Source organism: Anarrhichthys ocellatus, unplaced genomic scaffold, assembly GCF_004355925.1.
Source record: "Anarrhichthys ocellatus isolate YVR2014 unplaced genomic scaffold, GSC_Weel_1.0 scaffold6, whole genome shotgun sequence".
Lineage (NCBI taxonomy): Eukaryota > Metazoa > Chordata > Actinopteri > Perciformes > Anarhichadidae > Anarrhichthys > Anarrhichthys ocellatus.
Genome location: NW_022280036.1, coordinates 11,509,451 through 11,581,539, shown reverse-complemented (window position 1 = coordinate 11,581,539; position 72,089 = coordinate 11,509,451). Strand labels below are relative to the sequence as shown.

Below are 72,089 nucleotides of genomic sequence, written 5' to 3'. Positions count from 1 at the left end.
GCCTCAACTGGAGCTTCTGTGTTACCAAAGAGATGACAAGTCACAAGTTAGAGGTACAATGAAAAATATTGGATCCGTACATTGCACATCTATCAACAAGCAGTCAGCTACAAAAAGGCCAATGACCGATCTGTCAAACTTCATTTGTAATCATAGAAAATGTGTGTAACCAGCAAAATATTCAGTGAAACTTTGAGAAGCACTTAACATGAGACTATTTTGTGTACCAAGGCCAATAATCAGTTAAATGTATACAGTTGAATCTATTTGATACTTAAACTCTTTTATGACGTGTGAAAAAAATGTCTCTGCTGAACAAATATTTCGAATGTCTTATCATCTTTGAATGGCTGAACGATTTTCCATGTGTTATCAGCTGCCTCTCATGCCTATCCTGAGCACCAGTCAAGTGGTGGTTACTCATGAGGAAATAATGTGCCGGTGTGAGGGTCAAGGTCTCCGTGCAGACAGAGTAAGGGTGGCTATGATGTGGGCCACGGACAGCTGTGGGACGTCTCTTGTAGCACACTGGGCCATTAGTCTGCTGCCTTTCTTCAAGATTCGTTTCCACCTTATCAAATCCAAACAAACGACCTCAGCCGGTCACAATGACAGACTAATGGCACAAACATTGATGTTTGACACACTTAGCACACAGTCATTGCAGCATGCAGAACAGTGCTCAGTAGATGTGATAAGGTGCTGGACAAAATGATTGTGATTGAGCCAGTGAATGGAAATATCCAGATCCTTAGAAGAATAGTTTGACATTTTAAGTGCATGTTGTATCTCGCTTGTTTAGTATATAACGTCAAGCCCCAAGAAGCTTTCTTGTTTTACACTTTGCGATATAACATGTTAATTAGTGATCTTTAGAAGTGCTGGTATGTGGATTTTGTTACCTTCGGACAGAGCCAGGCTAGCTGTTTTCTTTTGCTTTCTGTCTTTATGCTAAGCTAGCTTGCTGTCAAAGCTATGGACTGCTGCGGACGGGGACAGCTGCAAAACATATTTTAACCACTTAAAAGAAAGGCCAACCTAAAGAAATAATTTCAAGTGTTCAGTTTGTACTCCTGTCTGCTTCTCCAAACTCAGGGCGTGCCGATTGTCATCTTCTGTAGGTAAAACACTCACTATGGGTAAGTTGAATCTATTTGATACATCTAACTCTCTGCAACAAAGTTAATTAGAGTATTTCCTAAAATGTCGAACTATTCCTATGAGAGCAAATACTTCTTAAAGATAGACCTTACAAAGATGTTTCAGAGGCTTGTCGCTGAGCAGCTGTCAGAGTGTGCAGAATGTGAGTTCATGTGCAGAAACATCAAGTGCATGCAGTGCATCAAGTATTTACTGCCTCAGCGGTTTTCTGCATTGAATGCTATATTTTGCTTTGTGCTCTGTGACGACACAGCCTGTAGGTGAGCAAGCAGAGACCTCAAACGCACAGCTGCAGCATCAAAGTCTCCCACCTGGCTTTGATAAAACCTTCAGGTCAAACTTGACCTTTGACCCCCCAGCGATCACTCCGTAGACATTGGCATCTTCCTTGGTAATAGCTTTTAAAGCGAGGGAGTGCTTGTTTCCGTCTGCTGTGATCAAATATTTGTCGCCACTGGCGATGTCCTTTGAGTTGCACTGCCATTTCACTTTAGCATCAGGCTTCCCGGTCTCTGCTTCAAAGACCACAGAGGACCCCTCCTCTGCCTCCTGAGACTTTGGTTTCTTGGCAAACGCTGAAACTGAGGAGGGAATGTGGGTTCAAAATGAATAAGCCCTGTTAAGTGTAACTTTGTTTTAACATATCTGCTTTAAGGGTGTAATCAAATAGTTTAAGGAGAAAACATGGATATGATAATTGTTGAGTGGACATTGAAAATGATTTTGTGACATTGTGAGAAAAAAACAAAACAAGTAACAGGTAACTGTGGTTACTCTTTGCACCTTGAATACATTGACAATTCAATTAAAGACCCCAAATACTGTTTATGATGTTCTTGGTATTTGAAGCTATAATCTTGGAAGTTTCCATCGACAAACAAACATCACGCCTGAAAAAAGATCAACACACATACTATAACTAATTGCAGCAAGAGTGAACAAGTAAGAGAGAGAAGTGTGTGTGTGTGTGTGTGTGTGTTGGGGGGCAGAGCTGAGCGGAGCTGCTCATGAGCTGAAAACGTACAGTGTTGTACAGTCTGCACTTCACTGGGTGGGGCTAGCTGAAAACTAATACATTTGCCCTTTCCCAGTCATAGTGTCTTAAAGCAGCAACATCTGGCTCCATAATAAGTCTTATTTGTGCAATCTTGGTATTCACTTTCATAGTTTCTGTACTAACAAGAGAATAGTGAATGTGGGGAGTCATGAAAGAGTAAATGTAAATATTGAGCGTGGGGAAATTAGATAGATCTAAAGAACCTAAAGTTTATTCAACATGAACATCTGGAACGTCTATAACAAACTGAACATCAGCACACAATTAAAAAACTATCTATACTTATTAGTAACAGTAACAGGCATGGGATCCTAAATGTGTAAAAAAAATCAATACATGGTGCCAAGGGTCCGTCTATTAATAGTAGGTGTTACACCCATTGTGTAAAACACCAGCTGTTGCCTTTCATGCTGTGCAGGGAGGTCTTTTTATCTTTTGAGAAGTTTTAAAACATGCATAGAAACGTCACCCTCCACTTGTCATCTTTAAAAAGGACCTAAAAATAGTGAGTGACATGAGAGTAGACATGTGTCCAACAGTAACGCCAGGTGCTTAGAATCATGAAATGTATGGAGGCCTAATTCAGATACATATCCAGAGTCCTTTGACAGTTCAATGTACTGAGCAAAAAAAAAACATGTGTTGCAAGATGACCTTATGTGTTTATATATAGGATACATATGTACTGGACTAATACATGAGGCTGGCAGACTTCAGCTGCAACAGGGGCGCAGGTATCACAGTCGAGGGATTAACTGGACTCTATTTTTGTGACTCTGGGGCCACAGAATGATTGGTGTGCCCTCAGTCTGTCTGCAGCCATCAACCGCTTGTCACGCTGTCAATCACTCATGCTGCCAGCTTTACCTTTCACATACTCTTATCACATTTAAAGTAAAAGGACTCTCCTTTTATTTCAGTTAATATAAAATACTAAATTAAGGTTCAAAAATATTTAGTGGGTATACTTTCAAAAACTTTGTTTAGAAGAAAGAATATTTAATTACATAAGAGTTAGAGTAAAGTTTATCATAGCCGTTAAGTGACCATAATATCTGAAATCTGTTGATTGAAGTCTCTTTGTTTGTCTAAATACAAGATCCTGTTTTACAGAGCTCTGACTAAGCTCTTTACTCATTTATAATCAAGAGTTACTGTTCTTTATGCACCTTGCAAGGTTAACAATAATACGATCAATTCAGGGATGACTTTTGGGTTGGTTGGCACTTATACCTTCAAAAGTAAATCAAAGTCTGACCTTTTAATGATTTACTGTTGTTTTCAAGGCATTCTTTTATGAAATCATATTTTTATGTTAATTCACTTTCACCGCATACATACTATGTATTCATGTATTATTTTGTACATGTTTTATCTGAACATAATCATTTATCAGTGGATTGCTTCAGTTAGTTGCTTGTTTTATAGTACCTTGTGGTATTTTTACCACTAGTGTTGCCATGGGTCACTGTTTACAAGTTTTGTTTGGATAATGCAGGAATTCACCTTTAATTAAAATGTGTCTCAAACCTGCAATAACTGATTTTTTTGGCCGCTTGGGGGCAGCAAAAGTTGTGAACACAACATTGACATATCGTCGCTTTTTAAGTTGATATGGTGAACTTTAAGTTTTTCACAGCCAGCAATAAAAGAGCTAATTTATCAGTAACTTAGAGTTACTAACTGATGAATTAAGTCCAACACGAACTCTCTTTTAGGTCCTTCTTTGGTCCCCTGACGAAAATACCTGGCTGTGTTCACCGTCGTTTGGTGCTGAGCAGGTAGTGTACAGTGGGTTTTAAGATCTTTTTCACTGAAAACGATGCTATGAGAGCGCTGAAAGTGAACCAAAACTGTAAAGTTGCGTGTCGGACAGCTAAACAATGAGGTTGAATTTACGGCACCGAGGCGATCTGCAGATTCAGGTGATGATTATCTCTAGGTTCATCATTACAAGTAACCCCTTTCACATTGTCACATTGTCGTTTAAGACACTGTTATTTGAAAAATATTAATTATAGATGCTATAATATACATATTTTTTACCTTAAAGTAGACAAAGCAAACCATGTTTATTAAATACAATTTCAAAACTCTGAGTTCAAAACCCTGAAAAGCATCCTGTTTATTGCAGTGTTGATCCTGATTGATAAAAATGTCACATGCAGGCGCAAGACGATCCTAACTGTTATTTTCCTGAACAAATCCAAGGCACTAAAAGTCTTAGCACACACAAGCTGGCCATTTGGGCTGCAATGTGTCAACTGATATGTGATATGTCGTCACTCCACAAACAACAAACCCTTCCCACCTAAGAGAGGAGGGGGGGGGACAAACTGTGGAAAGTCATTTGTCAACTTGGAATTTTTTGGAACATTTACATTTTTTGGATCAGTGATGCATTTTATGAATGCAGTGATGTGACAGAAATGTGACAGTGTCGAATTCATGTTACACAATGTTTCCACCTGAATCACACGATGTGTAACTGAGTTCCTGACACGTCCAAAAAGGGCTCAGAGTAACTATCATGCCACTGGCAAACACATTGAACTAAGCATGGATAATTGCACGTAGTATGTTGTGATTTTAGCCACTGGCTACATTAGCATTTGTACTAAGCTACTTTATTAAGCCGTGGTATTATGTGTTGGAAGTGTAGACAGTTACTTGACCTGATCTACAGTATTGTTATCACATTCACTAGTATCTGCATGACATTTTACCAATCACCCTATTTCATTTTTGTCTCAATACACGTCATAGTTATAGAAGTCTTCATAGCACAATGCCTCGTTTGAATAGAGAAGAGTTTCACAGTTTTAAAGGTACATAACAAATCTATTATCTGCTACTGTTACTTCAGTGTCCCTGTGTGGAGTCAAAAAAGTTAATTTTATTCTGTCTTGTTATAAAAATGTATTAAACAAATTAAATTTCTCTATTTTACAGATTGTATAGTCTGTTGATAAACCTGTAAATTCAAATGATATACTACTTTTACACAAATGTAGAATATATACATGTAAATGGCAAAAATGTGCTTTTAATTGTGACAAAATGGCACAATTGTGACTTAAAGGACACTGTGGTAATACAATTAAACAGCATAATATAAACTTTTTTTTTTTTTTTAAGTAATAATGTTATTATTCCGTGAACAGTCTAACAGTGCAGTTCTCAAGTGATCTTGAGTTTGTTTGTGGTTTACAGTTGAGGGGCGTGGCCCAACACAGCAGAATATTTTCTCACACATATTGTAATATCACATAGTTGGTTTCTCAGAAGAAGTTTGTGTTTCAGGAGAATATTGCACAGAGGAAGTAAAACATACATCTAGACATTCAGTTGCAACATGTTGATAAATTCACAGTTTTCTATAACAGGTCATATCTATTGTAGACTTTCTTACACATTTGGTCTGACAACAGGATTAAGCTAATATTAAACAATGTAATGTTAGTTTTTTCCATGTTCCTTTGTTAAGGAAACAGTGTGACAAAACTTTCAAAAGTAGCTGAATAAGCACGTTTACCTGCTTTTTTGACTGGCTCTGGCATCCTGAATGATCTTCTCTCCTCCACAGTGTGACTCGCTGTTCCTAAACAATCTGCCGTCTATCTCGACCCTGTGCCTTTAATAGTGGTGCTGCTGCCAAAAAACCCCCCCATTTTCCTTTCATGAACCATCCCACCTCTGTTGCCATGTTTTTTTTCTCCAAGGCCCAACACAATGTCCAAACGAACATCAACTCCCCCGCCCCGTGCTTCCCATCCCATCCCAGCAGCAACCCGGCCCCCAGCCAATCCCCCGCTCACGTCTGACCTCGGGCTATATTTCAACCATCCTTTCCTCCAACACCTCGGCTGAATGATAGGGCTTGAGAGGGAGGGGAAGAGACGCATGTCGGTGGTTAAATTTAGAAACATCTATGCTGCATTAAGTCACCCTGTAAATCTAACAACGAATATGAGAGGATGGTTGAGAGTATGAGATGTATAGGTTTGTTTTATTACCATACTATACTACTACTGTATACATACAGTATATAAATCTACTATAACCACTTATATTACCATAAATGAGACATGGGGAAGAAGAGAACCTCTCACAAGCTTTTTAGTGTTGCAGCCTCAATTTAAAATGGCAACTGGACCAGTCATCAAATTGTGAGATGTGGTTTAATAAGTTGACGACAGAAATGATCAGTGCTGTATTCAGAGAGCCACATCTGTTGCTTAAGTTGGTTCATCATGGAGTCCTTGTTGTGACCCTTACTTCTGTTAATGTGTTTTTCTTTTCTCACTTAGTTTCCTAACACACTCAGAACTCATCTGATCCTGCCGTAATAACATTATCCAGCACTGGTTAAGCTATATAGCATTGCATTTTATTGTTTTCTATTATATTATATCTCTTTTCGTCTTCTCACGTATTACTTCTGGGCATTAATTACAACTTGACCATTGAGGGGAGCTGTTGGCCCTTGGGACACCAGCTGCTGTAGTATTTTTACATTTACACACTGCACATTACATTTTAGCAAATTACTGCCTTGTATTGCAGTGTTTTTGTATCGTGTTATACTGTATATTATTTAATTTTCTTTGATGTCTTTAAAACAGTTTTATTATTATTTATTTAACTAAATTTAATCTGCAAAAGTGGTTTTGAAATGTGGTGAATAAATATTGTTAAGTTCCTATTTTTCTGTTCAAAGCGAGGTATGAGGGAGTGACATCGATAAGCATTGCATAAGCATCGCTGCAGTGTTTCGGCAGTTTCCTAAAAACTATTTTGTTTAGAAAAATGATGAATAAAACTACGATAACTAAACAAAAACAGAGACAAGATATCATTGCATGGCATTCAAGAAAAACTACACCAGTCAATGCAGGGGAAAACAACTGGATGCACAGCTGCTTTGCATACTTGGATGCAATGTATTAACCACATAGTCACCAGTGATCTCTACAACTGTAGTGAAATGTGACAGCTCATCTTCTTCTTCTTTGTGTTTTATCTCTGCTGTGAAATGTTATCTCTTAAAAACACCATACACATATGTTTGTGATGAATTTATTTTTTTTACAAGCAGTTCCTCATTAGAACATACAGAGTTTCATGTACAAAACTTTTGTCATGTAAGTATACCATAGTAATGATCTTATAATTGTCCTAATGGGATAGATTCATTTTAAGGTTAGTCTATCCCATTTATTACTTATTTGTGTCTTCTTGTTTTAAATATGAATTTGCAATTCTATATACATGGAGTAGTACACATAGTATTACCCACAAGAAAACTTAAGCCTGTTCAACACACAAAGAGTCAAAGACATTAGAAAGAAGGCTCAGGGCCTACGGGATATTTCAACTCTCACTAGTTGTCAAACAAAATATTTGTCCCTTAACATTGAAAATCTATAAACAGAAGTTTCCAAAAAGAAAATGCACTGATATGTGTGTGCACCCACATTTAAAAATGCATACTGAGCATCAAAGTGACCCAGGGTCTAGGATCCATAAAGTGAAACTGCAACGCCCTCCTCTCTCTTTCCACTTTTTTCCTTTATGACTGTACACTACCAATCTATTGGTCCCACTGTACAGCAGTAATGGTGCTATTCACAAAATGCAATTTCCAGAACAGCAAGTTTGATTAAGCATCGAAGCATCTAACACTTTTCATGTGTAAATCTTGACATTTCAGGATCCCTCCTGCCTACATGTATTTTCTCTCCAGATGACTCTTCCCCAGCACCTCATCACTGAACTGGTACGTCAGCTTCTTCTTTATTTTTTTCACCTCTCCAGTTTTGCCATAGTTGCGTAAGGCACGAGCCATCTTCTGATAGGTCATTTTTTTGCGGTTTCCCTTCTGGATTCCCCAGCGGTGTGCGAGAGCCTCCTTGTGTTTGGAGGAAAACTGGAATGTCCCTTTGTCTCTGTCCACCCACCAGATACTGTCTTTCATATCGCCGTTCCTCAAAAGGTCCAACAGGAACTGGTACAATCGGATCTTCTTTTTATTGCCTGTTGGAAACATCAGTGTTGCACTGTTACTAACTGATGTTTACTGTAGAAGAAATAATATATAAAATAAAATGTAAAAAAACCTTGTGATTCTAAAAAACAGCATAAAGCCCTATTTTTTTTAGCTGTGGCACAGTGACACCATAGATGGGGTGAGTCAATTGTTTGTTCTGAGTTTCAACCTGTCAACCACATCTGTTATATGAATTGTATAAGATAATTCAGACATTAGGCTAATTAGCAATAACATAAGAGCAGAGACACAACATATATTTTTCTAGGTCCTGTTTCTTAATCTTAATCTTAATCAAAGTTGCAAGACAACAATGACTACAAACAATTTAGAGAAATACTGCGAGATGTAATCCTCCTTGAGTCACTGTTTTAGTGTTATCCACATTGTCATGGTGCTGCGTGGAAAACCTAGTTGATGACATATTAACTGTTTTTTGAAATATAATAAGATAAGACATTTGGGATGATGTGTATATTTTTCACATCGTTTAACAAATGTCTGTACCAGTACAATCAATCATCAAAGTCAATGTTTGAGTGCTGAACTTCAAAGAGATACCTAAGAGAAAAATTAAGGACACTGTATGTTTCCCATAACAGAAAATCGTATCATTATCTTTTTAATATTGGTGCTTACAAAATTCTAGCATTTAATAAATTACCATCAAACTGTCCTCAAATACAATCCTGTAACCACTTTGTAAACAGGCTAAAGACAAAGTCTGATTCTAGTTATCAGAAAGGTTACTTTACAGTCAAACTGGCATTGACAGTAACCACAGTTCTCTGAGTATGGAAACTTTCCACGCTACTTGTTCAATATATTTGTGGTGTGCAGTCAAGGTGGATACTCTGGGGTTTCCATTAGTAAGTTGCAATACATGGTAATTATTAGACCATACATGTTGTCCTTGTTTGAAACAGGGACTCTGTGAGGGACTCTGTGAGGCCATGACTAGGTTAAAAATAGCATTACATTAACAAAAATACAAAGGGCTGCCTTGATGTGGGCAAGGTACAATAAGTATCACTAAAGCTGATGGCGTACTATCACTGTCGCCGAAGTGCTCACAAAGCTACTTGGATAAAAACAAACCTCATTTTCCCAAAAGCATTCAGCTACAGGCAGTGCAGGTACTGCCAGACACAACTAGCACTCAGCTGGTCCTACACTGGCCAAAAGAGGAAGTGGAGAGCAAGCATGTAATTTGAGTGGGACACGTCCCCCGACAAATGGAAACTGTTCCCCCCCAATATTTGTCATGAGCAGTTATCAAGTGCCTCCAAAAAATGAAAAGAAAGCTCATTTTCTCCACTTAATATCCAGTGTTAAAGCAACTGGACTGCACACTGGATGCTCACTGAACTCCTCCTGCCTCATGTTCGTGTTCATGTTACCGAGAAATACTGAACACCAACTGTGCTCACGGACATGCACAGTTGATTACTCTCAGGTCTACTCCACAAGTAAAACATGTTAAATATAAACCAGTGTTTTACTGCTCTTGTTGTATACAAACATGAGCTAGTACAGACACAGCCTCATTCCCCAGACCAGCAACCTATGAGCCATTAGTGCTTTGGGTTAATGTGCTGATGACTGTTCACATTTCTGCAGAAGGGCTTAGACCAAAACATCACTCAATAAAATCTTTGACAAGGGGTTGCCTCATCAGAAAGCCAAAATGGGAATTATTGGGGATAGCCAGACATTCTTTTAGTACACCTGCTGGATTATTTGCACAATACATTATAAAAATCCAGCCTTGGAGACCAAGAGCATTGAAGTTTATAACAGACAAACAACCAGTCTGTCTTTTTGTGAGCCCACTTCCGTTAAAGATGCATAACCAGCAGTGTAAAAGCAGTTGTGCAACTAGTAGCTCATCCTAAAAGTGCATCTTAAATTGTCAGCAGAATACAAAGCTGACATGACTCAATGTCAGACCTCCACCATGTCAATGCGAGGAACCCAACACTGGCCTGCTGCCACATTGATTTAGATTCTTGAGACTGAAGAATCTGAAGCAGGAGTCTCAAAGTCATTTTAGTTCATGGGCCAAACCATTGCATATATACATCTATACATAACAAGACCTCCATTGTTTACCCTCTCTTTTAGTGCAAAGAAGTACAAGCACATTCTGCAATTATTCACAGTTCAAAAACAATCCATTTACAAAACAGATGATGTTTCACTGATCTCGTGGTTACCACTGAAAACAGACTAGTGTTTCCTCAAACCTGACTACAATTCGTTTATCTTCTCTGCTCTCAGTTGTCCTGAAAGAAATAGCAACTGGGCCAAACTCTGTCACTTCACTTTTCTCCTTTTTGACATTTTCCACCGGTGGCTCCTACATGAACAGTAGTCTACGCTTGACAGTGTTGTGGCACGTAGCCTTACGTAAGCCCGCGGGATCTATAATATTATATCCGCAATTTTCACACTTTGCAAAGTCATTCAGAGAGCTGGATTGGACCCTTTGGCGTGCCCGTTCTGGCCCTCGGGCCGTATGTCTGACACCCCTTATCTAAAGCAAGTCAAGTGACTTAGCACTTCTAGATATATCATGACCTGGATGATTGAGAATCCTCACATGGCAAGCACAGCTGGTTTTGTGTCCGTGTTAACTGCTCAGTAGAGAAATGGAGTGTTCCACAACTGCACACATGAAATGGCCTGCACATCTTTATCCTTACCCAGCTCTCCTGGTGTGACATAAGAGACTCGATCTCTCAGACACTCCTCATCAGACACCTCCAGTGGGGGACTTCGTGCTCCGTGCTCCTCATCATCAGAGCTGCGCTGGGACACATTTGGTGGATACAATGCCCGAGGGAAGAACGCCACCTAAAACCCAGGAGTCAAAGTTAATTAGACTGAAATCAACACATCTGTAATGGCTAACTTATTGATCATATACAAATTTGCTTCATGTTGCCTTCAGGTTTTAGAAGAAATACAGCTTTTCAAACTGTATGAGAATGTTACATATGTCATCCGTATTTCTTTGGTTACACAATTACGCACAAAAAAAAGCATAATTTTATGGACTACAGCGTGACATATTTGGAAATGTTGGGATCCTTCACTTGGGTACTTGAGTATTTCCGTAGTCGCTCACTTTCAAAGTGATAGCTCGGTCCGTATACTCGGCACACAGTTGCACACGTTTCCAGTGGGTGTTACACACAGTTTGTCCATAGTCAGAGTGTCCGGATTGGGGACCTCAGAATTGTGTCTCTGCCCTTTGCAGATGATGCACTGTGGCGGTTTGCAAACAACTGTGAAACGGTCAGAATGAGAGTCAAAGTCTGAGGTCATGTTTTTCTACCGGAAAACGATGGATTGTGCCCTCGGGGTTGGGAGTGAGTCACTGCCTCAAGCTAGGGAGTTCAAGTATCTCGGGATCTTGTTCACAAGTGAGGGTAAAAAACAGCGGCAGATGGACAGGCGGTTTGGTGCGGCGTTAGCCAACCCAATCTCACTCCCAACTCGTCAAATACCGATGCTTAGTCAGTCAAGTTAACGTCAACACACACCTTTCCTAAACCTAACTAGATGGTTTTGTTACCTAAACCTCCTGTGAAGACAGACGTTTTTTTGAAAAGACACTATGCCGGTAACGACTGGAAACTGACATGGCCACATCCCAAACTAACGTTACAGGGGTACCTAGAGCATCATAGTTTGAAGCATAGGGCCACAGACTAAGTGATGATAATTGATGAGTTGAGAGGGAGAATGTCTTCTTTTGAATGCAGAAATTTCACTTATAATAAAATATTTTTCGTGTGATTTTGATACTTTTACTTCAGTAAATTAACTGAATACTAAATCCACCTATTTACACCTCATCCCCGACATTTTCAAAGAAATACATTTTATTTAGATTCTCCCAAAACCCCTTTCAAACAACCATGTCCGACACTTTAAGTGTGTTGGGATGTGATTTATGGCATATTATTATTTCAAACTACAGTTTGGCCATTCATAGAGATTACATTGCTACAGATATATTATTATGAACCTAACATCAGACATATTCTGACATGTAGGTTTGCAGTAACATCTTCTCACTGTGAGTGAAAGAGGTGACATCTCTCTGCATGAGCTGCAATCTGTGGACGCCGCTTTAGCGAACCATCATCATGTGACCTAAAAGCACACATGCTTTGTGGCTTCTTTGTAATGGATACAAACAGCAAAAATACAAATTGCGTAGCTGAAATAAACATGTCTTGTGTTTTAGTAGATAGGTCCTTGTGTATGTATGTTATATATCTGTGCCTAGACGTGATGACGAGCTACTTACTCACTGTGCTTGAGTTTGCATACACCAAATGAAATGCGGAGAATAATAACTCAGCATGAAGCCCTTTCCTGTTTGTTGCCACAGCCGTTAACTTGAGATTTGCACTCTTTTTCATGTTTTGTCTTTTTCTCAGAATGGATTTAATAATCAAACAAGATAGTTAAAGCTTTCAGGTTCAAGTGTAACTATGAACACAGAGGAGAGCCAAACATTAAGTGAACCAGTATTTAGCATGTGAACTATTGCAACTACTACAACTATACTACGGTATACTCTTAAAAGTAATGAATCAAGCCATATAATAAAGCCATGCTAGATGCACGGAATAAAATAAAATTACATGAAATTAAATGCAGTTTTGGTTGAAAATATTATTTCAAAATGAATAACCAGTTGTTATTATCATCATATATTCCTGGAAAAAACAATAGGTGTGTGAACACAAAGATGCCCCAGTATTTCTAAAGATTCAAGTATATCTGAAAATCTGCTGTTTTTTTTGTCATATGGAATATACTTTGTGTTGGATTTTTCATTACTTTACATGTACTGTATCTGCTTCTTCCAGCACGTTACTGAGCTACATCACACAGTGGGAAATATTTAAATCTCTGCCACCTTTGGCCTCACAGTGACCTCAGGTGGAAAAATTGTAGATGCGTTCAGCCAGATGTATTTGGCATGTAAGCATGTGATTTTGACAATATTTTTATTTAACAAATAAAATAATCCTGTGAATTTGGTACGTACCTAACTTTACATTTTCTTTTAGATTCACTCTTTTAAAGTCTATATTTATTTTATTTTCTTTTAGATACATACAAAGCACCTTAGAATTGCCTTAAGTGTTTGAATTGTGCCATATCAATATTTTATTCTTGTCTGCACAACAAGAGCTTGTAATGATGGACCCAACAAATGGTATGTGTAAGTGAAGAGGTGTACAATTTAAAAATGTTGACTTGGTAAGCAATACTGCAACTTAATGCTGCTATCTCTGTTCTGGTTCACTGGTTCACAACTGTAGGCGTGGAGTGTGTAGTTGTGACACTGAGTGAGCTTAACTAAGCGTTCAGACTCTATTAGAAGAAATTATTCTTTTTATACTGAAATTTAAAAAAAGCAAAAAACCCCAAAATGTAAGTTTTTTTTGTAACTCAAAGATTCACTTCCTGATTTTTGTCACAGTACCCTAAAAGGCCTCCAGCTCCCTGAATGTTCTCTCTAATTTGAAACTAAACTGTGAATTATGTAGAGTTTGAAGATGGCTGCAGTGAGCTGGAAGGATAGTTGGAGATTTAGAGGTGTGCGTGAAGGTCATAAAGCCTCTGACATTTCCGAACAATCAACAGTTGTCTGATCCTTGGAATTATATTTTAGTGGCATTAGCGTTGCGGAAAGTCTTTGTCACTGAACACAACAAAACAGCCATTTTTTGTTTTCTTCATTTTAATAAGATTTAAATTTATATCTATTGTATGCAACATGCGCCCATGTGTGCTGATGTACTTTTCATTCCTTTAATGCGTGGTTTTGTTGGATGACAGATGGACTTACTGGTTGCTGTAACACGTGAGGATGTGCTCCAAGATTTGGATCCAGCAGGTTTTCTGCATCGTACCGTATGCCATCGTGTCGTAACAGACTGGGCCCGTGCAGAGGCTGCACACTCTGAAGCTCTGTGAAGTTAGCCCCTTGGAGGTTCTCAAACTCTACAGGGTGTATGTGAGGGTGAGTGTGGTACTCCCAGTGCTCTGAAGAGAGAGAGAGAAACAGCATAATGACCACTGCGTTTTGTTGACTGTACAACTCCAAAACAAGACAGAAATGAACCTCAGTGGTTAACTGGAACACACGGCTTTATATAAAAGTCATAAACATGCCTTTAAAGTGAAGCGGAAATCCATGTTTAAACAGTTTGAGATGACTCATGAAAGAAGCCAGACTGTATGTCTATGGAAATCATTCTTTGTCATTAGATATCTAAAACCACTAAGTCAAAAGCAACTAGACTTGATGACAAGCTACTTACTCACTGTGCTTGAGTTTGCATACACCAAATGAAATGCGGAGAATAATAGAGAATTCAGCATGAAGCCCTTTCCTGTTTGTTGCCACAGCCGTTAACTTGAGATTTGCACTCTTTTTCATGGTTTGTCTTTTTCTCAGAATGGATTGAATAATCAAACAAGATAGTTAAAGCTTTCAGGTTCAAGTGTAACTATGAACACAGAGGAGAGCCAAACATTAAGTGAACCAGTATTTAGCATGCAAACTATTGCAACTACTACAACTATACTACTGTATACTCTTAAAAGTAATGAATCAAGCCATATAATAAAGCCATATCACACATCCACTGTAACACTGTCAGATTACACTTTATGGTGTTCTTATTTGTATTTTCTAAGTATTTTGGAGATAAATATGAGATATTTGTATCACAATGACAACTGGCACATTCTCATTGGGGGCATTTTTTGCTATAAGGTCAGGAATAGATTTTCCCACCCCAATTTATATTGTTTTGGTGCAATATGCAAAACTGTTGATTACAAGAGAAAGTAAAGCCCCTGTCTTGTATCCACAAAACCCCATGGGGCGAAAGTTTGTTCTATGTCTGTAAATTGTAGCGGCCGAAAGAAATGGCATCTGTTTCCTGTGTTCCATACACCCTGATGTGGTGCGCTCCAGCTGCACACTGCAGGCGTTTTACGTATAATGCACCAGAAAAAGACAGGGTTACCACATAAAGTTAATTTGAAGATTAGCAGAATAAAATTACTATTTTAAGTATTTTCTTTTAATTGAAAATTGAAACAAGATTCATGTCATTTGATCTTCCCCCCCACCACCACCACCACCACCACCACCATCATCTATTTGCATTTTAAAATGTTTTTAATTTAAACATCACTCACAGTAACTTAATAGAACAAGTGACAGTTTCAATTGAAACTGTGTTCGTATGAGACAAAACACATGTTGGAGTAAAACTCACCTGCCTGGATATCTGCATCTAGGACATATGGATTATAATATTCTGCAATTTGATGTCTGTAGATCTCAGAATCGTACATTTCTTCTGAGTGCTGAGAGAGCAAATAAAAACATTTTCAGTCACAAGAATTCATGAAAGTAAAATCTTTAACTGGATGCAAATAACACACATTAAATAATAAAACACACCATTTGTAATTGGTAAGTCAGATAAAGCATTAGTAATAGCTGTGTTATCATTATGACTTTTTTCTTTCCACTACTCTTCTGAAACTCTGAAGAAGTTTTGAGTTTCATTTTCATGTCGCCCGTAGTATGAAAGACTTACAGCTTGTGTGCTGTATTCAAATTGAAGTAGACTCACATTAAGTCATTTAATTTGAAATAACACTTGTTGTCCATCCTCTTAACTAACAAATGTGTTTCTGTTTACTGCTGCATTCAAAAAAGAAAACTACTCAAGGAACTCCTCTAAGCTTTAGAGCTTCCTCAGAGTTTAGATAATGATATAAAATAAATAAATGATACTTACAGGCGGGATGAGGTAGCTCTCCATTCTGTATGGATGCAACATGGAGACCTCTTCTCCAACGGACCGAGTCTCAGATGCTTTGCAGGATAAAAAGCTCTCACAACCTTTCAAAACCTTTGCGGCACCATTGCACAATGTTTCAAAATTTCCTCTCACTCAACGAAAACCAAAAGATGTCTCTCCCTCTCTCTTATTGTATAGCATAGAGTTATAACCTGAGCTACACTCGGAGGCCTTCAGCTGGAGTCAAATAAAGTGAAATAAACAAGGCCCGCTGTTTGACTCTAAATTGAAAAAGGAACTTTTGACTTCTGCAAAATGTGTGTGGGTGGGAGCAATAGTGTGTGTCTGTTGAAGGTTCCTGGCCATTGATGATTGTCAGGGGAGACCATGAAGCTTCACATTTATCAGGGTCTACATACTGTCCCCTCCCTTAGCAGCCAATCGTCATCAAGTGTTGTCCTCACTGTCAGTTTCTCCTGACAGTGAGTCTCTTAACGTTTTAAGTTTGCTTGACTTTGTTTGTTTTAATTCTAATTATGGCATGCTTTGGTCTCAACAGCAGTAGAGTCATACTGTAAAAAATAGTGGTTGTTGCCCTTCAGGTCATTTATAAGCAGCACATAAGCTTTTAATAAACGGTTTATTGCACACTATAATATAGTTCTAAGCAGATATAAGGACATCTTTAAGTGCTTATTGATATTTTTGCTGATGTAATATAAATATGTCTTCATTGGAGGAAGTTATCATATATTTTGACATATACTGTACATTAATAAATACAAAAATGTCCTTATATTTGTGAACAACTATTACTGGCTCATAAATGCTAAATTGGGGGGGTTCAAGTAAAGTGTTACCAAATTCAAGACTATACAAACTTATTATGTTTACTAATATATAATTTACTATAACTATATGATGTACTGTACCTTAAAGTAGAATCAATATAAGCTTTATTGAACATGTATGTTCAAGCATACAATGAGATTGTATCTGATTTGCAGTAGCTTTCAGCTTACTTACAAACAGTTCCAATAAAAACCACCATCAGCTTAAGATGATTCTAAATCATATAAAACAAACAAACGTTTGTTTAAAAGATATAATGGAATTTACAGCTTAACAACGACAGGCTTCACTGGATATTATGGATATTATTTTTAGTTTTGAGTGTCACACTAACAGTCACGCGTCCGGGTTCTGACTGCAGACCTGAAACTGACGGACTGAAAGCTCACACTGTAGAGAAATGACTGAAACATGCTGTTTGATGATGTAAACAGGAGTTTGTTGAGGAAGAAAATCGACACGCGCACACACACACACACGCACACACGCACACACACGCACACACACACGCAGCTGGAAGATAAGATGAAGGTTCAGTATCTGTGTTGTAACCACAATGGAGCCAAATGGAGATTATCATTATCACAGATGAGATACTGTAACAACTCCTCAGTGGGAATTGAGTCCCTCTGCAACTAAGAAACTGCATAAGTCTGTTTGTTGGGTTCAGTAATGCATTGTTATGCATTATATCAGGTTTAAGGTGAGTAACCCCAGGTGAATTGGTTTTCTGAAACTGTAGGTTTAAATATGCACATGAGGCATTATCTAATGGTTGCTTTTGGTGAATTTAAGAGAAATCTATAGATGCAAGTGTCGTTTATTAAACACCTAATTGAATATTTTGAATGTTTTCTTTCCACTAGTCTGTAAAAAGAAAAGCTCTAAATTGACCAGTGATTGAAAAACAATGTTTTTGCCTGCGGTGTCTGGCCTCATTTGGTCTAAATGTTCATGAGGCCTTAACGCAAAATAAAAATTAAATATGTTGGTTTTGACAACTGTAAAAACTAAAGATACTGCATATTTCCTAGATGCAGAGATAACAGTTAAAGAGAACAGTTACAGTGCAGCACAAATCTGTGTGTATATTGTTAGCGCTGCCTGTTTAAGAGGAAGACTGCAGCATTGTGATAAGGCAATGCGCTGAAAATATTATTTTCTGTGAGATTAAAATACTGAGGTTAAGTTTATCTTCTCACCGAGGTCAGTGTGTTTATTCCCACGAGCACGAAGAGCTCAACTACACATTACAAACATGGTCAAATCGTGTTTCAAAAACTGCTTTTGTACTTTATGCAACATAGTCAGGTACAGTAATCACACAGGAATCAGAAGCTTATCAGAAGCTGCAAAATACAGTGATTATCGTTGGACATAATATTCACAATAGTTGTACTGCGTGCAGATCTATCGACAACATTAATCTTCTGATGCACATTCAATGTTACATGCTGCTTGACATAACTGTAAAATAGTTGCTTTCGATATATAATGCTGTCTTCTTGTCGGTTGTATTTTCCTTGTTGACTGATGGAAGACCATAATGGCCAGAGTCTCTGTTTGAGGAGCTGTTAAAACCACAGACTGTGGGCAACCTCAACAGGCCCCATTTTAATCACAGCTGGCTGAGCAAAACTGATGACATATAGCCTACAGTAGCATTTTCCGAGAGTATTAATACACAGAGTGAGCTGCAGCACGCCACGCACTATTTCCATCACAACTATTTTCAGTAAAGCCAAAGGATAATTCTTTTTCTGGTGACTTTTTGTTCATGTCGTGAAAGAAAATGACTGAAAAGTGTCTCGTTTAAAACACATTCTATGTTCAACCTAAATTTTGTTAAAGTTTTACTGAGTAAAATCCACATTAATTACATTAAATACTAAGTCAAGTTTATAATAATAGGGTATGTGTTAACATTGACTCAAATCTAAAACTGAAGTTTAGTAGTACGGTATCGTGGAGCTAAAAATGGTGGAGAAATATAAAGTTGCACAGAACCAAAACACTCAAGTTAAGTACAGGTACATCAAAACTGTGCTGAAGTACAGCTCTACTGATCATTTTATATAAAACACGTTATTTAAAAGAGCAAAGCAAAGCCATCCGGTGAGTCAATGAGTTATGTCAACTGTTTTTTGTTCAGATGTATCCACGTTACTTTAAGTGCGGATTGATCTGGAAAAGGACAAAGAAAAACGTATACACTGTCGATCAACTGTACTCATTTTAGTGAAGATGTTATGAACATTTATCAGGTAACATTTATACAGGTAAACAGCACCGACACCAGTGTGTGCTGGATTTTTGGGTTCCTTCACAGTCAGGCTTTTTGATCCAACGCACCTGTCTTCAAGGCAAGAACTTTGTGAAAACTGAACAAAATTAGAAATAAATGAAGTTATTATTTAACAAGACTGGATCTAATTTTCACTTTTCACTAATTGTGTTGTCCGGGTTTGATTGTTAGGCAGTAGGACTGAGGAGCTGCTTTTTTATAACATGCTTGTGTGCAGTACTTTAATTGAGAAATGCAATAAATATTTCAAAACAGCTTAAAAGAATGATTCAGTTGAGAAAATGCCTTCCTTTACCCAGCGTGGGTCAGTAGAGGTATTGATTAAAGTCAAAATAAAATATTGATTCAATCACTGCTGCATCTGCTAGCGTGTAATTAAACTGTATTTAATTCAAGTGATGTTCAGTTCAGATGTAATTTAGTATTCGATTTACAGAGCTAGACATTGACTAAACATTAACATTTAAATCTGAAATAACTATTTTTTAAATGGTATTTCTGGTTTTGTCCTCTTCTTTGATTCCGTGAAGTCTGTTTTTATACACAGATATGAACTAGTTGCAGTCTGTTTGTCTTCCTTGTGGCCTGAGAGATGAGGTACATGCAGAATACAGGACATGCAGTGACATATTATTAAATGAGGAACTGGGAACTTGTCTTTCAGATTCAGTTCCTTGAAGGTCGCCTTTAAATGAATCCATTTACGTGATATATGGTCAGGATTATCCAGACCTCCATATGGTCGGTTGCCTTGTTGCCATCCTCTGTAGGAAACAGCCTTTAAATGTTGCACTGGATGGTTACAAGAAGAAGATAAAGAGACATAGTTAAAGAATGTTAGTGTCAGTATAAAACAAAGCTGTGTATACTGACATAATTAACTGAATTTGTGTGACATATTTGACGTTATTATGTAAAACATTGGAAACTACAGGAAACAGAAGAAGGCAGATAATACTTTTGGCTTTATTACATCCAAATAATTTCCACAAAACTTCCAAAAATCAATTAGAAAGTACTGTCATAAACTGACTTGTATAGTTAAAAGTAATTGATTCATGTTAAGGCCAGAGTGTGTTTAGTCAACCCTTTTACTGGTCTCTTTCACATTCTGCAAGTAGATTACAACATCATAAAAAGACCATAAAACCTGACAGATCACGTGCAGTGCATTGTTTTCCAAAGTGTTTCCATTGGTCATGTGCATAGGATTTTACAGTGACTGTATAATTGTAGTGACATCAACTGTATTGCCAACATACACTCAGTGAGCGCTTTATTAAGTACTCCAATAACATCTAATGCATTCCAATACAACAAGTCAGCCATAGATTCTACCTTTACAAAGATGCTACTGTTCAGTTTTGATTGCTACTGTCAGAGAGGTATTCATTTAACTATATGTTTATCACAGAGGTTGTAGTGTATCTAATGTTTTGCCCTTACCATTTACAAACATACAAGACCAAGACCACTAAATATAACTACACAGTAATACACTTAGTTGAATTTACACCTTTCTGGCAGAAAAAATAGAACATTATAATCTTTACATATGCAGATCCATTAGATTGTATATAATATTATACGTGTACAGGTGTTCAGACTCCTTAAACCATGGTAACAGGGATCCAGCTTCCCATGTGTACTCATAATACAGTGGTGGACACAGTAACATGAGTACGCTTGCTAAATATTGTGAAATCCAAAACAATGGGCCTGAAAACATGTGACTCTTAAAATGCTGTTTTAGCTTTTCAACTCTGTTATGTTGACAGAAAAGCCTCATGATGTAAGCACTAAGCAGTGGTGGAATGTAACTTAATACATTTACTCAAGTACTGCAAGGTTTAGGTACTTGTACTTTATTTGGGTATTTCCATGTGATGCCTCTGTATACTTCTATTCCCAAACAATTCAGGTGAAATATTTGTACTTTTAAATCGAGATTTAGTCTTCGCTTATAGTAACAGGTTTCTAAACAGACTAAGACTTGACATAAAACATACAAAGCTCATGATGAGCTTATAAAATACAAAACATGGTGATTAAATAGATCAAACTCAGAAATATATGAAATACTTCAAATTAGTTCTACCTCGACTACTACTACAATACTAGAATGCTACTTACACATGCATCAGTCAGGGCCACTTTTCTGCATTGAGTACTACTTTTATGATCATTTTACTACAGTTTGCCAATAATGTTTACATACTTTTACTAAAAGCAAACTTTTGCTGATCAGTGGCAACTATTGCAACGAGTTTCAGGTATTGCATAATGTAGCACAATAATCATAAAGTCAGCAATCTAGCTAAGTAATGTGGGTCTTTCCCAGAGCTAGATGAGGAGATCGATACCACTTTCATTTCTCTACAATAAATATGAAGCTAGGTTAGCTTAGCACAAAGAATAGAAACAGCTAGCCTGGCTCTGTTTAAAGTTAACAGAATCTGTCAACCAGCAGCTATAAAGCTAACTTACTAACATGTCATATCTAAATCGTTCATCATTTGTAAAATAATCAAACTGTAAAAACAGCATGTTGTGGTATAAGAGGGATTTATGTGTGAGATGATTTCTTGGCCTGGCGCACATAATGTAAAACGTGTTAGTGAGCTTTAAAGGTGTTGGTAGACACATTTTGAACAGAGCCAGGCTAGCTGTTTCCCCTATTTCCAATCTTAAGCTAAGCTAAGCTAACCGATGCAAAATAACAAGCCAGTATAAAAAACACTGACTATGGCCAGAAAAACTATAAAGTGCTAAGGCAATGGATTGCCTTACGCTGAGCAGGTGTCCATGTTATTGTGTCCACCAGCAGTTACTGAATGGACCACTCTCATAAACAACACATCTGACGAGATAAACAGTTTCAAATAAAGTTGGCAGCGTTATTATATTTGTTTTGAAGTGTGACACACTGTGAAGTTCCATACATGTGTCCTGCAGCAGCGCTGACCGAGTGCTGCTTTCTGGTTTGGTACCACCACAGGGTGTAACTAAGCACTTCACAGTTTTCCATCAGAAAGCAGTCACAAGATACATATCTTTGATGGCTGAAGCCCTCACAGGCACGCAAACCGTTACATTGGCACCTCTTACTACACAGTCACATACTGTGGTCCCTCGAGTCTGTGGGCCTGCTGTGTGGAGGTGTCAATGTTCTCATCAGTATCTTTGTATGCACTTATTTTGAGAAGCTACACACATTCAGAAGGAAGCACTGCTCATACTGCTACTTAACACTTCAAAAACAGGGATTATAGAATGAAAAACGTTGGTTATTTACTGTGGTCTTCCTTATTAACTGTCAGCAAGACAGACCAAAGCCAGAGTCATTTCTCAACAGTCCTGGATACATTTATTGTGCTGTTATACATATTTTTCTGCTGACATTCAGGGTTTTTCTCAGACATGTGGAGTCTCCCTCGATTCAGTATCATAAGATTCACAGTGCAGGGTCATGAGATTGTGCCAGCACAGCCTCACAGAGGGGAATGACGCGCATGACCACTGACTGTGGAAAACAGGATACAGGCTACGTCGCAACAGGATGTGTTGCACTCCTCCTCTGCAGAACATCAGTTTGACCAGAATGACTGCAGGTTGATGTCCACACTCTGTAACTCCTGTGGCAGTATGGAAATTTCGTAATCGTCTTCGCTCAACATTTGTTCTGAGCTAGTTGAGTAATTCAGTTAAAAAAGAAAGGTTTTTTTTTTTTTATCTGAAAAGCAACATGTAGACTGTACTATTCTTCACATTAGATGCATAGATACAGATAATAACTTACTTTGTTAATTGTGTATAGCAACCAGTAACCAACCAAAAGATAACTGAAACATTTCTTGTTGTCTGTGCATTTTAAGTAAACACAATATGTTTCAGCCTTGCACAGGGAAAAAAATGTAAAGATTTAAATTGCTTTACGTCAGGTCAAACCTTAAAGATATAACATTTGAGGACCAAATTTATAGCAGCAGAATCTCTATTTATCTATCTGTTTATATCTATGGTTGAGTTAAGCAGACTATTAGTAATAAACTAATCTAATTTAAGACTTGCATGAATTCTTACAAAAGTTAACACAAAAGCAAACAAACAAATGCATTACTAGAAATAAATAGAAGTAAATACTGTAAGTAAACTGTAACACTGATTTATCAGCACAAAAACTCAACACTGTATACCTACAATACACAAAGTAACACTAAAACACCATCTCGTGTCAGTGTGCTTGTATAAGGAAAGTCAGGAAACGCCCACAATCTCACTCAACAACCGTCTTACCGTCGCCGTCTGTACAACATCCAGTGATGAGGAGTAATGGTGTCCACAGGGGAGTTGTTGAACTACTGGAAGCAAATTGCCAAAGGTGGTTGAAAAATGCAGGCTTTCTATATATCTCTGAATTAGCAGGGGAACTAAAAACTTCCTTAATTCTACCAATTTAGGTTGGTACCATGAGCTTCTTCTTCTCCTTCTTCTTCTTCCTTATTAAAACAAGAAGGTGACAAACATTTCCTACAAACCAAGTTTTTAAGGCAGTGAATCTAGTGTGAACTCCTGACGCTGATGAGTTCAGTGCATTCGGTCACATCTTTACATCTTCAGTCCAAAGACGGTGGCCGCCATAAGGCTTAAGTGCTGAACGTATATCACTATTTTTAATTTGCCGTATATTAATTACCAAACTCTCAATGACACAATGAAATTGTGTCAACAATGCATGTCCACTAACACTTTCTATGACGCCCATATCTATAACGCATTATAAACATATTTATAATGTGTTCCAATCCACTAATTGCACACTACAATACATTGTAATATTTTTATAATGTATTATAACCACTGGTATACTGCATTATAAATGTGGGGCTTTAAGTGAAGTAATGCAATTTGTGAGGATTAGGCAGATAAAATATATTACAAGCTTGTTATACAGTAAATCACTATACTATAGTGATTATTTGTTTAAGTAAAGTGGAAACAATATCATTAAATCAGTAAGTGACCTTATAAGTCATTATACAATGTTTTATAATGTTATGAAGAACTATGAATATTTGAGTCCTTATAGCTATGATACAGTGAAATAAGCATAATACAATGCATTATAAGTATGTGTGTAATGTATTTTAGACATGGGCATCATAGAAAGTGTTACAAAATCTTTATATTTTCATTAGAGTATAATGTATCATGATGTTTTTCAACAGAAGGTACTTGTTATAATTTATGAACTATATTTAAAAAAGCAGAGTGATAGAACATGCTATATTTCATTATGTATTTACAGAATTGTGAAACGAGGCATGCATTTGGGTGTGACTAACATATCCTATTTTGATAATATTGTGACGAGTGTCACAGTAGATGTAGCACCCCTATGATATACAAAGCTACAAATAAATAACAAGCATTCAGATCCGCTCATTCATTTCCACTCGATCTCACTGAACGAATGAGACAAGCTCATTGTAACAACGGAACATGTCGCTACAGTACCATGGTACCATTTTGTGTCCAGACCAACTTACACAAAATAAAACCACCTTTCATCTGCAGGAGCTGCAGGGAGACAACATGTTTTTAAAGATACTGAAATGTTTGCTCAAACATAATACATTGCAAAGAGTTTTTAGAAGTATGCACTATAACCCATGATCATGTAAACAAATAAGCAAACTTTTGAAGTTAACAATATGTGTATGCTGTATGTTGTAAAATTACTGAAAAAGAAACTGTTATTAAGAACTAAAGTGAGCTTGGTAAACATTATCTCATGGGATTGTGTGAGAAGGTTTGCTTATGCATATGAAATTGGCCAGCTAACAATGAAAACAGTTGAATTCCAGTGCAGCGATGAATGCAAATTGTATCTAATTCAAAAAACAGAAAGACATGTGTCAGATGATTTATTGCATATTGGCACCTCTGCAGGCCTCATAACAGTGTGAGCCTTAAATTACCACAATAAATTGTCACTTTGACAAGCAATGCAATTTTGCGGTGCACGATCTGAGCTGTCAACGGGCACAACATCATCAGTGAGCCTGACAAGCAATCCAGCAGCATCTACATGGTTCTATTAGGCTAAAGTTGGATCCACGAGTGGGCTTTTAACTAAATGCATTCTGGTTAACGGTGGATGGACTGTCCACAGAATGGGCCCATGCTTCCTGGCTGATAGTCACCAGAGGTTTCAGTGGCCATACTGTGTTTCACAATGACATGGAACGGTGGCTTGACATGCCTGCGAGGGGACATCCAGCCCTCTCACTTCTTATTCCTGATTCCTCATTTTCTCTGGGCTCCACAAGATTCAACTATCAGACAAGGCTGTGGGTATTATTAGACAAGGGTGAATCACAAGGCACATGGACACACACACACGCACACACACGGTTCACATGCGAAAGATACTTTTTTCAATTTTTTTACACAATGCAGCACAACAGTAGGCCTAATCTGTTGTCTCAATCTATTCTAATAACATTTGAGTTTTATAACATCTTTACTCACAAACAACACGCACTTAAAAACGCACATTTACCCATATACACCCATATAAGGCTTTGGGTCCCTATCCCACCAAACAACCAAGTTCCTCTTTCTTTTGTATTGCTCAAGTCAGACGAGGATGACTCAGTGCAGATATTAATCATGTTTTTTTTCCCGTTATCTTCACATCTGACTCTGCTAAGTTTGCTTGTCAGAAACGCAGTCAACAAGTCTATTTTTAAAAATCTGAGAACTTAAAGATTGGGTAGACTTCTTAAATGTTAAAAACAACATGCCTCGAGAACACCGTTTTCCTCCGACAATGTTGCTGAACGGAGTTAAGAGTGTTAATTATCATACATTTGTACATTTAAAACAATTCATCTTATCTTTATGTCAGTGTTTTACAGTTGATCTAGAATGTGTCAAGTAGTCTTACTTTAACTCAGGAGAGACTGCTGACCTATGTGTGTTTAGCTACAAGTGCAAAACTAATTTAAAAAGCAGATGGATTGTAATTGCTGTGGTAATATAATGATTCGTTTTCTTGACTTTTGTCAGGGCAATATGTCACACGATAATTTATGCAGTGAACTCCTGTCAAATGCACCACCTGCTGGTCAAGCCGTTAATTAAGGAAATGTATTGTACTGTTGGACCTTGGGTGCTCTACTACAGGTGAGGTGGGGATATGGTCCTGAACACATCGGGACCATAACATGGGAGCAAAGTGCTTGTTATGGACCTTGACAGACTGTATATTCAAAAACAGTTACTTTTATAGTTTTGCTTTTACAGTTACTTTGAATGATTGACCATTTTCAAACTGTTTTTGTTTAAAAGACAGTTTAAGAGAAGAAGATGAAAGAAGAACTACCAATAGATAATTCATAAAACTGCTGCACTCGAAGTAAATGTCTTGCATTCATTCAAAATCCGACCTCAGTAAAAGTACAGAAGTAATGTAAAATTCACGCAGGGGAGCAAGATGAATCTGATGGGTTGTGAGATTATCAATGGGGCAGGATGGAAGACAAAACAACGTTCTAATACACAAATATATATTAAGGTTTTTTTTACTTTTCTCTGATATTTTCCTTTTTTTGACACATTAAATAAGCTGGATCAGTTATTTAAAGTTACTTCAAGGAACTTTCATTTTGTGTTGATTTTGGCGGTCCCTGTGGACAAAAGTGGTAGTGTTTCTGAGCATCAAAGTCCCTTTGGAAAACCTTAAATTTTACTGCAGCAGGGTCTGACAGTCTGACCCGCTCAGTTCTGGTCCTCCCTTCCCTCCACAGGCCCAGCAATGAAGCCTACACTTCCAGCAGCATGGTGTCGGTGTTGGGTCCCAGAGGAGCAGCAAGGCAAAGCTCTGCTCCTGGCCGGAGGAGGAGAGGCTGCTGTCGGGCACTGAGCTCTCCTCCTCCCACCGGAGCTCCTGACAGCAGGCCAGAGGCCCCGCTGGAGCCTGAGCTGAAGGAGTGTCTTGGGAACCTGCATGATTTTGTCTAATTTCACAGAGAAGCCGACCCGATGGCACCAATTACAAGCAATACGCTTACTATATAGAAAAAAACAACATTCTAGCTGATGGTCTTGTTTACTTATGTAGGCCATAGAGGCTTCAGTGTTACATTGGCACTGTTTCACAACCAGTTAAAATTTCCTCACAGTAACTTTAAATGAAACCAACTGAAAAGGTCAGAGGATAAATGTCTCTTTAGTGGAACTCCTAATAACGTATAGACATCTGAAACATGACCAGAAGCACCAAGTAAACAGGGTATGTTTTTATGGGGTCACAACCCATAAAAGGTTGCAAACCAGCGGTTCAGTCTTTGTCAATGCATTGTTTTGCAAGCTTACCATATGTTTCTTTATGTAACATCTTAATCTGTGATGTAACTAACAACTCCAGCTGTCAAAAATATGTAATGGAGTAAAAAACATAATATTTGCCTCTGAAATGTGGTACAGTAAAAGTATGAACTGTAACTATTAAAGTACAAGCATACTTTAAAATTGTTCTTTACTACAGTACTTGTGTAAATGTACTTTTCACTTGTGATAAAATCTCTTAGTGTCGATACATGAAACATGTTATATATTATATATATTATATAATGTTTTTTTTGTGGGGGGGTGTCTCACTTGATGGTAAGTTGGTCTTGTGATTTATGTATTTTTTACGTCTAACCAGTATTTCTCTGAGCCAAAGAAGATTCCACATTGAGACAGTGATGTATATCATATGAAATACCTCAAATCTGACGAGAAGAGGTCTGTAATGAAGTCCAGCATGGATTCATTTTAAGGGGTCATTGAAATAAAAAAAGTTTTGCAACCTAGATTTGTCAATGACTGCATCTACTTTGGCTGATGATTTGTTGGATAGGTTGGTTCCTCAGTCCTTTGAATACTCAAATTGGGAACCCTATGTTTTGATAAGCCTTAAATAGTAGACTTACTTTTGTAACTTTTACAACACTGTACACCTTAGTTACAACCATTGTGCAAAACAGGTGTTACTAATAACACTAACGAGGGCTCTGTTTTAACCAAGTGTCCCAGTGAGCTGTGAGAGTGTCACAATATTTACACCTGTGTTTTTTCTACCGCAACATGTGAAAATATCTTCTTTGGAAAAGCCCAGGGCTATTAATATTAGATAGAACTGAATTCATCTGAAAGGACATGTTTGTGACCAAGACCCTCAGTATACATAGTACACTTTGTTGTATAGACAGACTGGGTAATGGAACAAAGGGAGTACGAAATTACATATGATGGCGCAAGCTTACGGTCAATGTTGTCCTGAAGGCCCCATCTGAGTAGACTGTTGCTGTCCAGTAGGTTACCTGTTGGGAATTATGAGAACAATACTGTAGTGAAAGGGGTTTTAAGTGTTAGGCTGCTAATACAAATTACAAGTGAGTATGATGAACTGAATTAAAGGAATACATCACACACACACACATTTGGAACAGCTTCTAGGACTGGGATATATGGACATTTTCTGGTTTAGTAAATTCCTTTATTCAAATAAAACTCTTTTTGGGACTCAGAAAGCCAGTTCGATTCCCCTGAAACTTTGTTTCAAATTCCCTATAATTAACCCAGTTGTTTTATCCTGCGATTTCCAATTAAACTAGACCGGCCTTATGCTAAAAATCACTATGACCTTTATGACTGTGTGTGTTATTGTGCCTGAATGTAAACATCGACTACTTCAGCTCGTGTGTAAGAATGCATTGGGTTCCTTCTCTCCTGTTTCTTTCCCACCATTTCAATGAAATATAACAAAACTCTCCTCCTGGGGGCTTCTCCTGGAGTTCTTGGGGCAAAATATTACGTTAACGTTACTTCCTGAAATCTTTGGTGGGGCGGGATCCATGTCCCGTCTCTCCTCTCCTGTTTATACGGGTCCCCCCCCCCTCCAGGATCCTGACACGTGGCTGTTTTGGGGAGCCGTGGTGACCGACAGTTACTCCTGCAGCGAGCGGATCCCTGCCCTCCGCATCTGGGACTCTGGTGAAACTCAGCGGAGCCTGCCTTCCAGTCGGCCTGGATGGCAGGGACACACTGGTGCAAATCCTGCAGAAACTACAAGGTATTAAAACATTACATGTCGTTATTTGATTTTTTTTCGACCCCTAAAGTTAGCACTAACTTACTCAAAGTGGCGCTAGTGTTGGCCGTTTTCGTTTGTTTTGCCGTGATTTTGTGTGTGAGCTAACGTCTGTAGCAGACTGTGGGACGTTGCAAGGCTCTGCATGTTTACCAGCTAACGTTAGCTTGCTAACTTTTACGCACAGAGTTAGCTACCGTTAGTTCAGTGTGTCTTTTGTCAAACGCACGGGGTTTCAGTGGGACGTTACTTCGCCGCATTGTTAGTCAGTTTAGCACCGTGGCGCTTCAGTTGTCTGTGTATTTTGTATTTAACGTTAGTTGACGTTATCGTGTATTGTTTGTGAGTTAACTGATCCTCCATCTGTGCTGCGTACTGACAGGAAAATGATGAGCAGCAGATGCGTTCAAACACTTATTAATCCCCGATGTTACGTTATATCGCAACATTTACGGCAGAAGATGATTAACAGTTGCAGTGAGGTTAACGCTACTTAAACTTTTCACTGTAGCCCGACGGTACCCTTTTAAAGGAGCGTTGGCAGACGGCTGCCAACAGGAAGCACGCACTGGACTCTGGTACTTCTGGATTGTTCTTTCCCTGGCGCAACTTCACTTTTAACGCAATTTAAGCATGTGTCGGCAGCTGGCCATAGTAACAACAATTTACATCTGGTTGTAGTTAAAATATATATATATATATTTTTTTATTTTTATTTTTATTTGGGTCAACCAAAAATGCAAGCACGCCTATTCCAGCCTATCAATTGCGAGGATGTGCTGCTTTGTCTAATCGATGTGAAATAATGATGAGTTGCAGACTTAACTTCATGCTTATGTAAAATGTTCCTACGTGTTAGAGAAGGTGCAGGGGAGGCCTGTTTGTCTGAAAGTGTGCATCTCTTGCAGCATTACTGGTTGCAAGTGCTTTCTGGACCGTGGGACGGATGAAAGGTGGAAGCTGTGGGAAGCCCAGCTGGGCTGTAGCTGCTCTGTTTATCCCTGTTACCCTGCTGATGCTGACCTCCGGGGGGGCATCAGGCAGCCACAAGATGACACAAACTTCGATGGCACATGCAACAGCCTCTGCTGCAGGACCGGGCCCCAGCCTGACCGATTACCTCCAAGCAAACATCTTATACAGCGAACAGTTTCACGTGTGGCTCTTGTCCCTGGCGGGCTCTGTTGCTGTTGGCCTCAGTGGGATTTTACCCCTTATTGTCATTCCCATTGAAGCTGGAGCAGCCCTCAAAACAGAAGGTAAGAGATGGCCACATGTAGCCTCAACTTGCATGTGAATTACTCACAATACGATACTATCACACTATTATCCTTAGAGCAACATTGATAATGCACATAGAAAATTCTGTTAATGTATGGCAAGACATGTATCAATGATGCATCATGATATCTCTGTAAAAAGATGCCCTTTTAAGTTGGTTGTATAATTTTTTGAAAAGCAGGAATCAGTCAGTACATGTCAACATGAACACAAATGGTGCCATGTGAAGATCAAACAGCTATAAAATAACAAAAAGACTTCAGTGTTGAAAGCAGAAGAGTCCAGAGTTCAAATTTCTGCAGTAAAATAAATATTTCAGCCTCATTGACCTATTAAGTATATACGTAAGATGCCAGCTCTTTAGTGGCTCCGTAATAAATCTGCGCGCTCCACACCCTCTAAAGGGGGGAAAATAACCCCAGTGAGTTCAACAAGTGGTTCTGCTGGGTCTGAGTCAGCCAGTCCGAGACACAGCTGCACCTCCTTTGGCATTTGAACTTCCTGGAAAAATACTTAAGGCATGAGCTCCATTGCATATTTTTCTGCATAAACATGCCTTAAAGTATAGATGAGACTGAAGGCTGAAGGATTTCAATTTACAGGGAACTTTTACTTAATTTTCTTTTGTTCAGAAGCAAGAGCTGCGTGTTGTACTGAATGGCAACAATGTCAGACTGTCAGTTGAAAGGTCCCCCAGTTCCACACCAGAGAAAGATTGAATATAAATATACAGTGGAAAACAAATAATTAAAAAAAGTAATTAAAAGCAATTTGGATATGTTGTCAGGCAAGTGAACCCGCAAAGTGCGTCTCAATTCACCTGTTTTTATGTGAATTTTCAATTTGCGCATGAGAGAAACTGAGCGGAAACACTTCACCAACCAGACCAGGCAGGTCAGCCTGAGGCCTGCCGCCTCTTGATCAGCCCCACCCACAGGAACGTGGCATTCCAGATGTATTTTAGGCCGTGGGGTTTTCAAGTGCAGTCCTGACCGGAGGTTAGTCGTTACTGAGGAAACTCCTAAAGCAGAAAACAAGTTCTGTGGAGCACATAATCTCTGTGTATATTAGTAGCCTGAGCCAGAGCCACTGTTTTGTGGATTTGTGTGCATCATGTTTAACTTGTTAATTTTTTTTAAATTAATCGGTTGAAACGGTGCCATTTTATATAAAAAAAATCAAAGAGGAAGTAACCTTGGTGCTAAAAATAAAGACTATGTCACAAACTGTCCTAAAGTCAGTGACAAAACAGTGAATCACACATGAGATAAAATAGAAATATGTATGTTAATCGGGTAGATCAGTAATAAATACAGAATAAGGATGAGTTAAGTGTGTGATGGGACGGGTGCAAACAAAGCACAACACCGTAACCAAACCAGACGGTGGAGTGGAGGCCTGGGAGGAAGCAAAGATAAATAGGCTAAGGCCAAATTTCCTCGGGTGTAGGCAGATTCCTCATGTCCTTTCCCACTCTGCCCGTTGGCTCCTGAGCCAGGAAGCCAAACCAACCACACAAGCAACAGGCAGACAGAGGGATGTCACAATCACACAAAACCAATCTGCAGTTCTTAATTAAACACAGTATTCAGTAATTGCGACCCTTTTTCTCTTCTCTCCTTCCCTGTTTCCTCAGCTGTGGGCCAGAGGCTGAAGCAGCTCCTGAGCTTTGCTATTGGCGGTCTTCTTGGTGATGTATTCCTTCACCTCCTCCCTCAGGCATGGGAGCTCTCTCGCTCTTCAGGTGGGTCTCCTTTCCACTAATACCATCGCCACCTTTTGTATTTTAATTATTTTTCATTTCTCAGACCCCTCTTAAATACATGAGAATAAGATATTTATATTTGATTACTAGTTCACAAACGGCAAAGACTGGTGTAGTGTCAGTAAACCTTATTTGAGAGCAGTAATTCCTCAGATATCCTTTCATTTTAAAATATATTAATCATGCATTACCTTTCTTTCAAACGCAAATATGCCATTACATTTACTATGTTTATTAAATGCAACTCTTGGTTTAAGTTGTTGTTTGTAGCACTCACCCATGTTGTAGCTCGGTTTTCACTTATACATTTGCTCATTCAGTCTTGTTTGGATCTCTCTGCTTTCATCCTAGCTGGTAAACACAACCACTACATGACCCAGGGCTTGTGGGTAATCGCTGGCCTGTTGGCCTTCCTCGTCCTGGAGAAGATGTTCCCAGACCAAGGAAGCCACGAGGATCCCTCATCAAATTCAGACATGAATTCTAACTCTGCTGTAAGTGTTTCACCTGAAATATCTTCAGAAGAAATGTTAATACCAGCCTTCACATATTTTTGTTTTCATAAGTATGCTTGGTCTGCATATTTCTAACAGTGTTTTGGTGACTGTAGCATCAGATGACCTACTGTCCAACCAGCCTATCAAAGATCTCCTTGGACAGGGAAGAATTTAAAAGGAATAATTTGATTATAATAATTTTCTTGCGAGAGTTTGATGAGAAAATCAATACTTCTGTCACATCTCGTTGTCGTCGTGAGGATGCCAGGCAGCTGGAGACTCCGGGATGTTACTGCGCCCAGACAAGAAATAATCCAGCACATAAAACCACAAGCAGTTGTTTTTACACTAAGGTTTTTGTTCAGATTAAACAAATGAGAGATTGTCATTTTAATTACTGAGATTTAGATTTTGTTAAGCATGGACAAAGCCAGGCTAGCTGTTTCCCCCTGTTTCAAGTCTTTGTGCTAAGCTAACCAGACAGACATAGAGAGCGGCATCAATCTCTTTCATCTCAGTCTTGGCAAGAAAGCAAATATGCACGTTTCCCAAAATGTCAAGCTATTCCTTTAACATCCTCTTAGTATGAATAGTTATGAAATGGATCTTTATCAATGAGCAAACTAATCTTTTATATTATATTTATATGTTTATATTTATTATTTAATTAGTGTGTTAATTTGTGTCTTGATGAGCATCAAAGTTGTTTGGAAATTAATTTAAAATAGTGACTCTGCAAGATTGATGATTAACATTTTAACGCATGACTTCTTTGTTGACAGTGACTGGCCGGTTGCAGTATGTTTGTAAAGGCGGTCTCATCCTCCCTTTGTATTACCAGTGATGGGTCGGGGGATGGGGGGGGGGGGGGGATTGGACGATTGGAATGCACGGCTCAGCTCCTCCACTAGAGTCTATTTATAGTGCCGGGGTGAAGCAGCTGCTTTAGTCATTTCAGTGTCCACCGGAGAGCACTCAGCTTGTAGACAGAGGCAACAATAGAGTGTGACAGTGTGTGAGAGAGACAGAGGTGATACCTATTTTTCCTTTTACAACACTGTGGGTTTAGGCAAATCTTACCAAAATGTGCAAGGACTGTCACGAGCTGCACTTCTTTTTACTCCAATTGGGTCATTGTTTTTGATGGATGCATCATGTGGGTGGAGAGCTGCAATGTTTATTGTAAGAGATTCTATCACTTTCGCATTTTTAGCTCATTTTAAATGAGGTGTACTGCAGTGGTAATTTAGCTCCAATCTCAGCCCCTCCCAAAAAATCATCAGGCTTCATTACTTCCTCATGCTTCAATCATAGACATGGAGAAAACATTTCCTTGCCGCGACCAGAAGACAGCAGGCTATTTCCCTCTCACTTAATTTGACTATCAGTCTAAATGGCAACATAAGTGGTTTCTGAATGAGGGAACAAGGAAGTTGGCTGTTCTCGGAAAACGGAGGCTATAGCCTGAAATGTCTCTTCTCTTATATTCAAATTAGAAACATGTTGAGCAGTGTTGGAATTTATAGGTCATCTGTAATGTCTGAAAAAATAAGGCAAAAGTACAAATGACTGCTTATTCCTGCATATGTAGGAAGTTGGGGAAATAATTCAACATAACAGCTATTGAATTCAGGCGACCATTAACTTAACTGTTTTTGGTAAGAGTGGTGTGGTTTCCTTACGGGAAACGAGCCCTTCCAATGGCATTGTACTGGTGGTGGACAGTGATGGGTAATAGGAACAGAAAAACATGTTAAACTATTAAAATGTCTTTAAAAATAGAGGTTGGGGTTGTGGTTCACGTGGGGACATGTTTATTTTTTCCTTGATTTTCTTCCCTTTTTCTCCAGTCGCAGTCTACTTCAGCTTTCAGTGGAAAGGCATCGGCATCAGTCAGAAATGGGCACCATGCTGAGTCATGGAAATCCTCCAAGCAGCAGAGTCTGCAGGAAAGATCAGAGAAAATCAAGGTAATTCTGACAACCAAGACATTTCCCAGTTAACAAGACAGACAGAAAATGTATTTCTTTTTTTTTTTTAAAGAGACACCACTGGGGGTAAATGCTTGACATTGGTTGGTTATGCAAGAGATGTATTTCTTGCTTCTTCAAGCCTCCAAACTGATTCATGTAGTTCAGTTCATAACCAGCAACATAGTTGGCTCAATTAAACCAAAATCAGAAAGATAAACTGGCTATTTTAAATGTTACAGTGCATCCCTCTCTCAAGACTGAGGGTCTTTACCTTTAAACTGTGACCCCTGTATGTTCTCGGCCACGTCTCACAGTGTCAGCAAATCCTCTGCACTGCCTTATACATTGCATATTTGCACGTTTTTTTTATCTATACTATTTTAGCCTTTTTTTTTTTTTCCAATCCATATTTTTCCCATAAGTAGTTTAAGCACGCCACATTGCATCTCACCACATACATTACTTGTATGTGCAAATAAACCTTTGAATCCTTTACACTGAATTTGACTTGGTAAACATTCGCACCACTTTATTTAAAATAAACAAACAGCTTCAATCGGAAAAGAGGGTGGGTTACTAGTGACATCACACATTTAATTCTGATAAGCAATCCATCACCTTTTAGTTTGACTTCGGCGGTGTTTATCTCCAATCAAGCTCCGAGAGGGTTAGATAATACGAAAATAAACGGCAAACTTCCACTCAAGTAGCACATCTCGGTGAAGTTTTTTTTACCAATACATAATAAATCACCTCAATAGCCAATCAGGAAAGTGAGACTGATTTAACCACATTACCACTTCAGGATCACCAAAATGTTTTATTTATTTCCAATAAAACTTTTCTAAAAAGTTAACAAAAAACCTATTTAAACCGTTATTATTTTGATTGAGACTTCCAAAAAAGAAACGTATCATGAAGAAATGTCCTGAATAATCCTTTCACCCGTCCATTCCCTTTACTCATCCTCGTCAGGGTTGCAGAGGTTTGCAGCCTCTCCCAGCACACGTTGGTTGAGTGGCAGCGTACATCCTGCACAATTCAACAGTTTATTACAACAATAAAATTGCCCCAGAAATGGCCCATCACCAGCAGCTGCTCTTTGTTTCCTGAGAGGAACGGATCATTTGCTGCCGCACTTTAAAGGGGTCAGACTACAAAGCAGGGAGTAATTTTAGCTGACACCGAAAAACAACCAGGATTCTGTTACGAAAGAGAATGTTGTGACTGATGTATGATCAGATTCCTCTTGACCATACTCGTTGTGGTTTCGACTAATCGAGGGTAACATGAGTAACAGTGGCATTGTGTTTGTGTGTCACAGACCAGTGGATACCTAAACCTACTGGCCAACTGCATCGACAACTTCACCCATGGACTGGCTGTAGCAGGAAGTTTCCTGGTTAGCAAAAAAGTAAGAACTCACAACCTAAGAATCAATCATCTTAGAATGCTTGTATTTCTCATTCAAATGTGGTTCACACGAGAAAAAAGACATTTGTTGTCATCAGTGAGTGAGAGCACCCACATTGCTGTGCTTTATGTTGCTCGTAGGCTTTGTCTTTAGTAAAGATACAGTCTATAAATTGAGTTTGAGGCTTGTCATAATTCTTGGGAACAACACCTTCTTTGCGAGTACATTGTTCGGCAGCATAGGCTCGATGGCGGAGCAGCAGACCCGTCGTATCAGCAGCCCCGCCGTCTTAAAAGCGAACCCGCTCAGTGCACTTTCATTTCAACATTGATTTAAAACAAACTTTTCCAGTTTGCTACTTATTCTTGCTGCGTCATCTGACAGGCTTGTTCAAAAATGTGCACTTTAAAGTGCAGTAACATGTATTTGCGTTGCTTCAGTAGGTTAGTGTATATTTGGAGCTGTGGGAAGGAGAGCATCCAGCTGGAGAGACATAAGGCTAGCAGCATGAACTATGGATCAGTGTGCCAGAGAGGAAGTTCTCAAACATACACATACAAGACATCTCACCGGTGTTCTCTGTTTACTCCCTCGCACATTTATCACAGTATTTGCCATGATAAAAATACTGTATGAAAATGATCTGTATCAATGCAGCGTTGGTTAAATATGAAGATTCATTGTAAAATACTAATACATTTCTTACTTACTATAATTAAGTCTTTGACTATTATCTCCTAAACATTTTTAACCTTTTCAAAATTAAATTTTCAAGCAAAGGATGATACAGAAAAAAAGTCAGTAAGCTATATTATATTGCCAAATGGATTTTTTCGGCTATATTTTCTACTCTTCTAACTGTAACTGGTTTGAGCTTTGAGTTCACTGACATGTAGATATCCAATAGCGTCTCATCTACATGTCGTGTGTGTGTGTGTAAGTACGCTCTGTACACACTTGATAGGTCTCATCATGCTCTTCATGAAGGATTATAAACACTTTTAAAGACCTTAAGCTGTCGCAGCTTCACAGCTCTTTAGGCTGCTCAGAGTTTGTACTTTGTCTCTTACATTTTCCCTCTTTACACTATGCACTGCCAGCTTAACATATAGAGCTTATCACTTCACTCAGGTGCTGTCAAGGATGCATTTGTCATATATTTTCCCTCTGTTACTACTGAGCACATTTCTTTACTACGTAAGACAAAGCAGTGTAAATGAAACTTCTCTTGCAGGTTGGGTTCCTCACCACCTTTGCTATCCTGCTCCATGAAATCCCCCACGAGGTGAGATACAGAGTCCTGGGTTAAATTGTTTATATGATTTCTAAATATAAAGACTTGAGGTTCACTTGACGGTTTCATGTTTACATAGCAGAAAGTATCAGACTGCTAGAGTGCTTGTAAACACGCTAAATGTTTAACCATTCCTCTGCTGGGGGAAATGTCCCCGTCTGCAGGTGGGAGACTTTGCCATTCTTCTGAGGGCCGGGTTTGACCGGTGGAGTGCCGCCCGCATGCAGCTGTCCACGGCGCTGGTCGGTGTGTTGGGAGCTTGCTTCGCTCTGTGCGCTCAGTCACCAAAAGGCACAGGTAAGATTCTCGGCATACATACAATCAAACCATTTCACAGTTGCCAGAATGATGCATAAGTCTTTCCTATTGATTCTAGAAAATGCCACTGCTTGGATATTGCCTTTCACCTCAGGAGGCTTCCTCTACATAGCCTTGGTGAATGTGGTGCCTGATCTGCTAGAGGAGTCCAGTTTAAGGTATGCACATTTGTGCGTGTTCACATTACAAACACAATGGGGAGCCACTTATTAAAACATGGCTCCGTAGTGCTACTAGTGGCCAAAAACTCCACAGGGTACCTTTTAACCTGTTCTGTATTGTTGGAGTTGAGACAGTGGATGTAAGAATATTGTCTACCAACTGAACTTTTGAACTATATGTCCTTGATTCTGTTTGAATCTGTGCCCTTTTTTTTTTTTTTTTTTACCAGGCAGTCTCTACTGCAGATCCTGCTCATTTTCTGTGGCGTGGCTGTCATGGCTGTGCTCTCTGCCATTGTTAATTGAACATGGAGGAAACCCGTCTCTCGCCTTAACCAAACACTAAAACTCTGCATTCTCCACCAACCCCTTTTTAATCCGGTACCTCTCATTCCTGGAAACATGTTACACTAAAACAAATGTCTGACAGAAGAACGTCACTTTATGGATGGAAGACCTTCTTGATCTGCAGACAAGACATTTGTGCAGACACTTTAAAAATGTACCAAACTAAAACATCACTGGAACTAAGAGGGTTTGTATAGATCTCTGTTACCAAATTGTCTTATATCGTTGATCAGACAATCATGTTGTTTTACACAGGTACACCTGACGTACCAGCTCAACAGAGCAGGTATTATTATTGGACTCTACGAGGGCGTCCTTTTTTTAAAATGTATTAAACACTAAATTGTTTAAACATTGTATATATTGATATTTTTCTGATGTAGCTGCTGTATATTTATTAAAAATTAGACAAGCAACCTATAGTTTTATTAGATGTGCACTACCGCCAAGCAATCTTTTTGCCTTGTTAAGATATAAGTGCCAAGAAGTCGGGATGGTCTGTTACACCAAAGTACAGTTTCTTTATGTTTTGTATCTTCTTCACACAGTCCAGTCTGCACCTTTTGATCTCTGCTTGACAAATAATAATTGCAATAAAGTTGAAATGAATTGATGAAAAAGATTGGTACTGTTTGTTAATAATCAGCTTTATACTGTTGCCAAGAATTCAGTGAGACGAGGGACAAATAACTATTAGAAACATCACCATGCAGGATTTTTCATAGCATTAAGTTTCCATCCCTGGAAAAAAAACATGTAAATTTCATATAAAGAAAAACTGCTGTTTATGAACTTTACAACAAAAAGACCACACATACTAGCAGACAATTAGTATGAAGAACTGTAACACGGGTGTGATAATGATCTCAGTGGGATTAGGATATCTTGATATTGATTGGTGGAGCTGTGTCAAGGTGCTGAGGCAGCCCAGTGTGTTGTGACCTCACTGCACAAAAACCTGTCCACCATGAGCATATTTTTACTGCAGAGATCCTATGCCTAAAATGTCATATGGGAGTCGGGGGATGGGGGGGGGGTATTGATTGTGTGTTCACACTTGTCCAATTTCAACACAGTCTGTTTGGCAAGCTTCTGTTGCCATAACGACTCCACCACGGGTTGCCTTCCTTAGTCATCAGCCTGTGAGCGGCCTATTGTCTGTTGGAGCCTTCCTCAGTCACCGCACAGAAGGACAAACAACCACTATGTACACTGTAGTGCAAACACATGAGTGACAAATATTTCATTGATTCTCAGCTGTGTTCCATTAACTTCATTGTTAAGGTCTGAATTAGACGATCTGGGCTTGTTGATGACAAATATAACCATCTGCTCACAAAATCCATTACCGTCAGCCTTTTGATTTAATGCCTGTGCTGAGGTCAATATGTCATACACCAAAATTGTGAACGTCTCCAACACAACCCAGACTTTATGAGCTGTACACACGTGAAAACAATTATCAGTGTAATGTGGTCCTATACTATCAAATGGTCTATCATTTACAGTGGCTGAGTCTCATTTAAGTGCAAGATCAGAAATAAGGAATTAAAGGTTTGAGTATGTGAAAGAGTGGGCTCAGTGTAGACATTTAATTCAATTCACATTGATTATAATCAAGTACAGTATTATAGGCAACAAAAGAAGAAAATTACTGTTTAACAATTATGTATTTAATGATCCTTTCTAGGAAAACAATCTATATCCAGGAACTTATCTCAGACCGCCTTGCTAGATCATGTTTTGGTTGATAATAGGTCTTTGAATGCTTGGCTCCACACTATAATGAACTGCAACAGGATCTCAAACTGGACCACTAAATATCTTCAGCCAAAGATTTAATTGACTCCAATACTGACTAGATCTGCAACAGATCTGGGCAACACAGCTCTTAAAGCTATCGAGGCCTTTACTCCTCACTGTTTTATTTATTGCTGGTTTGATGTCTTTCTTTTATGTTTGCCATCCTCTTCTTTCAGTGATAGTCTGTTTGTCTCAATGTTTGTTTTGTGCCCATGTACACAACATCCTCATGCAAAAAGAGTGCATTGCTCTCATTGGACCAACCTAAAGGTAGCTTGAATTACCAATTCCTAGCGGTGGGAACCAGAGGTTACTCTGTTTAAGTAAGTCTATATGCTGACCTGTCTCTTAGAAGGGTAAAGTACCTGTTTGCATGAAATGTATTCATTTTCGAAAATTATATTTAATTTTTAAACGCATCTAAACGCAGACCCGGCACTAATCTCATTTCCATTAAGTTAATTGGCTGAGTCATACATCCACAATAAAGTAAACACTATGGTTGAGTCACCAATTATATTGCAACTAATGATTTAAAGAAACCACTGCTGTTATTATTTCTAGACAGAAAAATAAAGGATTCCACAGCACCTGTGTTTTACATGTTTACCCCAAAAAATAAATAAATTCAGCCATTCAAGCATCACAAATGACCACTCCCCCGTAGCAGAGCAGCACTTTTCCTGTCCACCCCATCCCGCGACAACCTGGAGGAGAGCGAGCGCAACTACATCACTGCCCCTGCCTCCTCCTCACAGCGTTGGTCGCCATCCATCCCCTCTCCTCTCCTCTCCTCCTGTACCATAACAGATGGTGGGAACAACATTGCATCCACCGGGTACCACAATAGACCGCAGCATCCAGTCCAGACAACGCTGGCCTTGCACCATTATGCTCCTAGTGCAGGACTGCGTGAGGCTGTGAGTGCCGTCGTGATTCATTTCACGCGGTACCACCACCACCACCACGGCCACGGAGGAACCTTCCTGCGACTGTTTGGGCTCTCCACCGAGCGGGGAAGATGGCCGCTATGAAAATATTAACAGGCACAGGGCTCTTCTTGGCTTTCTGTGCGCTCGGGCTGCTCGCCATGGCGATCTGCACCGATTATTGGTACGAGACCGACGCGAGGAGACATCGGGAGAGGTGTAAAAACTATGCCAACAAGCGAAACGACCCGGGCTACATCTACATTTCAAACCACAACCTCCCCCTCCAGATGCCTCCAAAGAGCCTGGAGAGGAAAGGTAACGGCCCAGATGCTGGAGCTCTCATCCGGGGGAAGCGGCACTTCATGGCCGCTGCGTCTCCCATGGAGTCTCATTGCAGCCGGCAGTTTAACTCCACCATCTCCGGGCTTTGGAGGAAGTGTCACCGGGAGGGATTCGACATGGAGACCGAAGACCTTATTTACAAAGGTAAACACGAGCAGTCTGGCTTTTCTTGTGTGCACCAGGCCGTGATGCTGAGCGATGAGCTCACACCTAGCCTGACACAAACAGGATGGCACAGAGGCCCACACTCTCCTCACACAGTAGCGGGTCTCTGCGTGTTAAATTTGTTATGAAACTAGATTAGGATGTTTTTTTAGGAGTTTATGTCTCTTTTCTTTATTTGCGAATTTCGCTGTCCATGGTGCTGAGAGAACCCCCTTTAGCTGAGTCTCTCTCCCAGATAATGGCTGCACCTCTATTTTCTGAACCCGTTTTGCATATAAGAGACTACACAGCATCCCATGAAGGTTACTGTCATAATAATGTGATTTCTTACTGCAAAGGAAGCTGAATCATTGTTCAATTTGGTTTGAATTTTAGATCACAGCGGAGAAGACATAATACCCAGTCTTCCTCATTGAGCAACAATCAGAAGCCATATTTCAGGCCTCACTCATTTAGATCTTAAAACTGACACAAAGACACACTCTGTGTAGAAAACATGGGTGTCCATCAGAAGTTGATGCAAAGTAGACAGTAGAAACAGCCCAGGGCTTTGTTTTTCTCTTTCAAGCATTGTCTCTGGATATTTTCAACTACTTCATGTTTTTTCATAATCCATAGATGTCTGAGCCAGCACCATTATCTACCTAAAGATAATGAATAAGGGCACTTTGGAATAAAATAATCTACAGTATACAGTTAATGTGTATACAATCTATTTATATCCACACATATAGTAAACATAATGACAACCCAGGTATGTTTTTGTTTAATTGACTGAACCTGTTAGTCCTGGGGTAGCCATGGTATGAATATGTTAATCCAATACCTCTGTAGAACATACCTTTTTGAGGCTTGTTGTCTAACTCTTTTCATTGACATTGTCTCAGGAAGGTCTTTATTTAGTTGTTTTAAATTAATTGTACATGTGTGTGCATGAAATTATGGCCACACCTTGTACTGTATATGTTGATAAACTATTCAAAAATGACTGTGGTCACATGACTACAGTGTCTTAATTACTATTAGTGCTAGTAGCTCTAGACAGAAATACTGCATGTAACCTAATGTAAGTGAAAACATGATATTAATCCGTTTACTTAATCTTATCTGATTTTTACGACCATATTCATTCCTTTTCAATAATCATGTTCAGGCCCAATATAGGTGTTGATATATTGAGCAATTTGAAGTCATTAATTCTGCTTTCACAGATTATTTATAAAGGCTAATGACTAATGAATGATACATTTACACATTGTATGAGACAGTCCATATGTCAAAGCGATAACATTTAAAACAAACATAAATACTTAATGGAACCACACTCATCCTTTTGAAAGCATGACGACCAAGTTTCAACACACAGAAATGATCCGGTGTCAGCAGCATCCTTTAAATTATGTCTTATGAACAATAAATGCACAAACTTCAAGTGATGCAATTTGTTCAGAAATTGTGTTCTCATGCACAGGTATGGAGGTTTCTGATGTTTGTCTAATCATGATTACAGTCTTTATGATCACAGTTATGACAGGAAAATGGATTCTGCTGTTGTCGACTCATACTGTATATGCACTGATAAAGTGTTAAATTAACACCACATGGTCCAGATCTATACAGCAAACTTTCCCTAAGTGTAAAGTCTCAGTGATTGTGGATCTTTGTGTGGCATTTTATTAGGCCTTTCACACCCCCACAGGTGTTTTCACTTATTTTGGCAGATTAGACCGCAGGTTAAAGGTGATGTGATGGGAATTGAATTATGTCACCAAGCTCAATGTACCAATAAGACTTATAAGGTTCATTTTGTCCCGCCCCAATAGGAACAACAAAGCTAACAGGAGAGTCACGGAGATGTCAATCAAGTGCAGTCTGTAGATTCCCGCCCTCTCCTGAGAAGACGTCTAACTAGGCAAAATAGCTCAAATCAGATCTACCACAGGTGTACAAAGCATTAAAAAATGTGCCAGGTAGCCACCATTGTGTCTGTTATTGTCATTGGAAAACAGTTTCTTTTGAATTGTGAAAGATGAGAACATGCAGTATTGAAACCACATTCAAAGCAGCTGGGTATGTCTTATAGATGATGATGTCATGTCATCAGTAAATGTGTTATGCATACAGTAGTTTCCATTTCAAAACGTCCGTTTCAAGCTATAGACGTACAAGAAAGTATCTGAAATGCCTTAAGTAGGCAGCAGGCTGCACTTTGGTATCACATGATGACTTTTTTATATGTAGCACATCAATTTGTCTAAAAAACATGAAATATTTGGCCTAAAAGCTGCACTGATAATATGAACTTCTTTCTTAATTAAATAGTAGCCTTGGGTTTCCTGAACATAGAACATTCAGATCAAAGTCTGGAAGCTCATTACTCCAACTATCGAAAGGAAAGACTAAAAATCAAAGATGAATAAAAGTGTGATAAAAGTTATGGGAATTTTAGATTGTATTATCGAGCCATGGACCCTTTTAACAGCAGGTATGTTGACTTACCAAAGCAGGAAAAGCACAGGTGGAATTAATAAAACTGATGACTATACTGAGATGTGCCTTGCTAGGACACTTAATGAAATGGAGCCATCGTTAATATGATTATTTACACCTGTGCTTTTCCTGCTTTGACAAGCCAAAACGTCTGCTGTGAAAAGGGTCTATTGAGCTCCCAATACAAAAAGAAAGATGTCTGCCATAGTTCTAACTTGAGAGATATGCAAAGTACTTTAGAAATATCACAGTCCCTCTCTAAAATGGGAAACTAAAGTGACGATTTGCAGGGAAATTGAAATATAAAGCTGTTGTGTCGCTTGCCATATGGAGTAGGAGCTGGACTACAAAAGTCTTTAAATTCTGAATGTATCGGACTCTGAATGCCTATTTTGAATGCGGTTTACTGCACTGACTATCAAGTCATTATGAAGAGATTCACTTTAAATGAGAACAATTAAGCTTCTTTATGGCGCCTTCGGTAGAATAATCCATATTGCACATTGTTTCCTAATCCTCCCTTAATCACAACGTAGGAGTGGTTGGGAACACGAGGTTAATAAGGCCAGCTCAGTAAATTGAAACTCAGTGAGGGTGTCAAATAAATAGGAAGCTTTTCCACCATGTGTTTATCATATTTCATAATCCCACATGTTGGGCAAAGGTTCAGAATGAGATTTTTACTTAATTTTCTTTTTGTGACTTCGCTCTACTTGTATGTAAGATATTTGTGCTCGAGTTGTTATTGTCTCCATCGTTTTCTTTTTCTGCCAGGAATAATTCAAAGATGTACCGCAGTCAAGTACCACTACTCTTCATCCATCCTACCACGAAATTTACCCATCAACATCACAAAGACCATACGACAGGACGAGTGGCATGCACTCCGTAAGTATCAACGTGTTAGTCTGTCTTTATGGAATTGGTTGGACTAGTTAGTTTAGTCACTGATTAATAATAATAATACATTTGTACCTGTTCTTTGCAGTGTTTGTGTGTGTTTCTGCTTCATGGTTCTACTGTATTCAACTAACAGACTCATTTAGTAATACAATACAAAAAACTAAAACAGTAAAGGTTGAGAAAGTCCCTGACTGGCCCTCTTGATATAGGTCATTTAAAAATGTTATCCTCTAGACAGGGTTAATTTTCAGTGGTTTGGTTGACTCAGTTCTCTAAGGAAATTTGGTGTTCCTCAAGGAAATCTTAAGATTGAATTAAAACAGTTTTTGTCTTGTTTTTATCATTTCAAAGACATTTATGAAATATAGTCTTTTTTTTTTAACAGCCAAACTAATTATTAACTGAATTAATGCAATTTTCTCCTATTGCTGTCATCCTCGCTCCTGAATATATCACTGACCTCATAAGCGCTTCTCTCTCACGTCTAGACTCATGACCAGAGGTTATCAGGTCATCACTATTAGGAAGCCATTAGCTTTCGAGTGGCTTATCTGAGGACATTAGGTCTGACAGATCAATATATTCTTGAACATCTCCCCTTAAAACATGTGGATAGGCTTTTATTTCTTACTTTAAATCCTCGTTCAAAGAGAGAGAGAGTGAAGGAGTTGTTTGACCTTGGATTGCATCAGTATTATTTTCAGTTTTGAAACCCTTTCGTCAGTTTTGTTTTCAGTATTGTTGTGAATCTGCTTTGATATGTTATGTTATGTTATAAACATGCTACACCAAAGCATTAGTTACGATATCTTTCTTTTATAAAATAATATTAGTGCCTATCAACAACACATTTTAATGTGTTGTTGATAGAGTGATAAAGACTTCACCATCCGCTCTGTAGTTGGAGAGCAACAGATTCACCACAACGCAACATTAGTAATTACCAGTTTACACAATAACAGCTTTTAGTTTCACTGTTGAGTTTTAGTGGTGATGTTTTCACCTCTTCCTGCAGATCTAAGAAGAATGACGGCTGGCTTTGTGGGCATGGCCGTGTCCATCATTCTCTTTGGCTGGATCATTGGAGTGCTGGGATGCTGCCAGCAGCATGACCTCATGCAATATGTAGCTGGGCTACTCTTTCTCATGGGAGGTACTGTGAGAGCACATATGCCCACGTCCACACACAAACATGCAGCCAAAATCCAATTTCATTCAATTTGTGTATTTATTTGGTGACAGCTGATAGCATCTTTGGGTTATCATGATAGAGTAGATCAATATCCGGCAGTAACATGATTCCTGTCCTGCAGTAAGATGCACAGTACATGTAGGAATTCAATCATCAAGCTGGAACCATTTTAAATCACTGCTTGTCTCCTCTGCTCAAACAGGAACATGCTGCATCATCTCCTTGTGCACATGTGTGGCAGGAATCAACTTTGAGTTGTCCCGCTACCCCCGCTACATGTACGGCCTCCCCGAGGACATTAGCCATGGCTATGGCTGGTCCATGTTCTGTGCCTGGGGGGGCCTCGGTCTCACGCTGTTGGCTGGCTTCCTCTGCACCTTGGCCCCCTCCCTGAGCACGCCCACTCGCACAACGACCCACAAGCCGAGGCAGGAGAATGGAACCGTGTGACAGAGGCGTTGTGAAGCGACTGACCCACCGAACGCACAAACCGCACCCTTCCAACCTTGATGTTTAACTCTGAAACAGTTTTTTGTCTGATCACCATCTCACACCACCCTCGACATGGCCATCTCCCCACAGTGTTCAGTGTGCCTGAGTTGTGACAGAAGGAGCAAAGTGATGACAAACTTCACACACCTAATCTCGAAAAAATCCCAGAGGGACCTCCAGGAACACCAAGACTAACACCTACAGTAACGTATGTCCGAGGCATCGCTCTCTTAGCACAAATAAGACATTTTTTTGGTTCAGATGTTTGACATGTTGACTTTTTAGCGATCTAAAGGTGACTGTTTTCTCTGAAGATAATTTGTCTTAAAATGGTGCTCTCTTAAATGCATAAAGCCACACACACACTCCCACGCAACAAATACACACACACACACACACACACACACACACACACACACACCAGAACATGTTTTTCCACACATACTCCGGATGAATCATGGGAAAAATCCGTCAAAAGAAAAAAAAAAAAAAAACACACACACAAACATCAGGCCAGAGCATCTTGTCAGCATTCCTCTTTCAGTCGAGTGATGTGAGCTGTGTTATTGTTCGTAATGAAAAAAACAAAATGAAAAAAACTGCCGTTGACTGCCCGTTGCTTATCTTTAGTGTAGCACACTAACTGATATCAAACATGAGACCCAGGGGTAACGTCAAAATGATCCAGTGGCGTGGTCAGTATGATAAAACACACTTAAGTGAATCTGCATTGAAAAGAAAATCGTTTGATGCTTCTTTAAAGATTCTATATGTAAAAATGCATCTCTGTAGATCCAGATCATTGTTTGTGTAAATTAGATTTTGAACAAGAGTGTTTGTTTTCTGTTTGTTTAGAGGAGATGATGGCTGACAGTAAGGAGGGGATTAGGAGTTACAGGGTGGTGCTGGGAGCATGAATCCATTATTGGGTTCAGCAACGTAAAGGTATTTTGTGGATGTGACTCGGTTGTTTGCTGACAAGAGCAAAAACATGAAACCAAACTGTGGAGGGAGTATTTGATTGCTCCATTGTTTACCTTCAATATTGGTCAGGCTTTTTGTGTAATACAAGGGAAAAAAATGCAACTTCAGTGATACATACAAAAGCACAAGCTGCGGTCCAAATCATCATCTGCACAAAGTACAGTAACATAGTAACATCACATATTGGTGGAGGGCCAAAGTGTCATCAGGTCTTGACTAAAGTCTGACTGAGTAACGACTGAGACAATGAGACAAGCAGAATATGGAGAATCATATATGTGATGAACATTATTGTTCCCACAATGCAATGCGCACTGGAAATGGAGGAACTGTTTTTTTTTTTAACACATGGATGTAATAAATACATAAAACATGTTTGATTTTAACTTTAAGATTGATGGAGGCATTCCAAATTTCCAGTTTTAATAATGCATTTCTTGAGCAGTAAAATACATATTCATTGTGTACTAACTTACATTACGGTACAATTTATACTATGTAGTATGCATACTCTTCTGAATTAATGGTTGGATTAGAAATACCTCCAAATCTGGTGGCGAAAAAAAGCACAAATAGTAATTTAGAAAGGACTGCAGTGATGTTAAAAACTATTCCAAATTTACACTGTATACTAATTTTGTGTTTTAATTGAGGTGCACACATTGAAAATGACAAAATGAAGTATACTTAAAATCACAAGTATCCATACTAATACGAATACTGTCTTTAAGTGTTGTGTTGATGATTTAAAAAAATCAAAATACAAAGTGAAAATAGTCATTTTTAATTAAAATTGGGAATGCCATTTCAAATTAACAGTTGAGCTTAGTGTATGTGGTGCACACTTTGAATTGTGTGTCATTAGTACAAATCAGTCAAATGTGCCACTTTTTGTGTACTAACTTACAAAATTGTGCACTTAATAGTATGTAGTTTGGGATGGTGCCATGTGAAAGGTTTTGAAAAAGGAGTGTAGCAGGCAGGACTACAGTTTATTCAGTGGAAAAGGTATAAACAATTCTCTCTGTGACACTTGTGGGTGATAATAACTCACAGCAGCCAGTTTTCTCTTACTGTATTTTTCCCCCATAGTCATTAGAAATCATTTATTTTGAAATGTTCAAGCTCACTTCATAAAACAAGAATATTACAGCCATGTGTGATGACTTTTTTTATAAATTGCTGGAGATGAGTCATGAGATATACTATCAGCTATGTCAATTAACTTTCTTAGAAAAAAAAAAAAAGGTGTTATAATGTGTGTTGACGACACTGTGTGTGATGTTCAGTCCTTTCACCATCACCATTTACCTCCTCATGAGGCTACCACTTTTCAGAAGTCGAGGAAATTGACTGAGGCATGATTGAAAACTGTATCTTCAGTGTCTTGTTGAATCTTTGCACTTTGCTGGGTCTCATAAAAGTCTGTGAACCTGAAGCCTGAGCAGGTGGAGTTATACATTATATGTTTGCGAGGTCACATACGGGAGCAAAAGATGACCAGAGCATGTAATAAGCACCCAGTTGTGTCTTTTACAAACAGTTTGGGTTTATACCATGTTGTGTAGGGTCAGTCGGTCTAGGCTCTTATTGTGAAAATATTTATGCCAGAAACAAGGACATACCATAAATATGAAAATATTTATATCTATGGTCATTACACTAACAACTGAGTCAGTAAATTCCCTGACGTCCTCACAGAATGCAATGCTGTTTGGTGTTTTGGTTTTATAAAGTTTTAAGTTCACACCCAAACTACTGTGCAGTAATATAAGTAATTACTGTAAGCAGTAAACTGTAATGTATAAGTACATGGTGCAAGTATAATGTGTTGTTAGGACTGAAGCACAATTGCACACAAAGTTTGTGTATTATAGTTGGAAATCTGACTTTTCCAGTACTGATGTGCCACCACTGCACATGTGCAGGACTTTGTCAAAAAGTATTACAAGCAAACATTTTAAAGCACATATTTACGCCCCGTATCTCAAATAGTACCTTTTAAAAGTAACACCAACAAAATAACAATGTCCGTATTTCAAAACAAAGATTTTGTCTTTCATTGGATTGCGTTTTAACACAGAAGAACAGTAGCACACAGTAGCAAGATTGACAAAACATTAAGAATGATGTGCTTCAGAGAACAAATGGGGTCAACACAGTATAACAATGTATTTGAAATTGTTGTAAAATCCCTCTCAAGTGGCAACTTCCTGTGTTTCATGAGGAACTTAGAGATATACTCTGTGCAATGAGAGATGCTCTGTGAAAACGCCACCGTTTAGCGTGGCACTTGTTTCAGTAGCACAGCTATTATTTTCTACAAGTCATTTATACTGGTTCAATCCACTGCAAATGTTATGTGGGGACTAAAGAGACATTACAGTCTTGCATGATCTCATTACGGTTAGTTTCTTTCAATATATTAAAACTTGTGTCCATTTTTAATTGATTTATTTTACTGAAATAAAACATGTAATTACTAAAGTGTTGTGCCGTTCTGTGTTTGGATTTTGCAGTTTTGCTCTCCATATTTACACACTTGTCTGTGAATCGTTCCCATTAATGTTCCTTTTTTAGAGCACATTTATCTTGACGAGATGTGACTCCAAATCTTGCTGATGAGGCAGCAATGTGTTTTGTACTATCTGTGGGCATGAGGTAGTTTATGGAACTGAAAGCATATTTCCAGTCCAACTAAGAAATGAATGTCCTGGAGAGGCAACAGGATCATAACAGCAGACAGAACCCTCCTCCAGATAAGCATGGAGGCAAAGCTTGGCCTTTTGTCGCTGAGGACATGGTGCCATCTAGAGGGAGGACTAGATGTTTTGTGTCCTTGCCTCTTAAAGGCTGAGCGGATACAATATTTGCTACAGGCAATGTAAAACTAAATGAGAAATAAGAAATATACAAGTGTGTTTTGGATCCATCTTGTGTTACATAATATTAAATAAATGACAAATTAAGATCCATACTGTTAAAACAAAAATGTTATAAGCTGTGATTTAGGATGTAAGATATGTTCTGCCTTTGAAAAGAAGTTTATTGTTTTCTAACAGAACCCAACTCGGGTCTAATTTTCATACATTAAAATCACTAAGAGTAGTATTCAAACTTCTGCTGGAACAAAATACAAAAGCTCAAACACACAAATTGAAACTACCGTAGCACAATACATAACACATAACTGTATGTTAACGAACTAAACTACATCAGTACAAATGCATAATGTAACATTATTGCATACAGTTCTACACAAAACCGTCCTTTGGAGAATATGATTGCATGAACGTTATCATATACAGCACATAACAACTAGTGTTGACACTAACAATTATTCGTATACTTGATAAATATTCTGATTATTTTCTCTATTACATAATTAGTCTGTAAATAGTCAGAAAATAGTGAAAGATTCCTGTTGTAATGTCTTACAGCCCAAAGTGAAGTGTTCAGATTGCTTGTTTTATTCAACATCATAGCAAAACCCAAAGACAGTTAGTGTTTTGTTTTATCATATGTGCCCCCCAAAAAGAGCATTAATTAATTCATTATTTATCGTCAGCTAACTGACCAATTTCCGCATGTATGCAGTAAAGTCATTTAGCTACGCTGCCAAGTTGTTGCAGTAATTTGGATAACTCACACAGATAACAATCAGTGAAGAACCAGTCATCTACAACTTTTGAATAGAAAAAGTGTGATTTCCTTTTCAACTTGAGGTAAAAACTATATGTTAAATCCTTGACCTTGTACCGTTTGGTCAGATTAACTGAACTGTTCAGAGCCAGAAGCACAAGCGAGCAGTCTGAGAGTCTACTTCTTGCGACGGTAATGGGCACCGACCACCATGTAGCTGTCAGGTGAGATGCTCAAACTGAGTGGCTTCGCTTTGTCCCTGCAGACCCTGACCTCAGATCTGCTGACCGGACCTCCTCCTCTGCAGGGGTCATGTTTCTGCAGGTAACTTGTGAAGGTCTCCCAGCCGCCGCCTACACGTACCATCACATGACGCTCGTTCAGCATCTGCAAAGGTGACACGAGAGAGCACATTCAAGGAGGGAATGCTGGGAAAAAAATGTGATTATATTTCCTCCCAGGATGTGTTTAGGAATAGAACTCTCAAATATATGAAAAACAGTCCCTTACCCCTAACCCCCCCCCCCCCCTCTCTCTCTCCACAGCAGACACACACCAATTGAATATTTACAAGCGCGTGTGTCTCAGGCTCTGAAAGGCAAATGATCTCTCGCTTCGGATAGCTTTGTCAAAATCTCATTAAATCAAATGAAACAACACCTCATGGCACCAGCTGAGCACACACGCGGGACTAATCCACATATGAACATGCGTGCACACGCATGCAGGCACACCCACAGGGAACTCCAACATGAACCACCTAATAAACACAGTTTTTTTAAATATAAAAACGACTACTGTGTCACAATCTATCTGTAAACAGTGGTTGCAGGGAGGTCAGTTTCATCTGAATCAACACATCCTTCAAAGACAGCCGTCCTTACAGCTGGAAAACCAACCGCTGCCATGGCAACTACAGCCACAATATAAAGCCTAGAAAGAAAAAAAGAAATGAAAGGAGAGATTGAGATGAGTTCAGCACAGACCCTCAACTCCCAGTAGACGTTAACATTCCCAGGAGGCCTTGCAAAGCCATTCGTTGCCCTGTGAGCACCGACCCACCCCCTTCTTTCCTTATTGCCAATAAACCCTTCATTATGGAGCCATTAAGGGTGTGATAATACAAGCAGATCTACTCTTCTTATGTGGGGGCGCTGTGTGTTACGTGCGTGAAAAAAATCAATGGTACAACCACGGACACACGCGACACAAGCAGCTATAGAGGAAACCCCAGACGTGGTCCGTCTCAGCTGTCATCCTGCAGATTAAAATGTTGAGGTTGACAGGGGTCAAGTCTGACTTCACCAATAAACCACTTTCCTGTCAAACGTAGAGCCAATGTAATTCTGACTAGGCCTCATTCTCAAAAATCACTAAACAGCCAAAGTTTATTTTCAAGAAATAAAATATGAATTAATCCAGCATTAATTGTCAGTTCCAAATAAATGTTGTGTATAAGTATTTACTGTATATACTGTTATATCCGTAATGTTTAAAATAAGTAAAATTAAATAAATTACTTATCATTTATTATTAAAACAGCAAGTGGGTTATGTTATTTTTGTATTACTCATATAATTGTTTCTAATTATCCTATGTTTCAGTTGCATGTTGGTGTCTGAATTTATATTTGCTGGTTGTGTGTGTAAATATGAACTGTCTTTTAATATAGGATTTGTATAATTCTATACAAATTCAATTGTATATTATACATCAGAACTATGATAAAGCGGGGAAATTTGCTGCCAACTAAACTACCAAACTGATCATTTAATAAAAGACAGAGTCAGCCCCTTTCTGTGCTGTACTATTCAACACAAGCCCTCTTTGTCAGGCAGAATTCTTTATTTCTGTCTCTACAACTCCCCCCTCCAGGTCTCCGTAGAAAGTGTGCTACGTCTGCAGCTCATAAACTAGCGTGTGGATTCCCCTGTGTCCTCCCTGGCAGCTCCATTGATTCTCTCTCTCCTCTTCTGCTGAAACATGCATGAGTGTTCTCAGGGAGGAGGCGTCATTTAAACTTCCGCCAGTAGGAGGCAGGTTTTAGCCACAGCCACCGCTTTTGATGCTGTTGTTAGGTACGAAGAGTCCTTTAAAAAAAATGCACAATATATAAAGAGACAAACTAAGCAGCATTATAGTATATCAACTGATGCAGGCACATGTGTGTCTTATCTCTTATGTACTTTTATATTTCTCTCTGTATTTTGTCCGCATTTATGTTTGAGAGCCCCTTTGACAGCACACTGACAAGCACTGTCGACAAACCGTTTTTTAAAGTTACAATGACAAATTCTTAAATATATCTGACCTTGTCTTTCCTGTTAAAGCTAAGAATAGAGGGTGCTGTATGTCGTGCAGGTTGTAAAGACCTGTTCCAAGTTTTTCATTATAAAATGGAAGCCTTTGACTTTGGTGATCCCTTGACTTTTCCTTTAGCATCACCATGAGCTACACATTTGTGGTTTTGAGTGAAATGTCATGACATTTTTGTACAGACATTCATGTTCCCCTCATGATAAGAATGATTTATAATTTAGATGAATGTTATATCTAATGACAAAATATCTGCAAATCTAATGAGATCAAGGTCAGGGTCACCTACAGAGCTGGAGCTTCTATGGAGTCAATGTCTTGCTCAAGGACACTTGAGAAAGGAGGATGATGAAGGGTTTACCTACCAAAATACTAAGCTGATGGCTAGAAAAACAATTTCATCATTCTCATTTCTGTCCTGACTCTGCTTCCAGACGCAAAAATAAGATGTTTTAATTCAACTGTTTAGGTTTATCTCTTATGCAGATAGCCTGGTAAACAAATCATTTGTGCGGCATGATATTGTGAGGTGTTTGAATGTCTTTTCCTTCTATTGACGCAGTCAGACAGTGTGGCTGCTACAAAGCTGAAGGAGAGCCTAATTGGGCGCAGAGAAGAAAGAAAAGCCTTCCTCTTTTTTAACACCAAAGAATGGTGGAGCACTTCAGGGCCAGCGTGATTGAACAGACTCCAGAGGGAATAGAGACGGGGGGAAAGAGGTGGGGTGGAAAGTTTACACATGAGGAGGGGCGGTCATGCTCAGCCGCTCATTAACAAGCTGTCTGATTAAACCCCTCACTAATGACTTTGTCTCGGTAATCAATAGTATCTGCTCTTTAAAAAGATCTGTACACACTGAATGGCACGCTCTCCTAGGAGCTGCATCGGGGTTATAGTGGTATATGGTAATTGAGGTTTATATTTCCCTGCAGACACGTAGGCAGCTCAAGGTAATGGATGGAGTCAGGGTCGATGGGCTGCAGCGCTCTATTCACACAGCTGAGGTGTGTTTGAGAAAAAAGGAAGGGAGCAGTGCAAGTAGTGTCCACAAACTAGTAATTAAAGCTTGAAACTGACAGATGGACACAGAGTTATGACCGTTGACCAACTAATAACACGCTTTGGTTGTCACATCTTTATCGCCTTTCTTTGATGTTGTTTCTTTTGACGTGCGCCCGTGTTATTGACAGGTCGGCTCTGGAGAGACAGGTGTTCTGTGACTTGAAGGGAGGCATTATTTTCTAAATAGACAGTAAAAATGTCTGTCAGCCAGTCAGAAATGTAGCTGTAACTCTGTTAAAAGCAAACTAACTGTGACAGTATTGATTACCAGTTCAGGGAGTGTTAGGTCAATATCGTTAACACACCAATAAATACATTTAAACTGAACCAATTAGCCTCCAGAGCTGTGATACACCTCCTGGTAACTGTATTTGATGCAGAAGACTTATACTTTGTGATAGACTATTTTTAAATGGACAGCATGTGCTTTTTAATGGACTTGTGGATGCCTTACTCAGTACGCTCTATAAAGTGTGCATTAAATATACACTGAAGCTGTCATATTTTCTCTTTGTATGGCTGGATGGTTGGGTACAGACAGTGAAGTAAAACCTTCCTCTTATATTCAAAACCCCCCACACCTCGGTGGACTTGGACTCCCGAGTGAGCTGCCATTTGCACTGCACACCACGGTCATATCTCCGCCAAATCATCCTGAAAGAGACGTGTTTGTTTTTCCTTCAGGTTTGAACTCTTTGCCGAAGGTCTATGTGTACTGAATAAAATCATTGTCAGCCCGGTCTTATCCTGACCATTGGTTGCCAAGCAACCCTGCCTCCCCGAAGGCCATTCCTCGGAGCCTTTGTACTGACGCACACGGGTGGTGCACGACTCAGGGAGGCTGAAAGGCACAGACGTCTCCATCCCAAGTGAACGCATATCAGTCGCTCTGACACACTGCACTTGTTGCTGACTCAGCTGTTGATTAACTCGAGGGCATTAGCACCTCACGTCTCATTATGCGATGTATCATCCATGACGCATCAGAGTTCATATTAATGTGTAATCTAATTTTACATAACTGTAGCTTTAACTTAATCGTATCACTACCATAATACAATATAAAACAACATATTGGTAGTATTATCGTCAATCTGGTGGAGGAAGTGCGCCTGAACAAGCTTTGTCTTCTATTAAATGTATTTTATATGCTGCTAATTTGTTTTGTCTGTTGTGTTTTGATGTGAAACCTGATTGCAGAATGGATTATGTTCACTGGCGATATTTTCTTAGGTGGAGTCCTGTGTGTGGTTAGGTTCAGGAAACAGAAGGATTTTTGGTTATGGTGATGAAAGGATTATAGTTTCGGATGAATAATAATAAAGTTACCTCATCCTGTCTTGTGCTTCAAATCTAGACTTTTTAAATATTCACCCCATACCACCATATTTCCCTAACTTCAACCTGCTAAACATAACGCTTTAGTATGAATGAAACAAATAAATGAAATGCTTAGCAAAATTTGCAGATACACCCAGTATTAATACATTTGTGACTCTGCAGATTGGTTCATTAACAATACAATTTGTAATCTGGCATGCTGTGTCTCTCAAATACAAAAACCCAGGGTTAGGCTGAACAGACTTACCCGTATGTACAGAACTTTTTCCCCAACACGATAGCAGCCTTTAGGTTGCTTCTCAACAAGGAACCTGGTATGACAGCTGCAGGGGGGGTTTTCAATAATGTTTCTCACCTGGAACAGGTTAGGCAGAGAGAGGGCAAATCATATTCACCTGTAACATCTGTAAGCTGAAACAAGATGACTTTTACTGGAAATAAAAATATGTACAATGTCATCCAAAATGTTGCTGGTGCCTGTTCTCCTCCGGCTTGTGGATCTGCCGGAGGAACGAGCTGCTGCAGGTGGGGAGGTGATGGGAGGTGTAGCAGTGGGAGTGTGGTTGTTTATTGTGGCAGAAGAGACTTTGGAGGGTGCTGAAGCTGATGTGTTAGTGGTGCAGGATGAAGAGAACAAAGGTGTTTGTGTTGAGGCTGTGGTGGTGCAAGGGTTAGATGCTGAGAGGGAGGACTGGGGAGGGGATAAACATGTAGGTACTGGGCTTGTTGTGGCTGATGGAAGATCAGAGGCGAGGGAGGCAGCGAGGGGTTCAGACAGACAGGTTGTGCTTGGAGTGAGGGGCGCAGGTGGGGAGGGAGGAGGAGAGGGGGCTGTGGGTAGGGATGATTGTGATGGTGAATACAATGATATGGGAGGAAAAAAGGAGAGGGGCAGAGGGGATGATGGAGATAAGCACCCCGCCTCCTCCCTCTCGATCTCTCTCTCCAACTTCACCAGCCCCGGAGGCTCTACTCCGTACCTAAGAGAGAGTTTTAACAAATATATTAGCAATCACAAGGATATATCAACACTAAATCATAAGGACTCTTGAACAACAGGGGGATACTTCTGCAGTCACAAGGGGGGCACATGGAGAGACTGAAAGCGGAGTAGCTCAACTCATTTGAAAAAAAAAACAGACCTACTATTTGATTTTGAAATATATTTAAATAAAGTCATCTGTAACTGAGCACCACACGTTGCAAGAGTAAGTGAAAACTTAGCAAGTGACAATTAAAAGTATGATTCAATATTTCAAATAGGTAATTTAAATCTAATTTAATAAGTAATAGATAAACACAAATTGTTTGCTAAAAGTAATTGATAAGTAATGGCTGGCCAGTTGAAAAAGAGAGACTAAGAGTAGGATAACATTTTAGGACACTTCCTTTGATGTCACGATAATTGTGTGGGGAAAATTTAAACCTAGATAGTTGATGGTTTCATACGTTTCAGTTGTGGTTTACTTTTCGGGAGCTGTACCACGTGTAGGGCAGTTACCTGGCTGCAATCCTTCCAAGCTCCATCAGGCACAGGCACACCTCTCGAGGTTGTTTGTGGAGGACTTCTCACCGCAGGAATTACAGAGAAAGAGTGGAGGGGTAGAAACATAAAATAGTCACTCGTCTGAAAGGAAAGATGTTTCCGGTGATAAACGCTCATCTGTGTCAAAAGATAACAGGAGGTGTAGTCCGAACAGAGAGGACACATTTCAGGTGCTGGCGCCCTGTCTCTATTGTGCATCTCAATCTTTGAAGCCGAGCAGGAATTTCTGTGGATGTGCAGCTGAGGGCATGAGGGCATGAAAGCTTCATAAACAAGTCAGCCTCTCCTGCCTCCAATCTGCTGTATAGAAATCAAAAGGGGTCTCTATGCACGCCAGACAAAGGCCAAGCTAGTTCATTTGTTAAAATGATTTGGTTGAGCATGCATTAAAGTATGTACAACATGTGGGGCACACTCTCTAAAAGTCCACAACATTGATGACTGAACAAATAACAACAAAAAGCAAAATACTAACATAATGATGTCACTATGTCACGATCACTTTATTGGTGTTATATTTTCATTCACCTGTATTTGACATCCACCATTACCATCATCATGGCTGCAGCAAGAAAAGGAGACGAGAGAAAAGAAAAAGAGTAATCATCTGTGTCACTGAGGCAGAAAAGTGAAGCCTGTCAAAGTACAGTAAGTTCACTCTCCCCGTCACTCAATTAGTCGAGTGAAGTAGGTTAGTCTGCCTGCAGGGGGAGGTGACTTATTGTCGGTGGAGATTAACCTCCACATTATCATTCTCACGCATCTGCCGCCCTGCGTAGACATGCCCAAGTATAAGACGGACATAAAGAGGAGTACGTTTGATAATAAAGAACCACGTAAGCATGTGAACTACATTATCTCCTCGGGCGCATCATACAGAGGGTGTGAGAGAGAAATGACACAGGAGGTCTGAGCACAGAACATGTATAATCATCACCTTGACTCTGTCACATTCAACTTGTAATCTTAATGTCCCATATTCCTTTTTGCTTCTGATTGGTATGTTTAATGAGTTTGTGAGCAGTGTGAGTTGAGTTTTTGTCAGTTTAAAAAGTAAAGTTATCGTAAATCACCAATAACGTCAACAAATCAGAAAGTAAACAACTGAAAATAAATAATGTAATAATGTTTGGTTCAAGCAAGTGAAAATGAATGTAATATTACAATACAATATAAATGCACCATGTAATATCTTTTGACAAATAAGACACATTATGCTGAGTCTATCACATTTATTCAAACGGAGGGTGGAGGTGGAAAAAAGAGAAGATGTGTCACTAAACACAAAAGCACTGGAGAGATAGAGTAGGAAAAAAAGGACACAGTGCTCTCACTGAACAAGTAAAATAAAATAATAAAAGGCATAAATGCCAAGGAACATCCTTTGTGACTTACTCCTACCGCAGTGAGGTGAAACTCAAAGTCTAAAGATTTTAGCCTAATTAGTATCATGAGTGCTGCATGACATGATTCACTTCAGAGCTCTTTAACTCCGAAATGTAAGGCTCAATCTCCGGTCTTAACTCACCCAAATCCTCTGACTCAAAAAGGTAAGCCTCATCAACGCCAATCTTTCGACACCAGTAGAGGAAGTTGGCGGCGTTGTCTCGGGCGAAGAATGATCCAGAAGATGCATCAGCTCGCCAGTGGATCACTCTTCTTATTAAAGGCTGAACACACACAAAGGAAGTGAGTATGCAGTAGACGCATGTTTACTGCAGTAACACGAAAAGTTGATTAATATGGTTTTTGTGGCCAATGGTGTGTGTGTGTGTGTGTGTTGAGTTGTGTTGTTGCAGCACCTTGCTGTTGTTGGTGTGGATCATCTTGTCCTGGAGCAGCTGTGCGAGCTGACAGAGTACAACGCCGTTGTCCAAGCTTTCCATCAGACTGTCTGCTGTGAGGTCCACACCTGAGGATACACACACAAACATGGAGTTATGTGCAGTAACAGTAACAGTTACAACTCAAAGGTCATCATTATGCTTTTCACAGAAAAATACATAGATCTTTACAAAGAGGTATTCAAACAATATTCAACCCAGACTATATATTAAAATGCATAAAAACAATAAAAAGTATTACAAGTTATTTATGTAGCACCTCTGATAAAACAAATTCAGCTCAAACTGTGCCTCAAATGGAAAGAACAGACAATTTAAACAACACCTGCAACAAATGCATCAGAAGGTTAATGTAGCAAGTCCTGCAGCAAGAGCCAAAACTGTCCACTACAGTTTTCAGTAAGCATGCAGGGTCTTCAAAAGGTGAGGACAGATCAGAAAAATGCTGATAAGAAAATAAGAAAAAAATAGGTTAAAATGCAGAGGAGGTGCTGATTATGCTGCAAGGTATCTTCCTGATTCATTAAGTAAAGGTGAAACAACAAAATGTAAAAATAATGATTGCTATTATTACTTCCGTATTTAGCCATCTCTTAGCACTTTTGTTGATGAGCTGGCGAACCGTGGCATTGTGTAGAAATATGTTCCTCTCCTATTACACATTATATAATCTACTAATGCAGTTATCACATAACTGTTACAATATTATCCTGTTGCATAGAAAACCTTGATATCAAGAGGAAGACAACATTGTAAACTGTTTCAATCTTTCTCTGATTTAAGGATTTATAATATAGCCACAGGAATGTTTTGTCTCCGAAAATCAAAGCACTTTACTGATGAACCGACGCAACTCTTTGGTCCGCGAGCAATGTGGACTTTGTTGTTGCATCAGTCAGAAACTCATCCTGTTGGACACGTGTCACCTTCCAGACACCTTCCAACAGGTTGTGGCATGTGCGGACCCTTTATGTTTTCCCCAATAATGCAGTAAAGTGGTAAGAAACATCCCTTACCCTGGAGTCACAGCCACAGTTCCCCTCATGAATAGGTATTTCAAGGATTTAGGATAATGAGTATAGGTTAATGTGCCTCTGTGTTTAATGTGACTGCGGCTTTTTCAACTATTGCTGAAAATACAAGTCTGTCAAGAGTTCTTCATCTGTAGATATCTGCTGGAAGAAATTCAATTCTTGAATTGGGAATCTTTCCACTGCAGCTACTGTCCAGATAGTGTAGTTAACATGAGTTTGGCATGAAGATTAATGAAGGAAAAAATGTCTCACCCATGAGGGTGTTGAGCCAGAAGGCCAGGTCTTCTTTCATGGGCAGCAGGCTGGCGTCGTGGCGATAAGGCAGCCACTGGTTGAAATCCTGAGGACTGGCGAGGCCCGGCCCAGAGTGTCGGAACTTTTGGCCTAGAAGACAGTTCATCCCCAACCCGGTCAGGTGCCTCGGGCTTAGAGGACTGTCAAGGCTGATGTTCATCGCTTCCACTTCACTGTCCATGCTTCAGCTCCGATCAGTCTTTGACGGACCCTGGTGGATCAAAGAACAGATGGTTTTTTTTACGTTCTTGTTAGCTTTCGATTTTTACATTTTGCCAAAACTGAGTATGGTCCTAATCACAGTTTAATTTATCTATGTTTTGGTCACAACTCAGAGGGTTTGGTTTCAGATTTAACTGAGCTTCTTGAGTCTCTCTGGTGACTCTGGCTTGACTCGGGTTAAAACTACTGCCATGACTGGGACATTCTGCCAGTTTGACTATACTTTACAACTTCAAGGCACATAATATTAGAAATAACAACATGCAACAGTATCAGCTAATACAAGTGGGAGCAAGTGAATTAAATCCTAATTGCATTGTAATTAATGTCTTTTTGTGACATTTTCTAAATGTTCTGATACTGTAAACATGTAACCTGAACCAATGAGCCACCTTTTCAAGTCCAACTCAAAAGTTAATAGGTGCTGTAATCATTTTCCTATAGACTATAGAGAGATCCCTTCCTCAAAGGTAATGTATGGGGGGAAATGCAGAGTCCTTTTTTCATGCAGAGATATAAGGCTTCAGCAGTCTGAGCTCAGACCATATTGGGTATTTTACAAAGTTATTTAGTGCAAATTCCCCCTTTCTGTTTCAGACATATTTCCTTGCTGAGTTGAGACTGAAGATAAGCAAACCAAGAGGGAGTGTTGACTGCTATCCTCGAAGAAAGCAAAAAATAATTAAAACGTAATGGTTTTTGAACGTAATAGCGGTTGGTTATTTGCAGTGAAAACCACAGAGCTGTCTAACACACAAATACAATTTTTGACAAATTTCCCCTTGAGGATGAATAAAGTATATTTCTATTCTATTCTATTTTACATGAGCACAACATGTTGAAACCAATTTTTTACACTGTGCTCCATGCACATACCTTGCATTCACTCACAGCCACACAATACACTAGGTCATTAATCAAAGGGATTAAACTGACTGACTGCAGGTTTAATAAGATGTGCAGCTACAGCCCTGAGCCAGTCTCCTGGTGCCGCTATATGGCTCATTTATCCTGTTCCCAGAGCAGCCTCCATCATAAAGCTCAGCCCCATGCTGAGACATGCTCTGACTGCCAGTAATACTCGCTGCTAATCAGCTGGAATAAAGACAACAACACATGCAGAGGGTCACTGGTGCTGCTGCGTAATGTACAGTAGAGACAGAGGCTCGGTTTGTGCCAAAAGACTGACTTTAAAGGTTTATTGTAAAGTAACAGCACTAAGCTGGCATTCAGACTGAAAACAGCCCGTGTTAAAACAATACAAGGAGCTGCGTTAATGAGGAGGTGTTGTTTAAGGCACTGGTGAGACATGAAATAGGATCTGGGAAGTCCAGTTTGAGTAACAGATCTGTGGATTTTAAAGCCTCTCAGATGCCAAAACACAGAAGATGCACAGAGGTTTATAATACTGCGAGACTTTATGGAAAGTTGCCATTGCAGCAACTATTTTATTTGAACTCTTTCACTGTGATGATTACTTAACGACAGATGTGCTTTGAGCTAAATGCTAACATGAGTACCAATGCTAACATACTGATGTTTGTTCTTGTCCACATTAGGTGTGTCTGTAAGCATGCTCACATTAACTAATTAGCATAGCCCAATGTGCAGCTGAGGCTGATGAGAGTGTAATCAGTTGTGCAGGTCATAAAGCAAAGTATTGGACAAATTGAAATTTTGACGGCATTAAATGGAAAGTGGATACATCACCAGATGGATTACAATTCATTCTGAAGGGAACAAGAATTTCTCTATCAAAATTTTGTGGAAAACTGTCAAATATTTGGGACATTTCACTCAAAAAGAAAAATGTCAACCTCATGGTGGCGCAAGAGGAAAAGTCAGGAAAAGTCCCCAAAGTCATTAGGATTCATTGCATGGGGGCAACAAATGTCTGTACAAAGCTTCATGGCAATCCATCCAAAAGTTGTTGAGATATTCCATTCTGTAACAAAGAGGTAAACCGACAGAGCCACTAGCATGTCTAATATAAATCTTATCTCTAACAAAGACGTTATCTTGAGCAGAATATAAGCACACCTGGAGGGCAGATGTGTGGGACACAGACGGGCAGCATCACAGCTGGCTTCTATAGCTCATTTATCTCAATACCACCTTTGTTTTGCAGTGTCTGTAGCTCACTATTGCAGATCGTCATTACAAGTTCAAGTTTGTCAGAATGTTAGAAGGGCAAAGACGTACATGCAGTAATGTACGTCAGTGAATTCTGGGCTCAGCTTGTGTGAGATAAATGTGAAGATGTTGTAGACAGAGAGTTCTGACTGGACGTAGTGAAAAGGGTCTTTTGTAAACACTTTATCAGCAGACGTGGGACAGAGACGAGGTGTAATGTAGAGGGGGCTGCTGGTTTACAGGTTGACCAGCAGGGCATTAGAGCGTCTGTCTCTGACAAAACATCCAGGTGCAATATTCACACCTCTGCTACAGAATGGCTTTGTAGGAAGGCAAAGGTCAGCTACTGGCCTAGCTCTCAGACACTAGCAGCCTTTATGCTCCTGCAGAGCTGAGGGTCCATGTCTTTAAACACACCACCCACTGGTGCAAACACAAACAAGTTTTTTCTATTCCACCTCATTTACTTTGCACAACCTTTAAGTAAGATTTGCGTCAGTGGTATTTCACAGCCTTTAATTGTGTCTTTGTAATAAAACCAAACATCTTCACAGTCAAACCAGCAGTCAGGGGGAAACCGCTAAAATTACAAACCAGGCTACATGAACAATGTGTTTAAAATGATGGATCTGAGCTGAAGCACTGGCTTAAATATGTACTGTTCGTACGTAAGATTAATGATTCAGTTGTATGTCGCCTTCAGCAAACACTGCAGTCTCCAGAGAATGAAACGAAAGCTCATCTTGTTGTCTGGTAAACAACTAACTTCACAACTAGTTAACAAAATTCTGTTTCTTTACATGACAGGCGCTCATGTTTACTCTGGTAAAGCAGCAAATCTGTCACTGAGAGAATCATTTCTTCAGTCAGGAATGTACAGTCGTTGTTTAAACATATTTCAGGGGAAATGCTGTTACTGTATCACCTGCAGGCTTGTGCATTCTGCTGTTGTCTTCAAAGCCTGTTCAGTAGCTACTCTCTGTGGCAATTGTTTGAAAAAACAAAAAAAACGATTCATAAAACATCATTAATAACTTCAAGTGGATGTCCAGCGGCACTGCTGGTAGCTGTAGCTTTCTCCATCAGCTTTGACTCAATGATCTGGAGTCTTAGGTGTCAGTTTGTAGGATTGTAACAGCGCAAAAGAGGTCATGTAAAACTAGTGGATGAATAAAAGGTATGTTGAGGTGTAGGTTTCAGCTATAGTGGTGCTCTCACCCCGTGGCTTTCCTTCAGCTGCTTCCAGACTAAATAAACCTCATATCAACACAGGATGGAAAGGTCTGTCGCCTGCTGCACCCTGAGCAGTGGAGTATTATTGTACTCCAACTCCAACACAATAAAGTACAATTTTGGCACCAAAAAAAATAGTATTTCTGATTGATTGTTTTAGTGTATGGAAAATGAAATAAACAATGATCTCCTCTGAACAGTCGGTTCATTGAGGGAGTTCTGACTACCGAGACCATGTTCAGACGTCATGAACATGTTGGAGGATTCGTTTCTGCGTTGATAGACTGAGCGCTTAAGAGATATCTAATTTTTAAAACTCACATTCAAACACATGTTCTCTTCTGAATACATAGCAATTAATTTTTTATTAAACAGATTATTCTAGAAAAAGTGAACTGCAAAAAATTCAAAAAAGTAAACTTTAAAATGGATAGTCTTGACATTAAATTACGCAAAAACAACAAGAACTAACTTTATGTGACCAGTTTTTTATCATTTGAAATATTCATATTTAAATCTGAAACTGCTGTGTTATCCACAGATAAATACATTTGACATTAGGCTTAAACAAAAATGTTAAATTAGAGCAGCTGACCTACTTTCAAACACTATCAACATAACCTTTCAAACGTTTCAAACGTTGAAATAAATAAGAATCATGACATTGGTTTTTTAACTGTAATACAAATTAAAACATACACAGTATGCAAAAATATACTTACTACTCGCTAACAGTAACAGCAGGATTCTTCAGAAGGTTTCCTTCTTCATGAAAGTTTCCTTGTATCTCGTCCGCCGCAGTTTTCCTCTCACACACGTGCACACATCACTTTCACCCAGATGTTCATCTCCCTTCGGTTCGCCACATGTAAGCAGCCAACACTGTAACAAGGTGGAGGCTGCCGTCACTTCTACAACACACTCTGCTGTGCACGTCTGCAAGTATGTGGTGTCAACTTACAAGGTAGACTACTGAAGACACGTTAGAGTGAACAAAAGAACCAACACATCGTTTGTTTGGTTTGAGAAGAAAACTTTATCCCAAGTATTATATGAGTCTGATTCTAGTAAAAAAAAACATTGTCCCAAATTAAAGTTTATTGGTATGTTTTTATTTATTTTTGCTGATGTCTGTCGGCAGCTAACAGGAAGCAAACTTGGTTTACATAGCAACGCAGATCCAATTAAGCGGTCCATATACAGTAGTAGGAACAATAATTACAAGCAGTAGCCTACATCAAAACACATATACACTCTCTCACTGTAATGTGTGATGTCTCTCTCCAGATCTCTGGCTGTGTTAGATGGTGCTTTAATTGTTAAGAGTTTACTTTTTTTTTTTAAAGGAACATTATATAGCCTAATCTGAAGTGTAATACTTTTGGCACACTTTTTAAATATAGGGGTGAGGTGCACCACTTTAAATAGGTTAAAAAGGTTTTGTGTTGCATTATGTTGTTGTTTTCCTACAACGTACACATAAAATAGCCTACAGTAGGTCTACAACAATACACTTTCATTTAACAAATTCAAAATAGAAGGTAGGAATATTTTAATTCCATTAAGTTTCATGTCACACATTAAAAAAACGAGACCAGTAAAGCTTTCCTCGGGAACTATTTGTTCTTGAGTTTGAAGATTCAAAAGAGGCAATGTCCATCGTTTCACCATTCATCGAAAACAGGCCTTGTCTGACTCCTCCAATAGGCTAGAGTGAAAGCAAATCACAACACAATTATTTTTTAATTATCATTATCTAATTACTTGTGTCTATAGTTTTTGTTAATGTGTTTGAATATGTTCACACAATTTACTAGATTAGGGAAATAAAATAGGAGCATACAATTACTTTCAGGAATTACTTTTAATTTGAAGAACCCTATGTGTGCCCCCTACAGGCTGTGCAGCTACTTACAGACAAACAAAAAGAAAAAGTTCCATGAAGTTATGATGTGGAAAAAACTCATGATCGTAGGATCTCTGAAATGATTCTGATGGGGAGGGGATGTAGCAGCATGCATCGTTGACTGCGGCTCCATCTCCATTGATGACACTACCATCGGATGGAGCCAAAGAAAGACATTTTCAAATCCTGCACATAGTGGCTTTCAGTTTCAAGCTCTGCAGACTGTTATATTTATAGTTACTAAGCCAAATAGGCTACACAAATAGGTTACATACTCTCTGCATCTCAAGCCCCAGTGGCATTCTCAGTAATAACTGAAATTAATTGCACCACTATTGATTGCACAGCTGGTTATGCACAGATGCTTTATGCCGAGTCATAACAGCCGAAGTTACAGCATTCTTTCAGATTCAGAAATATGCACCCACAGTATTACATCATTTCTGACATTTATCTTAAAAATATGCTTATTTGTAAACTAATGTACTTCTTAAACAGGCTGCATTCCTTCCACATAGAGAGCAACGCACTTTCAAATCGATCTTGTTACAATATCGTATTGAGATAAAATGGCTCATTATCAATATTAAAAACTAATATCTCTTGAGCTATTTCTTGCTCATGAACATTTTGATTATTACTGGGTTTATATTGTACTTCCACAAAAGGACAGTTTTTTTGTTTAGTTTTTTTAATAGCAGAAGAAAGCAGCACTGTGTGTGTGTGTGTGTGTGTGTGTGTGTGTGTGTGTGTGTGTGTGTGTGTGTGTGTTGTGTAGTCCCATGTGTGGCTGCTGGTTCATTTGCAGCCCTCTCCCCAGGGACTACGCCTTTGTGTCACTACATCTATCAGACCCTCCCCTCTTCCTCCATCAGTGCACTTCACTGCTGCCCTCATGCTTATTTGCACTGGTTAGCATTCATTCATGCTATTGTGAATAGTGTGTGCGTGTGTGTGTGTGTGTGTGTGTAGGGAGGGACTTCTTGCTGTACAGAAGCTTCTGATACAGTGAGTGCTCAACTGAGTGAATCACATCCTGTCTCTGTTACAGAGGCAGTTTGTCTTTGAGCAGGTATGGTATAGCGGACAGACTGATGATGTTTTAAGGACCCGTTAAACCAATTTAATTTACTCAGAAGCAGAGTTAATAAATAGTCGCTCAGCATCTGGAACGCAGCCTGGACTGTAAAGGGAAGCCAGATAACATAGTCGGGTACACAGTTCACAAGGCTGGAATATAAATACTTTTTATAGCATAGTAATTTGTTGTAGCCAAAGCCTAATAGAGCGCTGTTTCTCTGTACATTTAAAACACAGCACTCATAACGAAAATAGTCCACAACAAACACACTAACTAGGCACTCGGAGAGCACAGACCTCTACCAAGGCCAATTGCCACCAACATTGTATGGGTTCTTCCTTGGCCCATGCTACACAGTTGCCCGAAGTAAAAAAAAAAAAATCGGGCCTGTAGTTTTTCCATAATCCTGCTGACAAACAAACCAGCAAACCAAATCAAAACTGTTATCTCTTTGACAGTGGTAACCTTTGTTAAATGCTACAGAGCACGTTTCTTTTCATTAGATTCCTTAGAGTATCCTTTGCCTCATGCATTCATGTTGCTAAACACCACAGTTGTATTTTCAATGAAAACCAATCTTATAACTCGGCCCTGCTCGTTAAATACATGCTGACATGAGTTCTATGTATTTTAACAGGAGGTCTGTCTGGCAGAGAGAAAATGATTAAATTAAAACAACGTCTCAGCTACACGATGTGCATCAGCACACACATGACAGATGGCATCTCAGGTTGCCAAGACAACTGAAGCTTAATCCGCCTCCCTCTTGTCCCGTCTGCAATGGTGGCGGTGGTGGTGTTGGGGGTCGATAATTCAGCGCAGGGCACCATGTGCTGTGTACCACTCAAATTGGTCCCCTGGGTCAAGAGGACCCGGGGCCCATCAGATGGGGACACACTTATTAGGGACTCACAAGTGTTTTATCACTCTGTCAGATTAAAGCAGATCTCATTGTGAGTTGGAATGAGCTGCGTTCATGTAATTGATTATTTATTTTCTTGAGGTGATGTTTGCCAGATATGTGCATGCATCCATTCTTATATTCAGGTTTCAAATACGTTGTTGTTGCCTCTTAGAAAAAAGTGTAACCTTATTGTGAACTTATGGTACATGTTGATTTTCACATTGACAGTTTTTCAAGTGGACTTTCAGCACAGATGTGAACATTTTAGAGCATTTTTCATGTGATAGTTCTTGATTAATGCTTATAATTAAACTGGAATTCCACCAGTTTTACAAAGATCGGTTTACTAATCATGGAGGACTACCCAGCCAGTGAAAACAGCTGATAGTATCATCTGTAGTGATCTAGTGATTTTGGAGGTTGACTTTTACTAAGAATTGACCTTTGCTGCATAAAGTTTCACCACTTTTTTTATTTAAATGTGCCTCTTTTGATTCCACCACCTTTATGGACGTGCATTACTGGACTTCAGATAAGAGCCATTTTCAGACTGGGGGTTAAAGTTAGACTGGATTTCGGTTAACTTTTTTCACTCTATTTAATTGGAAATCACTTCTATTTGTATCACTGAACAGATCAGAGATGTGGGTAGTGATTTAGTCTGGAAACTAGACTATTCCTTTACATGGCACTTATCTCGTGAAACCACATTGACTTTTTTTAACAAAAACATTCACATTTTTGTAAATTATTTGCAAAACCATCAGTAACAGTCCTTCAAGAAATGCATTTTAAATGCATTCAAAGCTGGAAATGGAGTTCCTTGAAATTTCTCTGTACCTTGTATCTTATCAAATATTCTCCCATCATCATATTATGGAGAGTGAGGGAATACTCCACCCTGCCTTTATTCATCTCAAAGGAATTTATTGTGATTGATATCATGTCATCACATTGTCTTAATTACCACTGATTATCCCTACAGAGCATCAGATACCTTTCTCTCTGTCCGCCTGTCGGTGGGTGTGTGGCTGTGAGGCATTCATATAAATGACTAATAAATAATATGTCAGCCAGTCGTGCACATGACAAATGCATACTGGTTACCTCGACTGAGGCTGGCAGGCCAGGGGGTCAGTAGCTGCAGGGCAGACCTTTACTTTAATTAAACAACCTGTCACACTGAGCGTCTGGATGTGGAGCCAGTCTGGAATCAGGTCCAGGAAATGACTGCACTTTACCTTCAAGTCTACAGCAGCAATGTGGGAATAAATACACATACAAACTGATTTATTTATGTGAATGTTTTGTATTTTAGCAGTTCTCTACACTACATAAAACACAAGAACATGCACTATCCTGATACAGCTGAATGGTTTCTAGGGAGTGTAAAGAAATGGCCACCAGAGGGCAGCATGGCAACTCAATCAAAAGCCCTTGATGCTCGACTAAAAAGGAAAAAAGGGGAGCCATCTTTACTTTTAATGGAGTGAGGAGCATCCATTGTGTAGTGTTTTCATGTATCTGCTTTTAAGTTAAAAAAAAAAAAAGAGGAAGAAGGAAAAATCAATCCAACATTGCAGGTCTTTCACTTCACCCTAAGACTGTAAACATCAAATGGACAGATCTTTGATGCCAAAGAAGGAATACCTGCATTTAAAAGTGCATTTCAGTACCTGTATGCCTATGCAGCTCCATGGTTACTCGACAAAAGCTTAATGCACTTTAAAACCTTCTGTCAGAAGTGGAAAGGGTTCAGCTCCATGGCTGCTGCCTCGCTATCATCCGCCTCTCTGTCACTGAGATTCCAATCACCGGGATTTTAACAAGATTACCGGGAGCGAGTGGAAGCAGTGGAGTACCAGTGTAATGTAATTATCAAGTGATGGAGTGCCTGAAACAGCTGTATTATCACTGGCCAGTCGCTTAACCCCTGTCAACACGTGAAGGATCACACCCTCACTCCCTGTGTGATTATGAACAAAGGTTTATCAGCATATTTGAGCACAATTCTGGGTTAATGTTTTCATTAATTTGCAACACGAACAACAGAAGGATGGTGGGGGACAGTCTGTCTTTGTGTCTATATCTCTGTTTGAAAAAAGAAGAAATATGAATGTACTGCACTGTGCAGAGAACCTTAACCTTGACACACACACACACACACACACACACACAGACACACACACATTTGCGCAACACACACACACTTCAGACTCACTCTTTCAGCATCAAACTCATCGAACAAGAGTGTGTGGGGCTGCGTTTGTCTAACCCCCGCGAGTGTGACGCGCCTGACCTCGTGTTCCCCACATTTCTCTCTTTTGCCACTTCCTTTTTACACAAGTAACCCAGTCTCCATGGCAACTCATCTCAGTTTTAGAAACATGGACAAAAGACACAGTGGGAGAAAAAAATAAAAAATAGGCAAGGACATACACAAATACATGTTGACGCACATTAATCAACAGAGCATGCACACAACTGCCCACACTGATGCAGAGGCACACACATATTGCTACCACGCCTTTCACCACTGAGAAAGGATTAAAAACAGGAATAATGTTTTAGATTTTAAGTTTCTTTGAATGTTGTGATTTTATTCATTTAATTTCCTTTGTCGCACATGGATCTAATACCAACATCACAGAGCCACTCCAGCCTGAAACCCCCTTGATGAAATGACCGCTCCTGTATACATCTATCATCCGACGTCATGCTTGTGGACAAACTGAACTTCTAAGATCTCTTCCCCTTTCCGTCTACGGCTCTATTTATTCAGGTATACTTGCAGACAGTGGTGGGAAAAGTATTGAGATAATTTACTCAACCAATTAAGCATTGCACTCCTGTTAGACATTTGCGAGTCTGAAAAAAAAGTGATGCAGCATAGCAAGAGATATTGTCTCTTTTATTCCGTGCAATCTTCTTCCTTGTCCAAACCTGGCAAGAGATTTGGTTGTGTCATGCTAGAAGCGGCTAATGTAGCCTCAAGCTGCTAGCCTCAAGCAGAGTTGAGCGGGACGGAGGTCTGATAAGCTCGCTTCTTTCTAACTACTACTAGCTTTATTTTACAACTTGTAGTCTTCATACCTAAATAACGCTGACTCAAGTGACCTCACTTTATCAGAATTCGTGCAGCTCCGTCTGGAGTCGCCAAAGGCTCTATACAACTCCTTATCACATGTGCAGTAGTACTGTATATGTGATTACAGACTTTAATGTATAAAGTCTGTAACCTATAAGAGCAGACACCAAATACAGAATCACTTCATCACAAGTAAAAGCCCTGTGGTTACTTAAGTAAAAGTTTAGAACTACTGGCAACAATACAGTACAATGTACTTAAAGTATCAAAGGTTAAGGTCTGTGTGTGTTTGTCTTCATGGCATCATGTGGTTCTGGAGAGAAGAAGAAGACAAGAGCTCAAGATTATAGTGTGTTAAACCATTTATTCCATGTTTATTCACTGCATGTAAGTGCTAATCAGGGGGGCTTCAAGTAAAATGTTCCCCTCTAGTGTTGAAGTTTAAGTTGATTGCTCATTTTACCTGCTTTATAAACTGTTGGGTAGACCACCCAAGTATTTTAATTTATACAAAAATCCCTCTGAAATGAGTCAAGAAGTAGTATATAGTGGGCTCAAATGTAAATACTCAAGTGAAGTTCCTCAAAGCTGTACAGTGCTTGAGTAAATGTAGCTTGTGTGAGTTGTTGTGCTTGACCGACTTGTTGAAGCCCCTGAAACAAAGA

General features: G+C 39.2%; 5 protein-coding genes across 7 annotated transcripts in view; 2 read left to right on the top strand and 3 right to left on the bottom strand.

Annotated features, from left to right (window-relative positions):
• Positions 1-5,818, bottom strand: part of mybpc3 (myosin binding protein C3) — a 31,561-nt gene extending 25,743 nt beyond the window's left edge. For all 3 annotated transcript variants that reach the window (XM_031846338.1, XM_031846336.1, XM_031846337.1), the window contains exons 1-3: positions 5,754-5,818; positions 1,473-1,742; positions 1-16 (exon numbers count right to left, since the gene is read on the bottom strand). The exon at positions 1-16 is cut by the window's left edge and continues 119 nt beyond it. In XM_031846338.1, coding sequence (XP_031702198.1) covers positions 1-16; positions 1,473-1,742; positions 5,754-5,778 — 311 coding nt within the window. In that variant the 5' untranslated portion in view covers positions 5,779-5,818. The remainder of the gene's footprint in view (positions 17-1,472; positions 1,743-5,753) is intronic.
• A 1,463-nt stretch (positions 5,819-7,281) lies between these two features.
• spi1b (Spi-1 proto-oncogene b) lies at positions 7,282-16,729 on the bottom strand. Its single transcript, XM_031846716.1, has 5 exons — positions 16,121-16,729; positions 15,590-15,680; positions 14,146-14,342; positions 10,973-11,123; positions 7,282-8,254 (listed from the first exon to the last, which is right to left on the bottom strand). The coding sequence occupies exons 1-5, from the start codon at positions 16,160-16,162 to the stop codon at positions 7,944-7,946; spliced, it is 792 nt and encodes a 263-aa protein (XP_031702576.1). The 5' UTR covers positions 16,163-16,729; the 3' UTR covers positions 7,282-7,943.
• A 12,516-nt stretch (positions 16,730-29,245) lies between these two features.
• Positions 29,246-39,095, top strand: slc39a13 (solute carrier family 39 member 13). The gene is made up of 10 exons (XM_031846772.1): positions 29,246-29,406; positions 30,333-30,683; positions 32,342-32,449; positions 32,822-32,964; positions 34,818-34,937; positions 36,265-36,354; positions 37,589-37,639; positions 37,813-37,945; positions 38,025-38,124; positions 38,358-39,095. Exons 2-10 carry the CDS (start codon positions 30,371-30,373, stop codon positions 38,431-38,433), a joined length of 1,134 nt encoding a protein of 377 aa, XP_031702632.1. The 5' UTR covers positions 29,246-29,406; positions 30,333-30,370; the 3' UTR covers positions 38,434-39,095.
• A 1,902-nt stretch (positions 39,096-40,997) lies between these two features.
• tmem276b (transmembrane protein 276b) lies at positions 40,998-50,265 on the top strand. Its single transcript, XM_031846758.1, has 4 exons — positions 40,998-41,696; positions 44,982-45,095; positions 46,126-46,263; positions 46,505-50,265. Exons 1-4 carry the CDS (start codon positions 41,300-41,302, stop codon positions 46,750-46,752), a joined length of 897 nt encoding a protein of 298 aa, XP_031702618.1. The 5' UTR covers positions 40,998-41,299; the 3' UTR covers positions 46,753-50,265.
• A 1,221-nt stretch (positions 50,266-51,486) lies between these two features.
• gas2b (growth arrest-specific 2b) lies at positions 51,487-61,038 on the bottom strand. The gene is made up of 7 exons (XM_031846901.1): positions 60,816-61,038; positions 59,488-59,597; positions 59,214-59,355; positions 57,641-57,704; positions 56,591-57,119; positions 56,387-56,494; positions 51,487-51,807 (listed from the first exon to the last, which is right to left on the bottom strand). The coding sequence occupies exons 1-7, from the start codon at positions 61,036-61,038 to the stop codon at positions 51,598-51,600; spliced, it is 1,386 nt and encodes a 461-aa protein (XP_031702761.1). The 3' UTR covers positions 51,487-51,597.
• Between the last annotated feature and the right edge of the window lie 11,051 nt (positions 61,039-72,089).

Coding starts and splice junctions, on each gene's coding strand:
- gas2b (XM_031846901.1), bottom strand. CDS start 61,038: ATGGACAGTGAAGTGGAAGCGATGAACATCAGCCTTGACAGTCCTCTA. Junction 59,356..59,487: donor TCCACACCAACAACAGCAAG/GTGCTGCAACAA, acceptor GTGTGTGTTCAG/CCTTTAATAAGAAGAGTGAT. Junction 56,495..56,590: donor GCAACATTTTGGATGACATT/GTACATATTTTT, acceptor AACCTGTTCCAG/GTGAGAAACATTATTGAAAA.
- spi1b (XM_031846716.1), bottom strand. CDS start 16,162: ATGTTGCATCCATACAGAATGGAGAGCTACCTCATCCCGCCT. Junction 14,343..15,589: donor AGATGCAGATATCCAGGCAG/GTGAGTTTTACT, acceptor CTCTCTCTTCAG/AGCACTGGGAGTACCACACT. Junction 8,255..10,972: donor TGTCACACCAGGAGAGCTGG/GTAAGGATAAAG, acceptor TGTTTCCAACAG/GCAATAAAAAGAAGATCCGA.
- tmem276b (XM_031846758.1), top strand. CDS start 41,300: ATGGCCGCTATGAAAATATTAACAGGCACAGGGCTCTTCTTGGCTTTC. Junction 41,697..44,981: donor CGAAGACCTTATTTACAAAG/GTAAACACGAGC, acceptor TTTTTCTGCCAG/GAATAATTCAAAGATGTACC. Junction 45,096..46,125: donor GGACGAGTGGCATGCACTCC/GTAAGTATCAAC, acceptor CTCTTCCTGCAG/ATCTAAGAAGAATGACGGCT.
- slc39a13 (XM_031846772.1), top strand. CDS start 30,371: ATGAAAGGTGGAAGCTGTGGGAAGCCCAGCTGGGCTGTAGCTGCTCTG. Junction 32,965..34,817: donor ACATGAATTCTAACTCTGCT/GTAAGTGTTTCA, acceptor CTTTTTCTCCAG/TCGCAGTCTACTTCAGCTTT. Junction 38,125..38,357: donor CTAGAGGAGTCCAGTTTAAG/GTATGCACATTT, acceptor TTTTTTTACCAG/GCAGTCTCTACTGCAGATCC.